The following is a 72,089-nucleotide window of genomic DNA, read 5'->3' as shown; positions in this document are numbered from 1 at the left end:
TTGGGTCTCGGAAGGCCATCACCTGGCCATTACCTGGCTGTGAAGCAGGGAAGGGGCATCTGGGATCCAGTTGCTTTTTAAAAGAAACTTTTAAGACTCATCCTTTACGTGGCTCAGTGGATTGAGCACTGGCCTGTGAACCAAAGGGTTACAGGTTCGATTCCCAGTCTGGGCACATGCCTGGGTTGTGGGCCAGGTCCCCAATAGGAGGTGTGTGAGGCAACCACACAATGATGTTTCTCTCCCTCTCTTTCTCCCTCCCTTCCCCTCTCTCTAGACATAAATAAAATCTTTAAAAAGATTTCCTCTAGGTATGTGCACCATATAGGCACTTAAGAAACAGTTGTTTCACTAATAATACCACTACTCTGGTAGACAGAATGAAACTTTAAATATTTTTGTTATGGAAAAATTCTTCTAGTAAACTATAAATTTATAAATGCTTATAATGATCTTCTAGATAAATGTCTCTCTATAGGAATACATCACTGTAAGCTAAAATTTTCAGGAATAAGCTTTTTGGTTTTGGGGGAGATAGTTTTATCTTGACAATGAAGAACTATCACATTTTTTATAAAAAGACTCATCTTTGACAAGAAGTGGTAAGAGCAGACATCCTTGTCTTGTTCCTGATCTTAAGGGGGAAAAGCATCAAGTCTTTTCACATTAAGTATGTTAGCTGTGGAGTTTTTGCATAGATGTACTTTATCAGGTTGAGCTAGTTTTCTTCTATTTCTCATTTTCTGAGAGTATTTATTTTTATCAGGAAGGGTGTTAGATTTTGTCAAACCTTTTTTTTGTTTCTAATATTTTGCTATTTCTCAAATACTTTTCTTTATTCTTTGAGATAATCATGTTTTCCCTCTTTATTCTACTAATATGATGTATTACATTCACTGGTTTTTATATGTTAAACCATGTTGCATTTTGGGATAAATCTTAGTTGCTCATGGTGTATAATTCTTTTAACATGCTGCTGGATTTGGTTGGTTGGTATTTTGTTGAGGATTTAAAATAATGTATATATTTATTTTTATCTTATCACTTCTATTCAACACTGTACTGAAAGTTCTATCCAGGAAAATTTGATAAGAAAAATAAATAAAAGCGATCCACATCAGAAAAGAGGAATTAAAATGATTTCTGTTTATAGATGGACATGATATGCATTGAAAATCTGAATGAATCCACAAAAAATATTACCAATAAATACTTTCAGCAAAGTTGCAGGATAGAAGATCAACATATCAATTATATTTCAATTATAATTGATAAACATATACAAAATATATAGAAAGTGGTGGTAGGAAAATGGAGTCAACTCTAGAACAACAATAAAATAAAAGAAATTAAACAAAAAATTCCATGACGGATCATCAAAAAATAAAATACTTAGAAATACATTCAGTCAAGGTGAAAGGCTTGTACACTGAAAACTATAAAACATTTCTTAAAGAAAAATTTTAAAAGATTTTATTTACTTATTTTTAGAGAGAAGGGAAAGGAGGGAGATAGAGACCAAGAGAAACATCAATGTGTGGTTGTCTCTCACTCACCCCCAGCTGGTGACTTGGCCTACAACCCAGGCATGTGCCCTCACTGGGAATTGAACCAGCAACCCTTTAGTGTACAGGCCGGCACTCAATCCACTGAGCCATACCAGCTAGGGCTCTTAAAGAGATTTAAAAAGACCTACATAAATTAAGATATCTTGTGTTTACCAATTTGAAGACTATGTTTTTCAGATGGTAATACTCTGCAAATTGATCCACAGATTCAATGCAGTCTCTATCAAAATTTCAACTACTTTTTTTCTTTTTTTGCAGAAATAGACAAATGAATTTTAAAATGCATATGGAATTGCAAGGGACCCTGAATAACTAAAACAATCTTTTTAAAGTATTTTTTTATTGATTATGCTATTACAGTTTTCCCAATTTTTCCCCTTTATCCCCCCTCCAACCTGCCCCCTCAACCCTCCAGCATTCCCCTCCCCCTTATTTCATGTCCATGGGTTGTGTATATAAGTTCTTTGATTCCTCTGTTTCCTATACCATGTTTATCTCTCCCCATCTATTTTATGCCTACTAATTATGTGTCTTCTTCCCTGTAGCTTTTCCCCCTATTCTTCTCTTCCCCCTGAAATCCCTCCATGTGATGTCCATTTCTCTGATTCTGTTCCTGTTCAAGTTGTTTGCTTAGTTTTTGTTTGCATTGTTTGTCTTTTGTTTTAGGTTCATTTGTTGATAGTTGTGAGTTTGTTGTCATTTTACTGTTCATATTTTTGGTCTTCTTTTTCTTAGATAAGTCCCTTTAACATTTCATATAGTAAGGGCTTGGTGATGATGAACTCCTTTAACCTGATTTTATCTGAGAAGCACTTTATCTGCCCTTCTATTCTAAATAATAGCTTCATTGTATAGAGTAATCTTGGATGTAGGTCCTTGCCTTTCATGACTTTAAATACTTCTTTCCAGCCCCTTCTTGCCTGCAAGGTTTTTTGTTTGTTTTTTTTTTTCAGAAATCAGCTGACAGTCTTATGGGCACTCTTTCGTAGGTAACTCCTTTCCTCTTGCTTCTTTTAGGATTCTCTCTTTATCTTTAATCTTGAGTAACTTAATGATGATGGGCCTTGGTGTGTTCCTCTTTGGGTCCAACTTCTTTGGGACTCTCTGGGCTTCCTGGACTTCCTGGAAGTCTATTTCCTTCACCAGATTGGGGAAGTTTTCCTTCATTATTTGTTCAAATAAGTTTTCAATTTCTTGCTGTTCTCCTTCTGGCACTCCTATAATTTAGGTATTGGAATGTTTCAGGTTGCCCCAGAGGTTTGTAAGAGTCTCTTCACCTTTTTGGATTCTTATTTCTTCATTCTGTTCTGGTTGGATGTTTATTTTTTCCTTTTCTTCCAAATTGTTGCTTTGAGTCCTAGTTTCCTTCCTGTCACTGTTGGTTCCCTGCACATTTTGCTTTATTTAATTTTGGGTATCTTTCATTTGTTTTTTCATTTTTTGACCAAGCTCAATCAGATCTGTGAGCATTTTGATTACCAGGGCTTTAAATTCTCCATCAGATAGGTTGGCTATCTCCTCATCCCTTAGTTCTCTTTCTGAGGTTTTCCTCTGCTCTTTCATTTGGGCCATATTTTTTTGTCTTGGCACACCTGATAAGTTGTAAGGGGGTGGGGCCTTAGGTATTCATCAAGGCAGGGCAACCCTCTTTGCTGAGTTTCTGTACTGCCTGTGGGGGAGGGGCTAGAGAGGGAGCAATGCAGCTCCCCTGCTCAGTTCTAGCGAACTTTCCAATGGACTATCATGTGAGACTGGGAGTTTCTCCTGCCATGGCAACCACGGTAGTCCCCATTCAACTCTGAGTCTCAGTTTCCCCTTAAGTTAGACCCACCTGCCTGGTCCGCAACCTCACTGGTCTGGTTGTTCTGGTTGATTTTTTCTTCAATTCCTTGGTTGTCAGAGTTCCATGCAGTTTGGTTTTCTGGCGCTTCTGGTTGTTTATTGATTTTAGATTGATTGTTATCCTCCTTTTGGTTGTGTGAGGAAGCTAAGGGTTTCTACCTATGCCTCCATCTTGGCTGGAACTAACTAAAACTATCTTGAAAAGGAAAAAGAAGCTTGGGGGACTGCCATTTCCTAATTTCAGAACTTTGATTAAAACTACAGTAACCACAAAGCTCATGGCACTGGTGTAAGGGCAGACACATAGATCATTGCAGAAGGATTGAAATAGAAATAAACCCATGCATATATGGTCAGTTTATTTTTGACAGGGTGCCAAGTTCATTCAATATGAAAAGAATTGCCTTTTAACAAATGGTGGTAGGAAACCTGGATAACCACACACAAAGGAATGAATTTGGATGCTTGCCTGATACCCTATAATTAACTCAAAATGGACAAAAATCCAAATGGAAGAGCTAAAACTCTTAGAAGAAGGCATAGTGATAAATCTTCATGACTTTAGATTTGGCAGTGGATTCTCAGGTATGATATCAAAAGCACAGTGAGCAGGAGGGATGCAAGTTGGCCATGGAGTAGATGGAAATTACACTTATCTCTTCCCATGACCAGATAGGAATTTGAACTAATTATAGAACATCAAACTGAACAATCAATTGAAGACTAGCTGAAGAGAAGTCTTATAATCAAGGATTTATGGAAGAAGCCACCTTGAGACAGATAGGAAGGATGGAGAGGTGAAATGGGCTGTCTGCCTGAGATTCCAGAGGGATATTTCACCTGCAAAGGTTCCTCTTGAGGAATGTGGAGTCTCAACCCCATGCCAGGCTCACCAGACCAGAGCCTCAGATCTAGGAAGAGAAGCCCACAGAACATCTGCCTGTGAAAATCAGCAGGGATCCTCTTTGCCAGGGTGAGACAGGAGACTGCTCTTAAAGGGTCAGCACACAAAATCTCTTTCATGGCCACTTACCCTGCGCTCCCATGGAAAGACAGCAACTCAGAGCTGACTGGAATCATACAGAGGGAAACAAGTTACCATCCCAAAGCCACCAGAGATAAGATACTCACTAGTCAAGAGGACCTCCAACCTCTCCTAGGTGCCCATCACACAAAGGACCTGCCAGAAACCAATCTGCATTCTTCATCAGCCTCAACCTGAAATTCTGTTCCCCCCCAAGCCATATTTTTTGCTCTGGAATATGCACATTGCCCCTTAAAATGCTTTAAGCCAATTCATTCTGCTGAGCACAACACCATGCACTGGTTACCAATGCCAGGAGAGGACTCCAACTACATGGAAGATAGCAAAGACCATAGCAATGCCAATCATCAAAAACAGAGATCCAAAGACTTCTGCCCACTGAATCTTGGTATCAGAGTCACCAAAGAAAATGTGATACAGTCAAGCACTGGATAGAACAATGCTTTTATTCACATAGACAAGAGACCAAACAAGTTCAGCTTTAATAGTGGATGTCTTTCCCCTATGCTTAGTGGTTGCAACTGGCCTGCATGAACTTCCTTGTGCCACAGTAGAAGGGCCCTAATCCCTTCCTCATGTACTCTGAAATACTAAAATCTGGGGGTGTGCCTGAGGTCTTTTGACACATACACTTAAGCAGAACAAAGGAGTACACATCGAACCTGAAACAGGGAAAGATATTCACACACAAGGCAATTAGCTCTACACAGTTTGTTTGAGCTTTTTATCTTTTGGTAAGGAAGTTTAAAGTGGCTGGCACAGGTTGAAAAACTATACACATGAGAGTGCATTTCCCTACACATGCCATGAAGAATTTCCTGATTTCTGGATTATGTGTGTTGTTGCTCTCCTTGTTTCTGCTTCTAGGTTTTTGTGCTTAAACGCAGTTGTATTTTTGATGAAAAAAAGGACTCATCCTTATTTCAGCCACCTCTTCTCTCTCACTTCCCGAGGGACCTAGTGCGACAAATTCCTCAAACTTTTGAGAGATTTTGTGGTATAAATTAGAATGGTTCCCAGCATCTTTTGCTGCCAGCTTAGGATTCAGTTCTTTTGGTCCTGGTGTTATTTGCTTTCCAACTTTTAACATTTTATTTCTATTTTTTCTCTTCTCTCATTTCCACCTGTGTGGTAGTTTATGCCTATTAAAAATTCCACAGACTCTCTTCTCAGTAGGGGTTACAAGTGTTCAATCCATGGTTTTTAACAGTCACTCTGTGAGTAAATCACTGTGCATTCTTTATTACTTATTTTGGATGGTGTCCCAGAAGTGAAATTATTGGGTAGAGTGTCCAGTCCTTTTTGAAGCTTTTGATGAGTTTTGCCAATTTAAAAAAAAATTTAATATGTTTTATTGGCCATGACATCATAGTTGTCCCATTTTTTCTCTCCTTTATTCCTTTCCACCCTGTACCCCCACTCCCACCATCATTTCCCCACCTTAGTTCATGTCCATGGGTCATACATATAAGTTCTTTGGCTTCTCCATTTCCCATACTATTCTTAACCTTCCCCTGTCTATTTTGTACCTACCATTTATGCTTCTTATTCCCTGTACTTTGTCCCCCACTCTCCCCCCAACCCTGCTGATAACCCTCCATGAGATCTCTATTTCTGTGAATCTGTTCCCGTTCCAGTTGTTTGTTTAGTTCATTTTTGGTTTTGATTTTTTAGGCTTGGTTGCTGATAGTTGTGTTTGTCGTCATTTTACTGTTCATAGTTTCGATCATCTTTTCTTAGATAAGTCCATTTAACATGTCATATAATAAGGGCTTGGTGATGAACTTCTTTAACTTGACCTTATCTGGGAAGCACTTTATCTGCCCTTCCATTCTAAATGATAGCTTTGCTGGATAGAGCAATCTTGGATGGAGGTCCTTGCCTTTCATGTCTTTGAATACTTCTTTCTAGCCCCTTCTTACCTACAAGGTTTCTTTTAAGAAATCAGCTGATAGTCTTATGGGCACTCCTTTGTAGGCAACTGTCTCCTTTTCTGTTGCCGCTTTTAAGATTCTCTCCTTATCTTTAATCTTGGGTAATGTAATTATGATGTGCCTTGGTATGTGCTTCCCTGGGTCCAAATTTTTTTGGACTCTCTGAGCTTCCTGGACTTCCTGGAAGTCTAATTCCTTTGCCAGATTAGGGAAGTTCTCTTTCGTTATGTTTTCAAATAAGTTTTCAATTTCTTGTTCTTCCTTTTCTCCTTCTGGCACCTCTGTGATATGGATGTTGAAAGTTGTGCTGGAGATTGCTAAGACTCTCCTCATTTTTTTGAATTCTTGTTTCTTCATTCCTCTCTGATTGAATGTTTATTTCTTCCTTCTGCTCCAAACTGTTGATTTGAGTCCTGGTTTTCTTCCCTTCACTGTTAACTCCCTGTACATTTTCCTTTATTTCCCTTTTCATAACCTTCACATTTTCTTCTATTTTGTGACCATACTCAACCATTTCTGTGAGCATCTTGATTACCAGTGTTTTGAACTCTGCATCTGGTAGGTTGGCTATCTCTTCATCACTTAGTTGTATTTTTTTTCTGGAGCTTTGATCTGTTGTTTCATTTGGGCCGCAATTTTTTTTTTTTTTTTTTGCCTCAGCGCACCTGTTATGTAGTAAGGGGTGGAGCTTTAGGTATTTACCAGGGCAGGGCAACCCATGTCGCTGCATTGTGGTGCTGTCTGTGGGGGATGGATCCGAAAGGGAACAATGCCACTTGCTCGGCTCTTGGCTGGCTTTTAGTAACTTCCTCCACTATGCACAAGCAAATTGGTCCCTTCCGGTGCTGATTCCCTGGTGGGTGGTTTTGTATATGTTCTAGAAACCTGTGGTTCTCTTCAACGAACTCTCCTTTGAGGCTGAGAGTTTCTCCTGGTCCCTCAACCCCCACAGGTCTTTTCAATCAGAGGTGTTGAGGTATTATTTCCCCACAGTGGAACCCTGGGTCATCTGGTCTGTCTTGCTCCCCAGTTGTTCCTCCCAGTTTATTAGCACACCAATGTCAGATGTCCTGCTCTGCCAGCTGCCCCCTTGCCTCATCTGCCAGCTGCTGCCTCGCTGGTCCTGGTCCTCCAGCTGCCACCTTGCCATGAGTCCTCTCTGCCCGGGCTGCCAGTGTTCGCTCCTCCTACTGGTCTGGATGAATATTTCTTCTTTAACCCCTTGGTTGTTGGACTTCCATACAGTTCGATTTCCTGGCAGTTCTGGTTATTTTTTGTTTTTAAATTTGTTCTCCTTCTTTTGGTTGTGCAAAGACACAGAGTGTATCTACCTACGCTTGCATCTTGGCCAGAAGTCTCCCAATTTTTTTCGATAGGATTATATTCTCACCAAATTTCCATGACTTGCCTCTTTTCCTGAACTTTTGCCTGCCTTGTGTAAGATCACTGAAAATACTAAAATATATATTACTTTGACAAGGGGAGTATTAACTGACTTTTGGTACAATTTCCTCTAAAGAATTGTTTTTCAGAGAGAAGTTCCAGGTAAGCGCATGAGGCAGAAAGGTGAATTCATCTGGGCATGTGGGAGTGGAAAGGGGTTTTCAACTTGTGCTAGATGCTCTGTCTACAAGATGCACTATGATTTGTGTGTAGAAAGGGAGGAATCAGAAGTGAGTGTGTGAGCCCCAGGTCTCTACTGCTTTTCAGTATGGTAGGAGCTACCTTGGTTCTAGTACAGGTACCTTCACTTGGACCAAGTAAATAAGAGAGAAGGAAAAAAAGAGCACTACTCATCAAAATGGTGCAGTGGCACTTCTATTCAATGGGCATCACCTTAGAAAAAGCCCCAAATGAGAGACATAAATCTTCATTTTAATCCAACTCAGTTTCCACATGTTTCTCATAGTGGGAACCATCTTGTCACACAGGTAATGCTCTCATGTTATGGGATATGTCTTTTTTTGCATATAGCACAGCCCCAAGATGCAAGTCAGCTTCTTCACCTGGTACCAAACCAATGTCTGCTTCATGCTCTCAGTTGCCTTTTTAACTTTTTATTTTGGAATAATTTCAGACTTATAAAAATGTTCCAAAATAATATACAGAGTTCTTCACCTAATTTCTCATAATGTTAACATCTTATATAAACATAGTGTAATTATTGAAATTAAGAAATTAGCATTGATAAAATATTATGGACTAATCTAATCCATGGGTGTCTAACCTGCAGCCCCTGGGCCACATGCAGCCCAGGATGGCTGTGAATGCAGCCCAACACAAAATTGTAAATTTACTTAAAACACTGTGAGATTTTTTTTGTGATTACATGTTGCAATATATTTAATATGTGGCCCAAGACAACTCTTCTTCTTCTAGTGTGGCCCAGAGAGGCCAAAAGTTTGGACACCCCTGTTTAGATCTTATTGGAGTTTCACTAATTGTCCCACTGAAAAAGAGAAAAGCAGCCCACAGTAGCTGGTAATTGGCCCTGCAGTGGTGTTGCTCAGAGCTGGCCTGGACGTCACAGCTTCCCCTTTGTGTTCTCCTTGAACAGCAACAATTTCTCAGATCACTAACATCAAACAAGGCCACATGTGACCATCATGAATCAAGACACAAGACCACTCCATATTCATGTCTGAATACAAGCAACAACATGAATATGTTTTAAACAAAAATGACTAAACATCCTCCTGTGCTGGCTAATATGAGTGTCTGCTGCTTTACTAACTACAGTGTTAGCCTGCTTCATCACTCCTGCCCTATAGATAAGACTCATTGAGATGTGCAATTATGGATTTACCACCACTTCCTAACAACATCTAATTGAAGTCAAAACCCTGCTTCCTTGACCCCTCCTCCAAATCATCTAATGAGTCCCAATCCAGTGAGAAGTCCTTTCTAACTCCCTCTTCCTGAGACTACTCATGCTTCTCCATGGTGTGCTTTCTCTCTTCTTGGGATGAGCAATAAACTCAACTTGTCCAACTATAGGTGTGTTCTGGTGGTTTTGGCTATTGGTACTGACACCACTAATATCCTTTTTCTGGTCCAAGATCCAATCGAGGACTCCACATTGCATGTAGTTCTCTTGTATCCTCAGTCCTCTTCAGTCTGTGATAATGACTTTCTTTGTTGTTTATCTTTCATGGTCAGTTGTAGGATGTCCTTCAATTTGTCTGATGTTATCTCATGATTTAGTTGAGGTTCTGCATTTTCAGCATGAATAACACAGAAGATGCTGTGCCCTTCTCAGTGTATCATATCAGGGGGTACACAATGTCTATATGAATTATCACTGGTGATGTTGACCTTGATCACTTGGTTAAGGTCATGTGTTCTAGGCTTCTTCACTGTAAAGTTACTATTTTTTCCTTTGTGATTAATAAGTATGTTGTGGCAAGATAACTTTGAGACTATGCAAACAATCTATTTCTCACACTTTTATCTACTAATTTTAGCCCCTTTGATGATTCTTGCCTGCAACAATTACTACTGTGGTGTTTGTCAAGTGGTGATTTTTTACTTTCATCATTCCATCTACATTTATTAATTGGAATTCTACTGTAAGAAATAGCTCTTTCCTTCCCCATTTATTTACTTTTATGTTATATATTTATGTCAGTATGTTCTCATAAGAATTTATTCTATGGGTTATAACCCATTACTAACATTATTTCTTTTGTACTTCAAATTGTCCTACATTTGGCTTTTGGTAGTCCCTTCAAGTTGGCTTCCATGTCCATTTGACATTCTCCCAAAGTTTTTTGAGCACTTCCTTGCAATACAATATTATTCCAGGCTCGTCTTGTACTTTCTCTGTCCTAGTCTTGGAATCAGCTATTTTTCCAATGAGTTCTGCTTTCTTTTATTAGAGAAACCAAGTCCTGGGCACTGAGGTGTCACTGCTTGCAAGCTCTCTCAGAGACAGAGCTAGGAAATATATTTCTATACACTCATATCTATTTCCATACATAGCTGTATATCTCTATTTCTATCTATCATCTATCTATCTATCATCTATCTTTCTTCCTTCCTTCCTCCCTCTCTCCCTCCCTCCCCCCTCTCCCTTTCTTTCCTTCTTTCTTTTTTTCCTTCTCTCTCTCTCTCTCTCATCTATCAATCTAAAATCCTGAGTGCAGAGTGATACCTCAAAATCTAGTCTAACACCACAAGGGTCAATTCTTTCTTCCATCTTTCCTTAGTTGTAACTTCTTTCTCCAAGAGTGAGAAGCCCTTCTGTCAATATCCACAACATATTTACTTACTCGCTTAACACTTAAAGTAGTTTTGGAATTGCTAACTCAGAACCCCATGGGAAAAGTAATAACCAGAAAACAATTTTTATCTGTGGTTCTTTTTTAGTCAAGGTAAAATTCATATAACATAAAATTATCCATTTTAAAGTGTGTGTACAGTTCTTTTTGTCTTTAGCCTTGTACTAAGTAGTCAAAATTCTTCCTTTCCAAGTTACTTCAGTTAATTTTTCAGTATAGTTATATCTTATTCATTTGTAATCCAGTTAGATCCATTTGTGATTGTTTGTAGTTTATTTTAATTTAACCCCCATCCTGGTTAATCTTAATTATTTATTTGTGACTATGTGAGATATTCCCATGGTTCTAAGAGTCAGATTTATACTCAAAGGTATACTCAGGCAAGTGTCACTCCTCATTCCTACTACCCCATTCCCACTGTTCTTACCCACTCCCTATAGATAACCAATCTCATCGGCTTCTAGTTTATTCTCTTTCTCTCTTGTGATCTATCTATCTATATATCTATATCTATCTATATAAATAAAATCACAAGAGTTACAGTTAGGAATATATATATATGTAATTTCACATGTATATATCACAAGTGAGCAGATACATAAATGTTTTCGTATACAGTATTGCCTTCTTTCTTACACAAAAAGTTAGCATACTATAAATACCCTCGCATGCTTTGCTCTTTCTTCTCACTTAGCAGTATATCCCACAAATCCATGTCTGTTCATAGAAATCTTCCTCACTCATATACAGTGTCACATCCATTGTATGAATGTATCAGTCTATTCAGCCACTCTGCTGTGTATGAGCATTTAGGTTGTTTCCAGTATTTGTAATTGCAAACAATGCTACAATTAACTAACTTCAGTGCACTGACTTGCAAGAGGGGCTAGCACAGGATCTGAAGGCAGACGTGTCTGCTTACAGAGCTGCTGCTCCCTCTGTACTGCCACACTGACCCTATAGTCATAGCCCAGGCCTGAAACTATGCCCTGGTAACCCTAATGGGATGGGGTGCTCCCTTTCCTTGTCTACTTCTACAAAGAGCTCCAATGGGTGGGACACTTGAACTGGTTGCCCAGTTACCCTTTGCTGACTAATTTCTCTAAGTTGCATTCTTAGAGAGTTATTAAATCTGCAGATTTGGGGCCCCTGCCTGGGAATTGACCCTCTTATACAGGCCACAACTGCAACCATTCTTAAACAATGCCATAAAGAGCTGTGGGCAGACCAGAATATACTTGTGTGCATGTGAGCAGATATGCCAATACATGTGGGCAATAGGCCCAGAGTGGGCAGAAAAGTCACATCACCACCAACAGGCAGTGAACTTTCAATGGGCCAATCTAACTTCCACATTTCTCTCCAATACTGAGCACAGATGGACTTCCCAAGGCCCCCAACACTACCTGATTGAGAAGGATTCCCTTCTGAGCCTGGTGGAGGGCTGGGTTGTGGAGGTGAGTGTAGTGACTGTTCAGCTGCCATTCATGATCAACGTAGAGTCTAGATAGCAGGAGGGAAGAGAAATGGCCCCAGTCAGGCCATCTAGCAATTTGCAGCATCCTGGGGATTCCTATGGGCTGGGGTAGTAGTGGCTTGGGGCAAGGATCTTGGTGCTTCCGAAGAGGCTGCAGTACTGCCTTGGCTGTGTGAAGAGCTCTTTCTGTCAGGAGACCCTCTGCTCTTTTCCTACATTTGCCTTCAAATACAGAATACCCACATATGCCAGGCTTTTGAGAGACATTGTATCATTTAAACAAGACAATAACCCCATGAGGGTGAATTTTTTTTTCTCCACATTTTTTGGATAAAGAAAGTGAGGCTCAGAGAGTTTAAGCAACTTACCCAAGGCTACACAGTAGCTAGCAGAATCATGATTTGAATCTTAGTGTATCTGCTTCCAGAGCTCCAGATCTTTCCCCAAACTCCACCCTCCCAAATCCAACAAAGCATTCATTGTAACTCTAGGGGAAATGTTCAGGCTTATGGAATCACATAAAGGCAGAAGTCAGATGCTATAGGGGAAGACTGGGAAAGCAGGAGACCTAAAAATTGTTGCTTTGAGCAAGTTATTTGAACAAATTTCTTCATTTGAAAAGTAGAATTTACCTGCAGAGTTGTGGTTATGCCCACCTGGTAGCTACACCAGATGGGGTGTGTTCTCATAAGTCAGTTCCTTTACCAAGAGAATTGTTAAATATTTTATAAATCACCTCTGGTCCCACACCTACTCCCCTTGGTTGTAGAGGTCAAGTAAGACCTCAGTAAACCCCAAGAACACTCTACACTAACATTAACAAGAATTAGTATTCTCAGGGACTCAGGGCCAGCTTCGTAGTCATGCAATGCATGCAGTCCCACAGGGCTTGTGTTTAGTTTAATGCCCTGCGGTCCCCATCTTGCAATTCTTAATGACAGGAAGCCCCACATTTCCATATTGCATTGGATCCCACAAATTATGTAGCCAGTCCTGAGGACAAAAAAGACAGTGGCTGGCAAAATTCAGGAAAATACTCTAATGTGTCCAATCTGATAACAGAAGTCTAAGAATATACCATGATAATTTTTTTCTGGCTAAAGTCCTTTGAGTGTTGACTTACCTGTCTCCTGACTGTTGAGAGAAAAGAGTTGCTCTTGAGGAAGTGTCTGTGTCCTGTACAGTGTGGGACAACAGTAAGTTTACATTTGTTCATATGGAATACAATACAATGTTTAATGAACAATAATATAAGAATAAACTCTGTATTTTGCATACTCACAACTGTAAATGTACTTTTGCCCCATCCTGTACATGGTCAGCACAGTGTACTAGTTCATTTGGGCTATTATAATAAAATATGATAGACTGGGTGGCTTGTAAGCAACACACATTTATTTCTCACAGTTCTGGTCTTGGACTGCCACAGTAAGTTGGCAGTCCAAGACCAAGGCACTGGCAGATGCAGAGCCTTGTGAAGGCCCACTTCCTGGTTTATAGCCTGTACCATCCCCATGTGTCCTCACAGTGAAGAAAGGGCCAGGGAACTTTCTGGGATTTCTTTTAAAAGGGCATGAATCCCATTCATGAGGGCTCCACCCTCAGGATCTCATCACCTCTCAAAAGCCTCACCTCCTAATACCCTTACCTTAAGGGTTCAGATTTCAATATATGAATTTTAAGGAGACATGAACATTCAGTCTATAGCACATGGTGCGTGAAAAAGAGTAAGCAAAAACATCTGAAGAACACAAACATTGTCTTCAGAAAGAATAGCTTCCCAGCACCTGCTCTGTGGCCAGCCCTGTGCCGATTGCTATGAGAATACACAGCTACCCCCACCATCCTCAGAGATCTCCCAGCTTGATGGGAAGGTGGGACACAGAGCTCTCTGGATTACTCTTTGGGATTAGCTTCAAATGGGGCACAGATCTGTGGCTCAGGGGTACAAATATGCGATTCAGAAAGGGCTTGTGGGAGCTTGTGCTGTCAGAAAAAGCTTCTGGTCAAGGTGAGACATCCAACAGAGTCTTAAATGATGCAGAGGAGGAATGGAACCAGCCAAGCCTCAGCCCTGGGTACAGGCATTAACATACTCCTTCATGTTGGGTCTGACTTTTGAATCCATCACGACAGACTGGAGTTGGGGGTATTGCAGGTTTGGTTCTCTGGAAGCAGACACTCAGATGAAGTTCATAGTGTGTATTCATCTCTTGAGCTGTAGTAACAAATTACTACAAAGTGGGTGGTCTGAAGCAATAGGCTTTTTATTTTGTCACAGTTCTGAAGTCCAGAAGTCTAAGATCAGTTTTAAAAAGTAAGGGGCTGAAAGTAAGGTGTTGGGAAGTGTTGTCAATCCTTATCCTTCAGACCAGGCTAGAAGGCAACTGTCTCAGACTCTCAGCCTGCCTGACCCTGCCCTTCCAGAAACTTGGCCTGTCATCTTCACTGTCATGGCTGCCCCAGGGATAGTGCCTGGAGCAGTCAAAGGCAAACCCCTCAAGCAACTTAGCTGCCATAAAATAGGACTTTTCTTGGCCCAACTTTAAATGTGAGTGAAAGGACCAGAATTGGGTAGGCCAGGGTAAGAAGCAGAGGCTGAAGGGGAATGCAAGAAGAGCATGGACTAGTAGCAAGGGTTCTGAACTATCCCAGCAAGTCACTCTTCCTCCCTGGGCCTCAGTTTCTATGTCTACACTGTGAAGCCTGTTAAACCAGGCCTTCTAACCTAAAGGTGGTAATTCAGAGGTAGAAAAGAGAGGTTAACTGAGAAGTCCCTGAGAGGTACATGGCTGGCAGGAAGGCTGGGCAAAGGTTCAAAGAGCTCACCACTAATGTCTGTGGGGCCAGGGCAAAAATATACATGGAGGTCCACATACCATATGGCTAAATATTTAAAAGCCATAAAGAAAACTAACAAACATTTGGTAAAATATGTTTTGTTGCTGACCTTGAAAAAAATTTTATAATAACCTGTAAGGTCAAGTTTGAAAATTCTCAGACTCCTTAGAGTCCTACACTGGAGACCACAGTGTGGAGAAAGCTGGCCTGGGTCTAGAAGTGGCTACAGTGAGAATGGTCTGTTCACAGATTTCTTGCTCCAGGGAGTGGAACTGGCTAGGTGCCCTGTGCTGAGCTTCAAAATCCATCTTTGTGGTCGGGCTGAGGCCATGCCTCCTCTAGGCTGTTCCCTGCAGCAGAGGCATAAGGGCTGCCCATTATTGGAGACTTGTTGTTCATCTAATGGCTAGCTTTGGCTCAAGGACACCCTGACAACCTTGCTGAAGCTTCCTTCCATTGTGTAAAACAGTCTAGGATACTCCTACTCAACCTTCAGGCTCAAACTTGCAACCTGGCCTGCTGGCTCTTCCAGCTGTTTCTGGGTCCCTCCTTCTTTCCTTCCACACACAAGCACCTTCCTTAATACAATCCTTGACTGTTTTATCCTGTCTTGATACTTGCTTCTCAGAGGATCTGGATGAACACACTGGCCTCCAGCCCATTCCCCACTTCTTACCTCTGGCTCCTTCCCACACCATGATGTGCTTTACTTGTACCTGCACGAGGCCCCAGATACCCAGCATGTGTTCTTATCCATATGTGCCTTTGGCCTGCAGTCTTCTTATCCTGGGGTGGTGTGGGGAGTGTGACAGGACAGCTAGCTCAGAGGTAGAGGGATCAGGAAGGAGCCCCTTTTGTCTGAGTCTAACCTAATGTGCTACTGGCCAGGGGCCTCACTCTTCATGCCAGTCTCTTGACCTCCACTGTTCTGCCTCATTCATCCTGCCTGTGTATCCTTCTGAACACACCTTATAACCACCTGGGCTGAGGGTAAGAAGCATATTTCCCTGGCCCTTTACATCTCTGTCTTCTTTCACTAATTCAAGAGTCTGGTAGAGAACAGAGGAAACAGAGACTCAGAGGTTGAGTGAGTGTCCACATTTGAATCTTCTGATGCCCACCTCTGTCTCTTTTGTGACGTTCCAGCCAGTGGAGACAATGACACTGTGTCACACAACTGCCCTCCAGTCATTGGAATGTTCCTTAGTCCCTGGGAAATTAATGTGCATTTCTCCTAATGTCTAAAACGGCTGCTTCTTTCAACTTTGCAACAACCCAGCTGGGAAATGGAGAGCCAAGGATGTTGTCCCTGGAGGCCAGCCAGGCTCCAGCCCTTTAGAACTTATCATTATACTTGCAGTCTGGATAGCGGTAGGCAAATCTGGGATTACAGGTTCTCAGGGGTCTCAAGATGTCCTTCAGCTGGCTGGCGGCCCCGAGAACTTCAGGGTCTGGGCGGGTACCCTCCCCACATTTAACCAGGAGGACATCTATCTGCTCCTGCACTGGAGAGGGGAACTTTCCCTGGAGAAGTTGAGGCAGCACCTGCCGACACACCAGCACCAGGCTCTGCTTCTCAGGGATGGTATCACAGGAGGGCAGCTCAGTCTTGCAGCCAGTAACCAGGCAGCTAAAGATGTCTTTATTCTCTCCTGCCCTGGTGGCTGCTTGGCTGCCTGGAAGAGAAAAAGGAAATGTTACACACCCTACAAGCTGCTCTCCTTGAGGGAGATGCCATTAATTACAGTTGCTCGGTGAAGTGGTTTAGTCTCCTAGCATCTCTGGTCAGCAGGAGATTTAGGGCTCTGGAACACAATGGCCCCTGCTGAGAACAACATGGGAGGAACTGCTACAATAGGTTGATGCCTGGGCATGGAAAACACACTTATCCCTATGAGAAGTTGGGCTTATAACTATAGGGGTCACCTCTGTATTGTGATTCTCCCATTCTTATTACTGAATTAGGGAACTCAGGAAATTACTAGAACCAGTATTACTTGCCCTTTAAAAATACAAAGTTGGTAGAAAGAACAGGTAATTCAGAATATGCATTCAATGGGTTGTAGTGGGACTGATATTCAGTGGCTTACATATCCCAAATATTCTGAAATTAGCCATATTTTTTTCTAATAAAGGCAAACAAGGAAATGAGTAAGTGTGATTTAATTGGTCTATCTTGGTAGGCCTTCTCATATAAAAAACCATCTGTCCTATTATTTGATGCATAACATTTGGTCGCCATTAGAGACTGGGATACTCAAAGGGCTCCAGAAACCCTAATGAGTCTGTACACACTGTGAAAAACATGATTCACTCGTATACCTCATGTGGTGCCATCCTTTTTAATTGGAAACTTTATAAAAAGCAAAGGTGCCAAAATGGTGTAAAGAAAATTGTAAACAAAATTTAGGTTATTACTTGTATATATGAAAAACTTTGAATAAAAGATTTGACTGGGAATCAAAAAAATATACAAGTTAATCAGTCAGATAATTTCCAGGTAAAGCCTAAAAGCATCTGATGAGAAAGGCACTGAGAGGGAGATAGAACCAAGATCAGTGTGTGTGTGTGAGGAGGGGCAGGACAGATCCACAGGCCACAGAGACTGAATTGGACAACAGCATTGCCCTTGGGGCCATGCCATGATGCAAAATGCCCCCCATGGACAAGATCAAGGCCAGTTCCCCTTTGGAAATAGAGTTGGCAGCATGAATGCTAAAGGGGGAGAGGGACATTTGACCTGAACTTGGGCTGCTCTCTCTATGAAAGGCCTAATGGTGCTATCCCTGGGCACCCCTTCAAGCTCCTGTCACTTTGACTTCCATTTTGACAGCTGCTGAGCCAGGCCCATGCTGAGTACCTTCCTGCTTGTCGATGACACCCAGGGCACTAGCATCCCGGATGAACAGATGCCCATTGTTAAAGATGCCAAACATGGCAGCATCCACGTGGGTGAAGTAGAGGAAGTAATTCAAATCGTTGCTCCTCAGAGATTCCAGGATCCTGAGGAGCTGGTAGGCCAGGTCGGCTGCCTGGTCTGGGGGTGCACCATAGAATTCCTGCAGTAGGTTGGTGCTGGTGCTGACCAGGAATCGTCCACAGGAGCCCAGGTACTTGGGCAGTGGCCATCCTTCGGCTCCAGGGAAGATCTGCCAAGCCAAGGGGAGAAGGAGGCATTAAAAGATTAGAGAAAAAAAATTCACAGACAGTGTTCTCTCTCTCTCTCTTTCTCTGTCTCTGCCTCTCTGTCTCTTGGAATGAAGCAACACCGGCATCCCTTTCCTCCCCTCTTTCTATGCTTGTTTTAGATGAATAGATTCAGAAAAGGAAGCTCTTATTTCTATGTGGTGCATTGAATTTTAACAGTGTCTCCAAGTGAGGTATAAGAATGCAAGCTATGAAAATGCTAAGGCACTTGCCAGGATTTTAGATGGTATTCAGATTCAAGGGAATATGTTTATTTTTAAGAGTTGTGTAGTTGAAAAAATATGACTACTATGTGAGATTTCACAGATATCACTGCTTAGGAAGAGACAATGGGTGGGGGAAAGAGGGTCAAGTTAAAGATGATTTAGAGAAAAATATTTTTTAAAAATAACAGTGCATGTGGAGGGTAGGGTGGAGGTGGAAGAGGGTATGGGGGGATAAATGGTAATGGAAAAATAAAACATAAATAAAATTTAAAAAAACTAAAAAAATAATACTGCAGACACCAAGTTCTGTGACAGGCCAAAAATCATGAAGCCTCCCCTTGGGAGACACCAGTTTTGGGAACCACTGAACTGACCCAGAGTCCCTGTCCACTCCCCTGTCTCATTGACAAGTATATCCCCAGACTCTAGTACTCCTCATCATTCCCCTGTTGATGGACATCTAGATTACTTCCATTTTTTTCTCCTTTCCAACTGTATGTACCTACAGTGTACTCCTCCTGGAGGGTCATTCTTTGGCTATTTCCCCACTTCCTGGGCTTGCTAAAATCTTACTAATCAGAGTTGCTGTCCTTCACAGAACCCTTTGGAGCTACCTCACACAGTGAAAGTGCCTGTTATACCCTCACCCACCCCAACTCCCACACCTCTTTCCTTTACAGCAACTATAACACTTTCTCCCTGCAGAAGCCAATGAACCAAATGCCACAAAGGTACTAACATGGGCTGGTTGCCCCAAATCATGCAATAAAGGGGGAGACAGCTCAACTCAGGGTTGTCCCCTTAGGAATCCAATGTGAACCTCTTTCCTGGAGTGACTTTTTGGGGTTGCTATGTACCTGTAGGAGGATGGGATGCGTGTTGACAGCCAATGTGTAGAGCAGGCGCAACTTGTCGCGGTCCGTGAAGTGGTCCATGAAGATGCTACCAGCATCAGCCACCTCAGCATAGCGCCGAACCACACGGTCCAGAAGTCGCTGCGAGGGGCAGCGTAAGAGGGGGCTAGGCAGGCCCTGTGGGGAGGTGGGTGAGAGAGACTCTGAAGGTTGCTGAACGTTTGTGGGCAAGGGAGTGGGGGAAGCAGGTCAGGGCACTGGAAGGCCCTGCTTGTGGGGGATTCTTTAGGGTTGGGGGCCAAGTGGACCCTGGGAAGAGAGAGACCCCAAGAAAGCAGAGGGAGTGGGGAGTGGGCTGAATGCTACTAGGGGTTGGCACAGGAATGGGAGGAAGAAGACTCCCCAGGGTGGGGGGGTAGGGCAGAGCATCCATAGGAATAGGGCAGGAAGAGGCCCAGCAGGCTACACAGGAGGGGACAGGGAGGCCCCCCGGAATGGAAGAGAAGGGCCAGAGCTATCCTGGAGGCAGGGGACCCCCTACAGGCAGTCAGCAGACAGTCTAAGCCATGGAGCTCTGGTCTGCATTCTCATCCACCATGGTGCCCCACTCTGCCCTTCCACAAATTGCTGATCTCAGGCTGAATTGATGAGATCAGACCTCTGTGATTGGCCTTTTTAATTCCCTCTACCATTTCACTAGGATGTCACTACAGTTATGAGGTTACACACTAGCATCTTATGTATGCCACTTTGTTCTTCTTGGGATAAAATTTGGATACGGGACTAGGCTTATGTCTCATGACTCTCTAACCCTCTCCTACACTTTTCTCCTCAGGCTGAACAAAGACAATGAGCCTACTAATAAAAGCAAAGAATCATTTCAGAACAGGGCCCTGGGGCCCAGTCTGCCACAATTTAACCCTGGCTCCACATATACCAGCTAGCTGTGTGACCTTGCACAAGTAACTTAGTCTCTCTGTACTTCAGGTTCCATTCTAAAATGAGGTGCCAGTAATAACACTCTAAGAGGTCATAGGGATCAAATAAGTTAATAGATGTAAAATGCTGGAACAGTGTCGGGTGAGCAGTAAACATTCAATAATACTATCTGTTCTTATTAAATTAAAAAGTTAAACTCTCAGCACAGACAACAGTGGTGATAGGCAATGATACCAATGACAACAAAAGTCAGACTTTGTGAGTGAGAACAGGATTTTCAAGTTCCAAGAGCCTGGCTTTGAAGATCACAAACCATGCCTGAAAGTCCAGGGCAGAACATGTGTCCACAGTGTGTCTGTAGACAGTGTTTGCAGGTGGCCTGCCTAGGGGAGGTTCTAACTGAGTGAGCCATTGGGATAGGCACCTAAAGGCAGTCCCCAGAGCCCTGGGCAGTGTAGCATGGGGCAAGGACAGCAATGTGGAGCCCTTGATCTGCCCAGTGGGAACCCAGGAGGGTGGAAAGACTTCTGGAGACCTCGAGGTCAGAGCCTGGAGTTTGGAGAAGACATGGACAGGCCAACAGAGTAAGTTGTCCAACCATCCTGCTTGCTTGGGACTGAAGGTTTCCTGGGACACAAAACTTTCAGTGCTAAAACTGAGAAACTGAGATGGTTGGTCATGCTGCCACAGTCCCACATCTTGATCATGGCCTTTGTCAGCATAAGCTCCTGCTCCCAGGTGAGGGCCAGAAAAGACTGGCAGAGGCCAGTGTGGATGCTTGTTGATCTACTACAAACTGGGCACTTAACAGGGGCCTTCTGTGCAGGGTGGTATTGACAGTAATTGTCACACTTCTTCACCACAATCTGTAACAGTCTATAAAACAGTCAATACAATTTAGTGGGTTTGTCACTATATGGTCAGCTTTACATGTCAACTCGGCTAGGCTATAGTGCCCAGTTATTCAATCAAACACTAATATAGATGTTGCTGTGAAGATATTTTGTAAATATGGTTAACATTTCCAGTCAGTTAACTTTAAGAAGATGAAATGCTTCTTGATAATGTGGGTGGGCCTGTCCCAAATAGTTTAAAGATTTCCCTGAGGAGGAAGGAATTCCATCTGTGGACTGTAGTGTCAGCTCCTGCCCAAGGGTCTCCAGCCCACTGGATTTGAGATTTTTCAACCCCCACAATCATATAAGTCAACTTCTTGAAATAAACCTGATTTATATGTACATAAAATTATATATTATACTATATATAATTATTTTATATGTAAAATTTTATATTAATTAATCGATCATATGTCAATTGAATATGAATTAATAGTTTTATATTTGTATAATATATTATAATTATAGTTATAGATAATATCTCTATACTATACACACAGATTATATGCTGGCTAAGGGTAAAGCACTTGTTCCTTGTGGAAACGATAGCAACTGAGACCGAAACTAGATTTGCTTTCATTTTTGAAGCTGCTAGTGAAATTTGAGTACACAAGACTTAACTTCCTTAATGAGTTGTTTGACTTTCATTTGGGTTTTATCCGCATTATTGTGTGCGTTTGCTCAAAACACACCACCAGCAATATGCAGTGTCCTTATTTAAAGGGTTCTTCCCAGAATGGAAGCATACAAGTTAAATTGTCTAAACAAATAATTTTTTGTGGTTCTGATGTAAGTACTTAGAAAGTAAAAGAGCTATGTTTATTATTCCTCTCTAGAAGGTAGAGTTAAGAAGCTCATCCAATGGTCAAGCAGAAAGGGGATTTCCCTTCCAGCAGACAATTTAAAAGTTAGGTGGATTGTCAGTAATCTTGCCAGAATTGCCCTAGGTTCTTCTCAAGTTCCATCCCATGGGTGAGATCTGCCCAGTTTGAGGGTTCCATCACAAGAAGAAGATGGCATCAGGAGGACTATATCTTCATTGGAGTTGGCTGAGTGATGGCCCTTTCTAGGGACCACACAGTGTGCTGGGAAGGGCCTGGGCTTTGAAGCTGTCTGCCTGCCATCAGAGAATGTTGTGCACATGTAGCCTATCCCTGCTGGTCCTGTGTGTTGGTGAATTCTGGGTGGGTAGGGGGTTTCACGGGAGCGACGTGTGGAGGGCTGATGCAGAATCCTCTGTAGTGATTGCTGTTTGACAACATGATGGGCAAGACACAGTTAGGGAAAGGAGGCCCACACTTTGAAAGTTCTAAGTGTCAGGCCCTATGGCAAATCTTTTCACAGGGATCATCTCCCCATGCACAGGAATTTTGAGCCTTTAGTTCTCTCTTGCCCTGGTGACTCTCCTGGAAAATTTAAATTATTCATTACAGAAATCTTTCAAAATTTGTGGAAAACACAGTGATATTAATTTCCACAGCCCATGCTGGCAAATGCAAATGGTAGACTTCATTGTCAGGTGAATTCATGAAATGATCCCATTTTCCAGATTAGAATACTAGGGTAAGGACCAGGAAAGGGAAATGGCTTGTTAAAGATCATGCTGCTTATTGGTACTCAAGCCTACTTCCATGCCCAAGTCTCAGTAGGGCATTAAAAATTATTTAATGGGAAAAGAGAGGGGAAAACAAGAAATTGATGATTTCAGAATAGTGTGTCCTAAATTTGACTGACAATCAAAGCCTTTAAAGTGCTATAAAAATACACATCCCTAGGCCTCATCTACAAATTCTGAATAGGCATGTCCAGTGAGGACCAAGGACTCTACATTTGACAGGTGACTTGCATCATTCTTGCTATTAAGAAAGTCTGGAAAATGCTGGTGGGGAATATGGAAGAGAAAGGGGTGAGATGTGATTCAGTGTTCCTATTTAGGAGCTTTGAAAGTAGTTCTGGGAAGACTTCTTCCTTTATTTTGGACACAAATACAAATGATTGTGAAATCTTGTTGATAGAGTGCGGACATGTGATGTTAAAGCACTTTTCCGTCATTTCTCAGTTAACTGTCATTTCACCCCTGAAGGTTTGGTTGCTAAAAGCCCAAAGCATTACTCTTTCAAAGGGACTATGCATACTGTAATAAGGGTGCTCCTGAAGCCCAGAGAACCTTCAAAATCCAACTAAATGAATCTTTCAGGAGGGAATCACAAATGCTTGGTGAAGAGATGGGTTTCTGACTCCTCCAATCCCATCAAAGAGGCTCTGCCTTCTTGGAAGGTTTGAACCTCTCTTCCAGAGAGACAGGAGAGCTCAAGCTGAAGGAGGGATCTGTAGGACCAAGTTGGAAGGGCATTGGTTGTCCAAGGGCCACATACTGTCTTAGATTGGCCATTAACTTCACACTGCATCTCAGGGTGACATAAACAAAAGGAGAGATGAACTTCTAGATGCCTCTATTTTTATACTTCCTATGTTGGGTCAGAGATGGGTGAAAGTACTAAGGTTGTCCTTTTGGTCATTTTGGCCAAGAAAAGTTGCCAGAAGTCACACTGCCAAATACTCCACTTGTGCGTGATGGAAAGACTGGAGAAGTTGTTCAAATTCTGTACTATGGCATGTTCTGCTAGCTCTTTAAGAATTGAGCACAATGTCACTTTACAAGCCTCATAGAACATGCATGCTAAAAGCTTGGCATGGTGAGAGGCACGTGTTTCACACATAGTAAATGGTACAGATTATTATCAGTATCATTGTCATCAGCATCAGCATCAGCACAAGCATCATCACTACTATATTATAGATACACTTTCTAATCAGCCATACTCTCCATGCCTCATGTACCCTTCTAGTTGAAGCTAGAAGAGGACAGGACCCTCTCTGATGGAATGGTGGTGCCTCATGTGAAAGGCTCTGCCTAAGGTGGTGTTGGTGAAGATTAAGCCAATTATCATCTCTCTCTTTTGGGATTTAGACTTGGGATACCAGTAAGAAAAAGGGGACAAGGCAGAGCTATGGAAAGAAGCAGAGATGCCATGAGCCAAGATGACCTGGGGCCCATAAGAAGCACTGCATGCATAGTTGCTGGACCTCAGAGCTGCCTCAGGTTCTGGAAGCTTCCAGGCTCAGTTCTGGGCCAGGGATGACCCAACCACAAACTCTTTTTCCAGGGAGTGGATTCACTGAGTCTCTGCTCCTTGCCTCCAGGAGAGCCAAGAAGACCACCAGTGCAGAGAAAGGTGGCTTCATTGAGGCCAGAGGGAAGGGCAGTGGGTTAGGATTGGAATCTTCATCCAACTGAGACTCAGCTTCTACCACTGCAAGAGGGGCTGATAGAATGGCAGGAGGACTCAAGAAGATGATGTGTGTGAATCTTTAAAATACTTAATGTCCCGGGGCCCCAGTATAGCCATATTATCCTCAAGCTCATTTCCCATATTAATATCCCACTTGGTTCTGGATAACTTTTGGCTGCTTCCCCAAGGAAAATATTACTCAAAAGACAAAGATTTACCATCACTAAACATATTTAAATACTTGCTCCAGTGGAAATAAATGCATAGAAGAAAGAACACTAACTGCTCTTAGAAAGAAAATCTAAGACAAGAGGTGTGGCTTTCCCTTTCAGATCAGAAGTCAGGAGTTTGAGGTCACAGTAGTAGCTGAAGACACAACCTAGTTCAGGACTCTGACCTTTCTTTCCAAGGACATATGCAACTGACTATCAGAGAGCTATGACTACAACCCAGCACAAAATCATAAATTGACTTAAAACCTTTTTTGTTTGCTCATCAGTTTTTGTTAGTGTTTGTGTATTTAATGTGTAGCCCAAGACAACTCTCCTTCTTCTAGTGTGGCCCAGAGATGCCAAAAGGTTGGACACCTCTGGAAGCCTAAGGACATAAACTTAAGGCAAATAAAAATTATTTTATATTTGCAAATTATAGCACACAGGTTAAAGACAGCAGATATGCTAACTTCAGTCACTCTCTTCTTCTTCTTACCCTTTTCAATGTCCACCACTGTCTTCCCCATCAATGGATCAGGCCACAGACAGTGACCATATTGTCTATATAGAATGGTTAACCAGTGCATTTTTTCCCCATGCACTGGGAGAAAAGAGAGTTTTAAAATTGGCCATCCTGTGCATGTTCATTGTGAGACATTGAAACAATATGGAATTGTACAGTGCAAAAGTGAAAAAAATCTGTTGCCACTCCTAGAAGCCACCATTGTTATGTGTGCGGATACACACATGTAGTGATACCAGAAGAAAAAAGCTCAAAAGTCAGTTTTTCCAGTAAGAAGGTTGCCATGGCCAGCTTGATTTGGAATGCTGAGGGAAATCTCAAACAAATGAGTTTTTCCTTGTAGTGAGCTCTCCTAATATCTAGGGAGAAGAGAAAGTTCAAGTGCTAATAAACCTGTGAGCTGACTTTCTGGTTACACACCTAAATATCTTCTACATGATTTCATTGTTAAAGATGCTTGTGAGGCAGGGTTTAGGTTAGTTATGTATCATAGTTAATCAATGTGTCATAAGTAAAATGATGACAAGTCTATGACTTTATCAGTTCTTGTGGATAATTAAGGCAAAAGTTACTGAACATTTCTTTAAGCTGCATTGTATTCAAAGCCATGAAAACCTCCATTTGGTTTATGTTACTAAGAGAAACAGCTCACAGTTCTTTTCCTGCTCCAGTAATTGGATTTTTCCCCTTTTATTAAAGTTCTTTCTGACTGATTTTCTTCTGAAACCCAGATACAACCTGAGGCTTCTTGGTTTGTTAACTTTTCATTCTGCAACTGCCTGTCACCACAGTAATTATTTTGAAGAAACAATTTGCATGATTTTAAAAGTTTACATATTCAAAAATGTCCTCATAATTCTCAGTTGTGATACTTTATGATTATCCGCTCAGCCAGTGTTACTGGTACTAGAGGAGGGAGAGAATTTTGTATAGTAGATGGTCCCCAAATCATTTCAATTGTGCCTTGAAATTCGTAAGATATGGTAGATTTATGACAGGCCCCTTTCTTGTAATGAAGTTCCTCTTTGGTATCATTTGCCTACACTGATCAATTGAGGTTCCCTACAACTCAGTCACTGATGGAAACTCAGGCTCAAAGGGTAGAAGCAGAGACAAGAAATCAGTCAGGAGTGGTTCCATAATTTGGAGTTTGCCTTGAATCATCTCAGAGTGGGTAATATATCCAGGAGGGTTTAATAGATGTTAAAACAATATTAAATTAAACACTAAATAAACTTGGTGGGGTGAGATGAGGGATATATAATGTTTCCCTTGTATTGGAAGGCCCATCTCTTGCAGAGCTGTGGTTTCCATATAAAACAGGAATTCAAACTCTGGTTGACATCCTTTCCTTAGGCTTCTGTTTAGATTCTTGGTGCATTCTACTTGGGGTGGCAGTTTTACTTTTTAAGTAGCTATTTAATTTGCTGGCTCTGTGATTGGCTTGGTCAGTGTGAGTTGGATTCTCTGTGGATGTGCTGGTAAGACACAGCTGCCACAGGCACTGAACAGCAAAATGGCAGCTCCAAGAGAGCAGGGACTTTGTCTCATTAACCACTATGCCCCTAGTACTTGGTAGAAAGTCCACACTTAATATGTTGTTGTTAAAGAAAGCAGTGGAGAAATTATTGAAAATCCAATCTTGGATTGTGGTGAATTTACCATTGTAAATGCCAACCTGTGAGGCCCTTTGGGAGGCAGCAGAAATGATGGCCTTTCTGGTGACACACCTGTACATTGCTATGTATTATGACCTTTGAGAGTGATGACTATAAACAATAGCTAATATTATTGAATGCTTGTTTTTTTTCAGAGACACTTCCATGGGGGTGGGCACTGTGACAGCCCACAATGAGGATTTTGTATGTCAGAATATATAGGGACACATTCAGGGTTTCCTACTAAGTGGAGGACCCAGGATTCGAACCCAGGCCAAATCATACTGCCTTCTTGTGTTGAACCTGCAGCCTGCTTGTTGTGTTTTCTGTCTCCTATACTCTCAGGTGGTTTGGACCTGGAAAGCAGGACTTGGATCCCATGTGTCCTCATTTCTCCGGGAACCCTGAACACTGGCAGGCCTATGGCAGATGATACACCTCTTGATGTGTCCTCCCTTCCCTACTTTTTTTGCCAGCTGCTGTGTGTATGTGGCCCCATCCTACTTTTGCCACACAGCCTCCCTGACCACACTTGCTTGCCCATTCACCCTGCCTACCACTTTTAGGCCAATTTATGGAAAGGTCCACTGACCTCAAGTCACTTTCTTGAGAAATGCAAATTCTCAGTCTCTACCCCAGATCTGATGAGTCAGAACCTCTGAGGAAAGAGCCCAGCAATGCTTGTGTCATTGAGTCCTCCAGGGGATTCCGATGCTCACTTAAGTTTGAGAACACTGTCCTATAGCATGAAATTTAGTTCCCCACCATTCCTACCATTGCAATGTTTACCCACTACTTTCAACACATATTGTAATCATGGATCATAACACTTGCTGCCTCCCTCAATCATACCTTATTCTCACTTCCACATCCTTGCTCTGCATGCTTTTCTTTTATTCTCCATTGACATTTTCCCTAGCTCATCCTTCCTCTCCCACTTGAGCTCACACCTCCTCCAAGCAGCTTTACTGACCCTCCACCCCTTGGCCCTCATTTTCTTCCCTCTCCTGCAGTTTGTTACACACACCTTATGCTGTACGTGTCAGATTTCTCTTTAGCTGTTCAGTGCCTGTGGATAGGAATGTTGAGTAATTACAGTCTGTAAACTCCTTAGCTCCTCATCGGGGGGTGGGCACCTAGGAAGTCCTTAAGAAGTAAATACTGGGACCCAGACAGATTGATATGCCACAGCACACTTAAGATATTTGCCCAGACCCTGAGAGGCCGAGTCATGCAGTTGGTGGTCTGTCCAGGAACTGTAAGGTCATGTCATATTGGGGAGGAGCAGGGAGCATGACCACACAGAGAGATCCAGTCTGTTGATAGCATAATGGAGTGGACATGCAGAGGAGCAGAGATGAGGGGTGATGCTTCTGGAGGCAGAGATAGGCCTTACCACTTCCAAGTTTCTATGAGGCCTGGATGGATGTACTTCCAACACAATAAAGCCCCCTTTTATTTCAGTTGCTCTGAGGATGTTTCTAATCCTCGAAACTACTTATCCCTAATTAAGATACAAGCAATTATTTCATTTTGGAAACATATACAATTGTGGTCAGGTAAGTAACCATCTTAGCCGAATTTCCCACCACATCTTCATGGTATTTATGTTGCAGAAGCCCTGGTCAGAGCTACCTTCCCTTCCCTTCCCTTGCTGTCAAACCTTTGGCAAACAAAAGCTCACTTGGTGGCAATCATGGTCCCCTCTTCCATGCAACAGTCAAAATCTTGGATGGCACTTCTGGTGGAAGTGACAACTAACTTTCCCCTCCTGTTGGAGTCTAACTCTTTCTCCCCACCTTGTCCTTCCATTTCCATCCATTCAAGGGCTCTGAAGGATTTAACACTGAAACATTTGTGGGCTGCTCAAAGATTTTCACTGTGGCAGGTGAAATAATCATTGTGGCAGGCAATTCAGCTGATAGTTGGGACTGGCAGGACAGCTGGTACAGAGTAAAACACAATGTTCCATGGCCTGTCATTTTGATTCAGTTATGCCAAGGCTGGTGATAATTTTTCACTGGGCCATTTCATTTTATAGACTGCTGTCTTTTCTCCCTCCCTCAGTCCCTCCATCCCTCCCTTCCTTTTCAAAATAAAGGAAGTTAAGTGCTTCTGACAACTCATTTGTATATATAAGTTTGCAGAAACTTCCATAGGAGCTCAGTGGCTTCTGCTGTGCAAAAGTCCTGTAGTCCGGGAAGGTCAACAGAATTCTGATTCTCAGGAAAACCTTCCAATCAACCTTGCATTTTCCTGGGGGGGAGTGCCTGGCAGGCTTCTTCCTCTCCCCAGTTCCTCTGTTGAGGTTGTACCACTTGCATCAGTCAGGATTCAATCAGAGAAGCAGAATCACTAGATTTTTTTTGTTTTTATAGGGATTTGACCTTACACAATTGTAGGAGCAGGTTAAACAGTCTCTGTGAGGCTATTGTCCTTCCTTCCATCTGATGATGGAGCTTGGAGTCTATGGGCAGACAGTAGGAAAGGGAAGATAGATGAGCAGTGGGGGAAGGTCAAGTACAACATTGAATCCACAAGCAGATTGGAGCTCACAAGGAAGAACTGAAATCTGTGTCAATTCTTATTGCCTTTGAGTTTGATGGTGTTATGACCAGCAAGAGTCAGGGTCCCTCTGTATGGAGCTAAACCTTGCTTAAGAGTCAAAAAAAACCAAAGGAGCTGAGGGAAGGCTCACACAAGCAAGGGGAACCAGCAGCTAGGACACATTGTATGTGAGTTACAAAATGGCAACTGTTTTCCTTCCACCCTCCAAAACTCCTAATAGAATCTCTCTGTGACCCACTCTAACAAGAAACATACAGGGAAGGGAATTCTGGGAAATGTAGTTCAGCCTGTCCAAGTTGACACATTACAAAGACCACCGCATCACCTTTGGCTTTCTTGCATCTCTCATAGTAACTTTTCTTTTCTTTGACCTGAATGAAGTATCTCACTGAGGCCCAACAACCTTGAGTGCATATTTGGGGTGTGGAAGGTTATTATTTTGAGAAAAGCCAGTAGTGGCCCCAGTTACCTTCACAAGATACCATCTAGAAGGTCCTTTCTTGGATAGGGGAAAGGGTCAGGAGGCAGAGAAAAGCAGATGGTGTCCACAGCATCCTCACGAACAATAATTTTTGCCTCTAAGGTTCCCTAGAGAGTAGGTATGAAAAAATAGTACAAGAGGCCCTGGTAGAGCTCAGTGTTTACCCTGAGAAGGAGTTGCTGGCTGTTCAAGCCCAGGTCTGTTACTAGGCTCAATGACACTTTGTGACTGCATTATAGGGAAAACCAAAAAATTTGGGGACTCTTTCCCCAACCCAAATATATTGCCATACACACTTATGTGAGTTAAGAAATTTGTAAAAGCTCTCCCCACCAGAATGTTCCAAGTCATTTATTGAACATAAATTTGTCAAGGCCCTATTTTATATAAGGCATTATGCTAAACACTGGAGTCACAAAGATAAATAAGAGAGGGCCCCTACCTCCAAAGAACTGGTAGTCTTGTGAGGCAGAGTGACATGCACAGTGCAAAGATCAATATGAGGCAGAATATGACAAATGCTATAAAAGATGTAAACAAAGTACTATGAGAATACAGAAGAGAGAACAGTAAGGGAATCCAAGAAAGCTTCACAGATGAGGTGACATGAGAATGGCTTTAAAGAATAAGTAGGATTTTGGCAGGTGGAGATCTAATGTCAATGCATTTCAAGCTGAAGGATCAGAATTGAGCAAAGGCAAGGAGTAGAATTCAAGGCCATGTCTGGCCTATGGGGTACAGACATGGGTTTCTTGGGAAAGAAGGCTGGAAAAGTACATTGGGACCACACTGTGGGGACTTTCGAATACAATATTTAGAATTTAAGTTTTATTTTACAGATAATGTACATAACCTTAGAGGCAAAAACTGCTGGCAGGGGTTAAAATCAGTTTGGCAATATTCATCCAGATTTAATAACATGTATATCCTTTGATCCAGCAATTCAACTACAGGGAAATAAGGAAGCAGCAAAGCATAATATTTAAGAGTGTGACTCCTGGATTCAGGAAATAAACCTATGTTCAAATCCTACTTCCAAAATTTTTCTAGTCTTTGCCAAAATTTGGAACCCTAGTTCCAAAATCATCTTGAGCAAGGAATATAAATCTCTGTATGCCTCAGATTCCCCATCTGTAAAATGACTGGAACAAGAAAAGTTTGTGAAGATTAACTGTGACAAACATGCATGAAGCATGCCTGGCCCACAGAGACTAGTCAGCATGTGGTAGTTTTGAAAAGGAAATTTGCCTCAAGGATATAATATGAAGTATGGGGAACTGTTCCAAGTCTGGGAAATGTGGCCCAGCCCCCACTCGGAAAAGCCAGTGGGGAGCGAGTTTCACCGGGCAGGACTCATGACCACAGATAGGTTCTCTCGCGGGGAATCAGGCCCTCATTGTACCTAGGCGGCTTTGAGACTTGCTTTTTGCTGAAACTCCCTCACCCTGAATTGAGGCAGCAAACGTTTACTGCATATCTTTTTTTTTTTTTTTGATTTTTTTTTAAATTTTTATTGTTATTCAATTACAGTTGTATGCCTTTTCTCCCCATCCCTCCACCTTTAAAGTAACTTCCTAAAATCTATGCTAAACCTTCCAAGGAGGAGTATAACCAGCTTAACCACTCTTCCCTTTACATTTGCAAATGTACTTCCTCTTTTATGTAATTAGCAACACCCTCTCCTTTGTTTTCTGTAACTGCCTAAAGCGAACCTGTGCTTAGTAAGTGTGGATCATCTTCAATGTAATGGGCCCAGAAAAGCAATAAAAGCCTGTCCAGGCAAGGGTGGGGGTACTCTCCTCTTGAGAGAGTGGCTGCGCTGTCCCTTTTCCGCCACAACACAGGATCCTGCTGGCCAGGATCCGCATCAATGAAGTTCAGGCAAAGACTTTGTAAAAGATGTTCATCAAAGTATTACTTATAGTAACAAAAAATCAAATGATGTGAACATTCAAAGATAATACATCAAATTATGGTATATCAGTGTGATGAAATAGTGTTTATAAAGAGTTTTAATGATATGGGGGATAGTATGTGATACAATATTAAGCTATAAAAGAATGTGCAACATTAAATATACAACTTATTTTTATTTTTTTAAATTTTTTCTTCAATTTCTTATAGTTTTTTTGGTATTCTTTTTTAAAATTAATTAATTTATTTTTATTCAGTTACAATTGTCTGCATTTTGTCCCCTTCCCTCCCCCCAATATACAACTTATTTTTAATCAAGTTAAATATGACTAGAAGAAAGAGTAGAAGGAAAAGTGCTAGTGTTAACCCTTTGACCCAATAATTCCACAGTGGTTGGATCTGGGTGGTGAGTTTTAAGTGATTTCCCCCCCTGATTTCTTATAGGTTTAAAATTTCTTATTGAACTATACTTGGCTAACAATATTATATTAATTTCAGGTGTACAACATAGTGATTCAACATTTACAATATTTTACCATGTGATCACCACAATAAGTCTAGTAACTATCTGTTACTGTGCAAAGTTATTACAATATTATTACTATATTTCTTATACTGCATACCACATCCCGTGGCTTATTTATTTTATAACTGGAAATTTATACTTCTTATTCCCCTTCACCTATTTTGCCTGTCCCTCTACCTCTCTCCCCTCTGGCAACCACTACTTTGTTCTCTGTATCTTTGAGTCTGTTCCTGTTTTGTTTTGTTTGTTTGTTCCCTATTTCCTTATAGGTTTTAAAATATATATACTTTACACATTTTCAAAACAAGGAAGATGGCTTTAACAGCTATATTCAGGATTTGGATATATGCATGCCATAGTACCCATCTCTTTTTTACTGGAGAGTAGGTCATTCTGGGGTTCTAGCTCTAGTTCTGGTTATTACAGAGTAACTAGCATCAGACTTACCCTTCTGCTGTCAATAGCTCTAAAACCTGGACAAAATTTATAAAACAACAGTTTGTGGGCATTGGACCACAAACAACATAGGGCAATGACTTTTATGAGAAAGGATATATGTGAAGTTAACTTCACATTCACACTATCTTTTTCCCTGAGGGAATTTTCTAAGCTGCAATGTAGGTTCTTGCTAGACAGAGGAAACAGCAATCAGGGGTTGAGGCTGCCAGAGTGGCGAGGATTTGGGGGAGGGGATAGGTCCTATAATGGATAAAGCCACAAAAGAGAACCTGGAAATATATGTAAAAGTTCCCCTCAGGTCTTTGGCCAACTCCTAAGCTGTATAGGAGTAGGGTAGGAGTCTAGAGGCCTGGTAGACAAACATATTAGAAGACTGTACTGCTGAGCAGAAATTTCAGAGATTGCATAATGCTGTTAAGATGGAGGTTAGAGTGTGGGGTAGACATCTTGGTGAGCACCCTGGGCTTTCAGCTGAACCTCAGAAAGTCCATATTCCAGTAGTAAAGATCATATCCTACCAGCAAGGTCCATGTCATAGGACTAAGGGCAAAATCAAAAGAGATCTGTACTCACAAAGCCTAAAATCCAGGCTCAAAAGGGTTAAGGCATTGGTTCTTTCCTGAGGCCAGTTTTTCTCCCAAGGGGACATTTGACAATATTTGGAAACAGTTTGGTTTGTCACACTGGGGGTTGTGATGCTACTAGCATCTAGTGAGTAGAGGCCAGGAATGTTGCTAAACGTGTTACAGTACACAGGATAGACCCCATCCTCATCCCCCAAACAAAGAATGAGACTGTCCAAAATGTCAATAGTTCTGAGATTGAGGATCTCTGTATTTAGGTGGTCTATTGGCAATTTAGTTGGCTGCTAGGACAAAACTCAACAATCTTCAGAAGAATAAAACATAATTCAGAACTTCTACAATGTATTATCCTTAACATCTAACATAAAATTAAAATTTACAAGAAAAAGTGAAGAACCAAGGAAAACTAATTGATAATCAGGAAGAAAAAAACAATCAAGAGAAGCAAAATCAGAGATAATCCAGATATTAGACTTAGCAAACAAGGAATTCAAAGAAACTATGATTAATATTTTAAGAAAATAGGGGGAGATTGGAACCAAGATGGCGGCGTAGGTAGACACACTGCGCCTCCTCGCACAACAGAACTGACAGAGAATCGAACAGCAAGGGGGACTGACACCAAGGAAATAGAAAATAAACACATCCAGACTGGTAGGAGGGGCGAAGACAGGCACTGGGGTGGAGAGGACTCGCGTGGCTGTGGCAGGACTGAGACTGGCAGAGTGTGGGACAAATGGCGCAGGCAGTCCGAGCACTAGCAGACCCTGCGGCCCCACATTTGCACAGATAAACCCAGAGGGCCGGACTCAGAGTGGCGGAGAGTGGGGCAGGCAGAGTGGCGGGTAGCACCCTGCGGCACCACATTCGCCCAGAGATAAACCTGACGAATGGCGGGCAGCGAAGCAGACCGTCCAACCCAGGGCTCCAGCTCGGGGAAATAAACACTCAAACCTCTGATTGAAAGCGCCCCTGGGGGTTGGGGCGGCAGCAGGAGAGACTCCCAGCCTCACAGGAGAGGTCATTGGAGAGACCCATAGGGGCCTAGAGTGTGCACAGGCCCACCCACTCGGGAACCAGCACCATAGTGGCCCAGTTTGATTGTGGGTAGCGGAGTGAAAGATTGAAATCCGGAGGACAGTGAGGCAGGCGCCATTGCTCCCTCTCAGCCCCTCCCCCACGTACAGCGTCACAGCACAGCCACCAGCATTACCCCGCCCCGGTGAACACCTAAGGCTCCGCCCCTTTAGGTAACAGACGCGCCAAGACAAACAAACAAACAAAAAAATGGCCCAAATGACAGAACACTTCAAAGCTCCAGAAAAAATACAACTAAGCGACAAAGAGATAGCCAACCTATCGGATGCACAGTTCAAAGCACTGGTTATCAATATGCTCACAGACTTGGTTGAATCTGTTCGAAAAACAGATGAAATAATGAAGCCTATGCTAAGAGAAACAAAGGAAAATGTACAGGGAACCAATAGTGATGAGAAGGAAACTGGGACTCAAATCAATGGTATGGACCAGAAGGAAGAAACAAACATCCAACCAGAAAAGAATGAAGAAACAAGAACTTGGAAAAATGAGGAGAGGCTTAAGAACCTCCAGGACACCTTGAAATGTTCCAACATCCGAATTATAGGGGTGCCAGAAGGAGAAGAGGAAGAACAAAAAATTGAAAACTTATTTGAACAAATAATGGAGAACTTCCCCGATCTGGCAAAGGAAATAGACTTCCGGGAAGTCCAGGAAGCTCAGAGAGTCCCAAAGAAGCTGGACCCAAGGAGGAACACAACAAGGCACATCATAATTACATTACCCAAGATTAAACGCAAGGACCTACATCCAAGAATACTGTATCCAGCAAAGCTATCATTTAGAATGGTAGGGAAGATAAAGTGCTTCTCAGATAAGGTCAAGTTAAAGAAGCTCATCATCACCAAGCCCTTATTATATGAAATGTTAAAGGGAGTTACCTAAGAAAAAGAAGATCAAAAATAGGAACAGTAAAAATGACAGCAAACTCACAGTTATTAACGGCCACACATAAAACAAAAATGAGAGCAAAGTAGGCAAACAACTAGAACATGAGGGTTGTCAATAAGGGAGTGGGAGGGGGAGAGGGGGGTAAAGGTACAGAGAATAAGTAGCATAGATGATAGGTGGAAAATAGACAGGGGCAGGGTAAAAATAGTGTAGGAAATGTAGAAGCCAAAGAACTTATAAATATGACCCATGGACATGAACTATGGGGGGGAATGTGGGAGGGAGGGGGGTGGGCAGGATGGAGTGGAGTGGGGGGAGAAATGGGACAACTGTAATAGCATAATCAATAAATATATTTAAATTTAAAAAAAGAAAGAAAATAGAGGGAAAGATGAGCAAAATTAATGAAAAGGGGAAAATTTCAACAGAGATTTGGAATCTGTAAGAAATACAAATAGACATTCTAGAAATACAAAGTGCAATGTCTAAAGATAAGAATTTATTGACTGGATTTAATAGCAAATTGGGAACAAGAGAATGTAAGATTAGTGAGCCATATATGAGAAAGAAAATATTAAAGTTTTTTAAAGTAAGCAGGAGAGTGCCTTTATGACAATGGCATAATCAAGACACTAAAAGCATTAAATTTAAATAAAACAATTAATAAATTGAACTTCATTTAAATTAAAAAGATACCATTAAGGACATAAAAAGGCAAGATATGGATAGAAGATGATATTTTTGAGTATTATTTCCAACAAAAAACTTGTATCCCAAATATAAATATAACTTTTATTTATTTTAAAGTATATTTTATTGATTATCCTATTACAATTGTCCCATTTTTCTCTCCCATTTATTTCCCTCCACCCTGCACTCCCCTTCCCACCAGCATCCTCCCCTTCCCAAGTTCATGTCCATGGGTTGTACATATAAGTTCTTTGGCTTCTCCATTTCCTATACTATTCTTAACCTCCCCCTGTCTATTTGGTACCATTTATCCTTCTTTTTTTTCCCCCTCCATTTTATTAAGCTATTATTCCTTGTACCTTTTCCCCCATTGTACTCCCTCCCCCTCCCCACTGATAACCCTCCATGTGATCTCCATTTCAGTGATTCTGTTCCTGTTCTAGCTGTTTGCTTAGTTTGTTTTTTTTTGTTTTTTTTTTTTTAGGTTGAGTTGTTGATAGTTGTGAGTTTGCTGTCATTTTACTGTTCATAGTTTTGATCATCTTCTTTTTCTCAGAGAAGTCCCTTTAACATTTCATATAATAAGGGCTTGGTGATGATGAACTCCTTTAACTTGACCTTATCTGGGAAACACTTTATCTGCCCTTCTATTCTAAATAATAGCTTCACTGTATAGAGTAATCTTGGATGTAGGTCCTTGCCTTTCATGTCTTTGACTACTTCTTTCTAGCCTCTTCTTTCCTGAAAGGTTTCTTTTGAGAAATCAACTGATAGTCTTATGGGAACTTCTTTGTAGGTAACTGTCTCCTTTTCTCTTGCTGCTTTTAAGATTCTCTCCTTGTCTTTAATCTTGGGTAATGTAATTATGATGTGTCTTGGTGTGTGCTTCCTTGGGTCCAATTTCTTTGGGACTCTCTGAGCTCCTGGACTTCCTGGAAGTCTATTTCCTTTGCCAGATTGGAGAAGTTCTCCAGACAGACAACCCAATAACTAGCACTTTATAAACTATGAAATCAAAGCAGCCAATAAATATATGAAAAGTTTCTATATCTTATTAGTTATGAGAAGAATATGAATTCAAACACAATGAGATACTGCTAGGCATCTACCAAGATGACTAAAATGAAACACTAACAGTGTCAAGTGTTGATGAAGATGTGGAATGATGGCACTTTCTCTTCCATTGCTTATAGGAAGAAATCAGTACTTTGGAAAACTGCTTGGCAGTCTCTACTAATTCTGCCCATATGTGCATGCTAGGACTGAGCAGTTTCACTTTTGTATGCTTATGTTTGCTAACTGACATATATAAGAATGTTTGCAACAGCTTTAATTCACAATAGCGCAAACTAAACGCAACCCAAATGTTCATCAACAATATAATGAATAAATTGTGACATTATACAGTGGAACACTAGACTGCAGTGAAAAAACCAACTACTGGTTCATTCAACAACATAGATTAATATCATGACAATGTGTTGAGAACCTACTCTGTTACTCCATTTAAATGAAGCTCAAAATCCAGGCAAACTAATTAATGTGATTTAGGTCACAGTAATGATTACTATTGGGAGAGGGTAAGGAGATCAGTTGTTCTAGTTTTCCCGAGACTAAGTAGTTTCCAGGATGTGGGACTTTCAGTGTTAAAACCAGAATAGTTTCAAGAAAATTGAAGGTGGTCACCCTAGGAGGGGGTGGTTTTAGGGAGGGGATATGAAAGAGAATTCTGAGGGGCCAGAAATGTTCAATATATTGATGTGGATGGTGGGTATGTGAATAAACATATGTGTAGATCAGTGCATTTAAGTATATAATTTAAACTTTGATTAAAAATACTTTAAAAATAGCTATTGGCTTATTTCACTTAGCATAATGCTCTCCAGTTCCATCCATGCTGCTGCGAAAGGTAGGAGCTCCTTCTTTCTTTCTGCTGTGTAGAATTCCATTGTGTAAATGTACCACAGTTTTTTTGTCCATTTACTGATGGGCACTTAGGTTTCTTCTAACACTTGGCTATTGTAAATTGTGCTGCTATGAACATTGGGGTGCAAAGGTTCTTTTGAATTGGTGTTTCAGGCAGAGTGGAAGGGGGGGGATAATGGGGAAAGAAGGGGAAGAGTCATTAAGGAACATGTATAAATGATCCATGGACAAAGACAAGGGGGGAGAATTGAATGTGGGAGGTGGGGATGGGTAGGGCGAGGGAGAGTAATGGGGGCAAAATCAGGACAACTGTAATTGAACAACAATAAAAACATAGTTATTGGGTTGGCCAAAAAGTTCACTTGTTTTTTTTCTGTAAGATGGCTCTAGTAGTGCTTAGTTGTCTTTATTTGAAATAATTTTGTTAGATCGTATTGTGACAGCTGTCATATCAGTGTGCATTTAAAAAAATACCAAATTGGTGGATTTTTGTGTAGCAATTTTAATATTGAAGATGGAAGAAAATACACATTTATGACATTATGCTTTATTATTTTAAGAAAGGTAAAATTGCAACTGAAATGCAAAAAATGATTTGTGCAGTGTATGGAGAAGTTGCTGTGACTGATCGAACAGGTCAAAAGTGGTTTGTGCAGTTTTGTGATGGAGATTTCTTTCTGGACAATGCTCCATGGTCAGGTACACCAGTTGAAATTGATAGCAATCAAATCAAGACATTAATTGAGAACAATCAATGTTATACAGCATGGGAGATAGCTGACATACTCAAAATATCTAAATTAATAGTTATTGGTGAAAATGAAAAAAATGTGCCTTCTATTTTATGGGAAAAACCATACAAGCTTTTTTTTCCAACCCAATATATTTTGCAAAGTGTAGAATAAAAAGAAACTAAAGACCTTTTGAGTAGGGCCATGGGGAGAATTTGGTAGATAACAAAATGAAGACCTTATTTTCATTTTTAATGTTTGCTTGTCTTCTTTGTCAGGTGTTGGGCCTTTGATCTGAAGAAGTTGGAGCAAAAGGTGGTGAACAGGAATGCAAGGACAGAATATATAAAGGGAGCTTTCATTGTTCTGAATGAGTTTTCTCTTCTGGATCATGCAGTGACCTTCCTGCAAAGATATTGCTGAACAATGTGCAGTGAAAGGAGAGAACAGAAAAGGCATTAAAATCCATTTCTGTATTCAAAGGAGCAAGAGGGTAGATTTCACAAATTAGTGATTAGTGAACTGCTCCTGGCTCATAGGAAATATTCTAAAACAGGTTATTAATAGAAGAGGAAGTGATTCATTCAATCAAGTTGTTCTAGACTAACTTTTTTCTTTGGCCTCATTATTTGATTTTTAATCAGAAAAATGCAATAGACTTAGAATATGTAGATTTTAGTGAGGCATACAACAGAAGTCCCTAATTATCTTCGGTTTTGTTTTCCACAGTTTTGGTCTGAAAATATTAAATTTGTTCCAAAAATATTAAATAAAAATCTACATATAAACAATTCATACATTTTAAATTGCATGCCATTCTGAATAGTGTGGTGAAATCTCATGCTATCCTGCTCCATCCTACCCAGGATGTGAATCATCTTCTTGTCCAGCATATCCATGTTGTATATGCTCCCTACCTTTAGTAGCCATTGGTTATCAGATCAGAGAGAGAGAGAGAGAGGCCACATTCACATAGCTTTTATTACAGTATATTGTTATAATTGTTCTATTTTAGTATTAGTTTTTTCTGTTAATCTTCTACTGTGCCTAATTTATAAACCGTATCATAGTTATGTATATATAAGAAAAACCCTAGTGTATATAGGGTTCAAAACTATCTGGGGTTCCAGACATCCATTGAGGGTCTTGGAACATATCCCTTGTGGATAAGCGGACACTACTACAATTCTCATGCTAGCCCTACAAAGGAGAAAGTGAACTAAGATTTTGTCTGCATAGAAAATTAAGATGACCAGTAATTTGTTAAGTGAGTTACCTAACAATTAATGGATTAATTCCCATGGAGTAAGAAAGCTTTCTCTTTGGCCCTGTTCTGCTTAACTATTTAAAAAGAATTATTGGGACCAAGATAAAAGTTGTGTTCATTAAAATTGAAGATTATCTGTAGTTGGGGTGATAGTGACTAAGATAAGTAACAAAATCAAGTTGACAGGTTAGTGCAATGGATTTAATCTAAGAAGATCATATTTAATAGGATAAATAAAAAGCTATGTCTTTGAAAATGGAGGTCTTCAGAAGGGGTTTTAGTTAACACAATGTTTAATATGTGACAATATGAGTGGAATGACCAAGATATGAAAATGAATTGAGGATGTTTGGACTTGGAAGCCAGGATTTAGGAGGTGAATATATGGGAGGAGAGAATGTAATGCATAACTCCAAGGAGTAGAAATAATTTAGTAGATTAAATGAGTGAAACCTATAAGAAAACAGATTTGAGATGAACTTTATAATGATCTACTTTTTTCAAAGAAGGGATAGGCTATTTCTGAAGGTAGTGAGTTTTCTGTTATTATATGGTGGGACAAAGGATGCAAATATTTTGAGAGTTTGAATTGGTGAGTTTTCAAGTTTCTTTGAACCCCAATATTCTATGATATATGTATGGGTCAGTGGGTAGAAATTTATTTTGATATTTAACAAATTGTTATATTGCTCTGTGATCTACTCTCTTGTATATCAACTAGGGATAAATATACTTATTTCTTACTTACTCTATCAAAAAGATTTATAAATTAAATCTTCCATAGAATCCTTAGGAATCCTTAGGGGGAAGGGCCAAAAAATCGAGAAAAATTTTATTGTTATAAGTGGCCCTGAGTTAGGACCAGGTGGACATGTAATTCTCCATTTTTATATCTTTTTGTATCATTCCTCCACATTAATAATTGTATTTCTATTTTCAGCTGCCTAATACAGCACTGTATTGATTTCCAATTTCCCTCTGAGCAAAGATTTGACAAAGTTTAAATTTTAGACTGGGGATATATAGAGTTTTCATCATCGTTATTTTCTTGATATGATTACAATTTCAATTATTTGCTCAGTGGTTCGAAAGATAATCTTTTTTCATTTTTTAAAAAAGATTATTACTTATTTATTTTTAGAAAGAAGGGAAGTGAAGGAGAAAGAGAGGGAGAGAAACACCAATGTGTGGTTGCCCCTTGCATGCCCCCAAGTGAGGACCTGGCCCGCAAGCTAGACATGTACCCTGACTGGGAATCAAACCGGTGACCCTTTCGTTTGCAGGCCAGCACTCAATCCACTGAGCCATGCCAGCTAGGGCAGGTAATCTTGTTTTCAATTCCACATTTGATAGGTTTTTGTTTTTTCCTTTTTATTATTGTTAATGTTTGGTGTTATTGGTTCTTTTTAGAAAAGATTTTATTTATTTATTTTTAGAGAGAGGGGAAGGGAAGAAGAAAGAGTGGGAGAGAAATATCAATGTGTGATTGCCTCTCGTGTGCCCCCTACTGGAGAGCTGGCCCACAACTGAGACATGTGCTCTGACTGGGAATCAAACTGTCGACCATTTGGTTCATAGCCCATGCTCAATCCACTGAGCTACACCAGCCAGGTAGTGTTATTGATTCTAAATCAGAGAAAATGGTCTTTAGTATTTCTACTTTTTTAAATATATTAAAAGGTGAACTACGGATATAAAGAAGAAGCCACTTTGAGGCTATAATGGAAAATTTTTTAAAATATTGAGAGGTTTTGTGGCCTAATAAGTACTTTTTATCTTTATTTTAAAATTTTTAAAAAAGATTCTATTTATTTATATCTAGAGAGGGGAAGGGAGGGAGAAAGAGAGGGAGAGAAACACCAATGTGTGGTTGCCTGTTTTGTGCCCCCTATGGGGGACCTGGCCTGCAACCCAGGCATGTGCCCTGACTGGGAATCGAACCTGCGACCCTTTCATCTGCAGGCCAGCACTCAATCCACTGAGCTACACCAGCCAGGGCTAATAAATACTTTTTAGAACATAATCAATATAGCTATTAGCTCTATTATTAATTCTTTCAAGTGAATGTCTTTTAAAAGAAAATATCTTATTTATTCCTTACGGAGAGGGGAAAGGAGGGAGAAAGAGAGGAAGAGAAACATAAACATGCAAGAGAATCATCAATCACTTGCCTCTCGCATGCCCCCAACTGGGGTCCTGGTCTGCAACCCAGTAATGTACTCTGACCATGAATCGAACCAGCAATCTTTTGGTTCACAAGCTGGTGCTCAGTCCATTGAGCCACACCAGCCAGGGCTCAAGCGAATGTCTTTATAGATATATATTATATACTATATAGTTTAACCTCTATTTACTTCACATTGTATAGACATACACAGAGGCACAGCCAATCTCCAGGCCTCTGAGTCACATCAGGATATAGCAAAAACATTTATTACCGAGTACATGGAAATAGGGATAGTGAGATAGCAAAGGAAGAAATCATAGCAAGAACAAAGGATGGCTTGCTTTATTTAAGAACAGGCTTGGGTAGCTAATAGGTAAGTTCAGGGAAAACTGAGAGCCCTGTGAAGGTGAAGACTGCTTTGGATGGTTTGTCTTGGTGATTGTCCAGGCTTCAGTTATGCTTTTCTGGGTTCTGCCTGTATTCTGCATTTGAGACTCATTGGGAAGGAACCACTGGTGACTCATTACATGTCTGCCTTCTTGAGTTTTTTCTTACCTCTTTTTTCTTTCCCAACTTGTATGTGTCAAGGCTGGGGAAACTTTCACTGTCTCCTTTTCTTTTTAAAAAAATTCTCACCCAAGAACATGTTTATTGACTTTTAGGGAAAGGAAGGGAGAGAGAGAAAGGGAGAGGGAGAGGGAGAAACATCGATGTGTGAGAGAAACATTGATCTGTTGCCTCCCATATGCTCTCTGACTGGAGATTGAACCTGCAACCTAGGTATGTGCCCTGACCAGGAACCGAACCTGCAACCTTTTTGGTGTATGGGACAATGCTCCAACCAACTGAGCCACCCAGCCAGGGATGTCTCCTTTTCACTCATGAGAATCATCAAGAATAATTTAAGATTCATTTTAGTGGAGGGGCTGCATAATCTATTAGATCCTTTTCTATGAGCCTATTCTACAATGAAGACCTGGAATTTAGGTTAGTCTCTGTCCCATTCCAAATAACCCCTTTGCCACAAATGCTGAGGTAACAAAGTCTCAGTGGTTTTAACCATAAACAAATCCCATGATTCAAAGCTTAGTTACTTCAACTCTCAATAATTTCATGATTGGAAGTGAGCTGTTGGTGGCTGGCATCCATGCCATAATCTTTCTCCAGTTGGCACCTCAGACTCCCAAGTGCAACAAAGGAAGCACTGTGACTACTTCCCATGGGTTACAGGGAGAAAAGTCTCATGATCTCATGGTCACAATGTATCTCTGAAGGTGCTTTGCTTTTCAAAAGACCATACAGCCAGAGGGTATGTGTTATTGTCCTGGGCATATTGCCCTATATGAGAGGAACAAAGCACTTTTACTTGCTTAAATTTTCCATTAATGGCCATTTCATCTTTAATGTCCATGTTAGGTCAGTATAGCCACCAGTCAGCTGTTTTTCTTTTTCACCATCAATATAGCCACATTATTTTAAAAGAACGAATGCAACTTTTAGTCCTTAACCTGGTAGCTTGAGAGAGATGAAAATATTCAGAGTCTGAAAACTGGCTGTGTCTCCAATATAAAATTTGCATTGTCATTTAAACACTTTATCATAACCTGTCTTGCATCAGAATGGGTTCTATATGGCCTGTCTCTCCCATTAGGACGTCATCTCCCAGAGAGCAGGGACCTTGCTTTGACACCTTTATACCCTCCTGGGGCCTAGTACAGGTCCTGTAAACACCCTTTAAATATTTTTGAAATAAATTTAAACACAAGTGAATTTTGTTTGTTTAGTATTTACCTCTCAACCCATATTCTGATTAGATTGTCAATGTGCATTTTGGTTAATTTACTTATTTCCCTTATTCTATTTAAACAAATAATTGAGATCAAGGAAGTAAAATTGTCAGACATTCTTGTTTAAGCAAAGCTGCCTGAACACTCTGTACCACCATCTAGTGGGAGCAAAGACTCCATGTCAATCCAACACATTCCCACTTGAGGAAGAAACAGGGTTTACGTTTAGAACAACATGGGAAGCAGCTTGTAGTTGAGGGGATGGGAGGGGGACACAATGGAGGATATGTGTTTCCCTCTGATTAGCCACGTGCTGATGAGGGTAGTTGCCTCTTTGTGCTTGGCATAGTAGCAGAGGAAGCCTTCTTTGTGGTTTTTTGAACAAGCACATCATGATAATATGGGTGGTGTTCTTGGCTGTGGTTCTGTTTGTGGAATAGTAATTTAGGCTGTGAAATATTCCCATATCAACAACGCAGCTTTTAGAGGGTAAAAGTGCTGGTTTCATTAGCATAAATGCTACATGCACACACACACTGTGGACACACACAAGGACACATACACATACACGTACATTGTGTTGTTTCATCCTCTTGCTGATTCATGGTCCTGATTCCCTGACAGCCCTTTGCTGCAGTGACTACCTGAGGCTCAAGAGAGTGTCCTTAATACAAAGCTGTACTTAGCTCTTCAGACATGGAACCATAGACTCCCTGGGTCAGCCTCTGATGGTGACAACTGGAGCTTTTTACCCATAAAGTAAATAAAGTAAAGTAAATAAAAAGTAAATAAAGTTTACTTTATTTATTCATAAGCAGAATTCACAGTCAAGGTTTTGAGGCTCCAGTACCAGTCAGTTCTCTCCTGCCTTTAATTTTCTTTTCTTGTTTCTATTCTCTTCTCTCACTTTATATTTCTCTGAGCAAAACCTGTGAGTTTCTTCACCCAAACACATACCAATACACATGTAGACATGTACATTTGAGGGCTCTGGACTAGATCTCTGTTGGTAAGTGGCTTTTGAGGAAATCAGGGAAAGCCCACTTAAATCATGTGCTGAGAGTGTGCCTGGGAATGGCCCTACTAATAGGCACTGTGCCATTTGGTATGAACCGGAAGATGAAGTCTCCCTACCGTCCATCTTACAATATCTCTCTAGTTGACTCCTGAAACTCCCATATAAATAGAGGAATATCATAATTTTCAAACTAGACATTAGGATTTGTGTTCAGCCAAATCTGAAATGAGTGGTAACTTAGAAATAGATTTTATCTCACATTCCATCTGAGATCATGGCAGAGGCTGCTCGCATGGGACATTATTAAGAAGGATTCTGGGGTCACATCTGGTTTTAGTGGGGGTAAAATGCAAGGATGTATTAGGAAGGTCTGAGATAGTTACTGGATTAGCTAGTGGGAGCGTTACAATATTGGCTTTATAGACAGATGGTTTCTTGAGGGGCTAATGGTGAACATACTGACATGAATTAAATTACTAGATTAGCTGCCCATCACCTCTCAGGGCTCTAAGAGAATAGAATTATAGGATTGGTGAAGTTTTTAAAATGACTTCTTTTTTTAAATAATTGAGGTACAATTCACATAATACAAAATTCACCATTTTAACTATTTTTGAAGTGAACAATTCAGTTGCTTTTAGTATATTCACAGGGCTGTGAAACTATCACTGCTCTTTAAATCCAGAATTTTTTCATCATACCTAAAAGAAACCCTATACACATTAAGCAGTCACTCCTAATTCTTTCTTCCCCTTAGCCCCTAGCAACCACTAATCTGATTTTTGTCTATATGGATTTTCCTATTTTGGATATTTCTTAAAAATGGAATCATACAACATTTGTCCTTTTTTGCCTGGCATCTTTTATTAGCATGATGTTTTCTAGGTTCACCCATGTTGTAACATTCATCAGTACTTCATTCCTTTTTATGGCTGAATAGTATTCCATTGCATGGATATACTAACATTTTCATTTATCCATTCATTAGTTGATGGACATTTGGGTTATTTCCGCCTTTTGGCTATTGTGAACAATGCTGCTATGAATATTCATGTACAAGTGTTTGTTTCAACACCTGCTTTCAGCTCTCTTGGGTAGACAACTGAGTTTCTCCACCCCCACCCCCACCACTTTTGTTGATGATGAGCCTATTTGAAACTATCTGATAGGTGAGTTTTGTTAAGAAGGAAAAAGCAGGAGTTTAGGTCCTGCCTAAATGAGGCCTGAAAGAGAAAAGGTATACAGCACTTTGGCCATACTGTGGAATCTCTAAGGGGTAAAGGTATCTGGAAAGGAGGGCAGGAGAAGGAGGAGAAGGTGCTAAAATGGGATGGCAATGACCTTGAGCTTGGTGGATGGAATAAGAATGGGGTTTGTCCAGAATTTATAAAATATCTGTTGATATTTCTCTGTCTTTTATAAGGAAAGAAAAAATCTCTGGTGGGTATGAGAAGATGGGCTAGGAGAGGGTCAAAGAAAAGTGAAAATGGTTGTGGTTTTGGCTGTGTTTTAATAAGGTGTTACTAATGGTTGCATTTTAGCAGAAATAAGCAAAGCTCGTTTAGCTACTTTTAATACAAGATAACAAAACTGGTAGAGAAAGTTTTAGCACAACAAACTGAAGAATGGGACCCTTTTATTACAATAATGTTGCGCCATGCATTTCTATGGTGATGGAATTTTTCTAAAAAATCTTCACATCTATAAGCTCATTAGCATGAATGAATCAGATAGAACAGGCACTATTCACTGCCATATGAGAAACAAGAAATCCAGGCACCCAGCACAGTGCCTGATGATAGTAGGCATTTCAATGAGGATTTATTTGTTAAATAAGTGAAGCAGAGTCATATCAAGTCAAAGAACATGAGAGCTGGGCTCTGGCTGGTGTGGCTCAATGGATTGAGTGCTGGCCTGTGAATCAAATGGTTGCCAGTTCAATTCTTGGTCTGGGGCACATGCCTGTGCTGCAGGCCAGGTCCCCAGTGTGGAGGGGTGCAAGAGGCAACCACACATCAATATTTCTCTCCCTCTCTTTCTCCCTCCCTTCTCCTCTCTAAAAATAAATAAATAAAATCTTAAAAAAAAAGAATGCGAGAGCTGGAAGAGCATGCAGAAGTCCTCCCCACAACCCATTCTTAGAGGAGGAATGTTGGGACAGAGTAGGGAAGTCTTGGGCTTAAATACAAGGTTATTTGGTCAGTCAGTGGATGAAGGACCCAAGTCAGTAGTCTGTCCTTTTCTCCCATACAGTGTCATCATAACATCCAGTATATTGCTTTCTCTTGGTTTGCGTTTTTGTTTGTCCTCACCACTGGACCATATGCTCCTAGGGGTGAAGCTTGTGTCTGATTCATATTGTAGGATATAGCACAATTATTGAATCTTGCTGAACAGATGAACAGGATCTGTAAGCTCTCTGCTCTTCCTGGGTCTCTGCTCCTTCTCATTCTGCCACAGCTTTTGATGGCCAAGTCAGGACTCAATCACATTTTCCAGGCTTGATAGATCTTGCTTATACTACAATGTGTACACTCATCAAGGTAGGAGGCACTAGACGTCCCTGGAAGGTTGCTTCAGACCTCTCAGGACCCTGGGATAATCTTTCCCCACTGTTTTATTATGGAAGGGTCTAGAAGACAAGGGAAAGAGGAAGTTTTTCTTAGTTCAAAGTCTAAGGTCAGTCTATCCACTTTCTGTGGAATTTCAAGTGTATCTTGCACACCAGGGAGTTCTGTCCTTTGCTATGTTGTCCATGTCCTGGATGGAGGTGTTCTGGAACCAGTGCCTTGGGGGAACTGTGCCCTTCAACATTGGGACCTGAAAACAATGGGGGCAGAAAGATGTAATGGGATTTTGAAGGGTTCTGAAATAATTCCTTGTTATCTTGTTTTGCTCTTCCTGGGGACTTCCATTTGTTCCTGTACACATATTTGAGGCAAAGCAGAGGAGGTCCCATAATGGTCCTTCTTATGCATCCATAATAGTGTGGCAAGCCTGCAAATTACAGATGGCCAGGTCAGTACATGGAGGATCTGTGTACAGGCACAGAAAGAGAGGCATGCGGGGATTACACCTAGGTTGTGAAGCGTAGTTTAGACTCTAGTGTCTGTCTTCTGTGTCTTGGTTCTGCCCAGTGTTGAACAGCCTCCCATGGCCTACTTCCTAGTCGAGCTTCCATTTCCTGTATCCCATATCAACTCCAAGACCCTTATGTTGGATCCTGCCACCTCTCCAGCCTGTTAATAGCTTGGTTCTCTCTGATTCTTTTTCTCCCCATTCCATGCCAGTGAGATTCACAGAGTTCAGAGTGCAAAAGGACTACATTGGAAAGCTCAATGTCAGAAGATGGCCATGTTACCAGCAACTCTCTCCTCCTGATTTCAAAGCAGTTTCCATATAACCTAAGAGCAAAGCCAGATAGTCTTCTCATCTTGTTTGCTCTGTGTCCCTCATCTCCAAGAGGTCAAGGAAAGGTATGAATTTTCAGAGGTCACGCAGGCAGCCTTAGGTGCCCATGTAAAGGAGCTAGTAGCCTTAGGAGTATGAGAAGCAGCCTTGGCATGCCCCCTTAGGGGGCCAGTTCAAGTCCTCCAGTCTTATCATGGCAAGGTGGTTGGGTGAGTCTCTTCCCATCTTTGCTGAAGGTGAGTCTCCCCAGTCCTCTGAGGTGGCATCTACTGCCCTAGGGGGTTCAGTGGGATGGGTGAAGGTATAAGGCTGTGCTGGTCTGGATGAAGAAAGATGACATTTGAGGCGATAGTGCAGGAGGGGACCAATGCAGTATATCACAACACCGGCAATGTGCTGAAGTTCTCAGGACAACCTACTCATGGGAGTGGGTGGGAGCTCTCCAGTGGGAAGAGGGAGCTGTATTATGAAAGTCCACTTCTGTAATAACTGAGGCTTGGTTCTTCTTTATGGAGGGTGATCAATGAGGAAGCTGATTTTCATAGTGGTCTCTCTGGATGGTGAAACAGGAGCTTCCAAGAGTGGGCACTATCTGGGGGTTGGCAAAGGCCCCCTCAGAAGGTTGTAGGTGAGCTAAGCCCTGTCAGGGGAGAGGGCTGGTGAGGGTCATTCTGTTGGGTCTTCAGGTTATAGGCGGCAGCTAGGAACTTTTCCCCAAATAGTCACTGAGGGCCACATCAGAGAGAATTGAAGATGACAATGGGAAGGATCCTTGTAACTAAATCTTGTTTAGTTCCTTTCTTGTCACAAGCCACTCTATTCCATGACATTGTTTTGTCCCACTTTAAACAGACTACAACTTCTTTTTCCTAGACTGAGATGTATGATGGGAATAGATACTGCCCCATCTCATCCCTCCTGTCTCCAGCCACATGATCAGCTCACTTACCTGCACCAGGTCCGGTGTGAGGCGCTTGGCCTGCAGCCATTTCTGGAACCTTCTTGTTTTCCTCAGGACATGCTCAATGCTGCATGTCTTGGGGGATGCTGCAGAGGCACAGATTCTCCGGTCTGAGATTTCATTCTGGTGTTTGCTGATCAGCCTGCAGATCTCCACAGGACGCCAGGTTTTAGAATCATCTGAGTAATTTGCAGGGTAAGAAAGCAAGTAGTCCAGAGGCAGTTCAAGGTGGGAGGCCAGCCAGTTGTCAAACCTGGAAGAAGAGCCCTTTTAGGATCCACCTGGGAGATGGAGGGATGAAGCAGGGGTCAAGCAGAAACTAGTCACAACACTGTCAGAGCCATGGCCAGCAGAGCCCTGGGGGACGGTGAGACAGGGAACAACATCTGATCTGATCCATTTCTCATTTTTAGACTGGGATGTTCCAAACTCTTTCTATGAGAGGACTATTTTTGTTTCCTCAAACTTAGGGAAGTGTATATATGATGTCAGAATACATGCATGCCACACACGAACTTTATTCTTAACATACCATCCCTACTTTATAGATGTGGAAACTGAAGCTCATAGAACTTAAGTATCTTGCCAAAGGCCAGACAATATAGTGCAAACACGGGTGCAAATCTAAGGCCCTCTGTCAGGAAAACCCATGATCTTTCCCCTTCCCTACCCTGGTTGCAGAAACATCCCATCCTTTGACCAATAGCTGCGTCTTGGAACTGTAGTTCTTAAAGAGGCCTGCATTGGGGAGACCACTGACTTTCCACATCCAACCCCAAGCAGCCCCATCAATTTTGCTTTCAGTCCAAAGGTGCAAGTCATCAGTACCAACCAAGTCACAGGGAACAGTGACTGCTAAATGGTCACCAAATTCAAAGCCATCTGGAATCCATGTGGTGTGTAATTTCACACAATGGCCTGGTCAGTCTTTAATCTTCACTAGGGCAGAAGCACTGGCCTATGACTACCTATTACCATCCTAAACCTCACCTTGACCTTTTTCTTCAGTCATTTCTCCAACTTTGTGCAGACCTTTCCATTAAAAAAGAATGTTAAATCTTCTTCTGATTTATGTGTAAAAATTACTGTGTTAACATTTACCTTCATTATTATTAATAATTGAGGGTCATACTAAAAATGAAAATTAGGCTTATAAGATACATTATATATTTAATTTAAATAAACATCTTTAAATAATTATTAATGAATATTTTTGGGCAGCTTCATGATAAGTTTTGGGAGAATTAGCAGTTTGATTAGCCCTAAACCCTACATTATTTTATTTCCTCACTTATATGACACAGCTTTATCCTAAGAGACTGCAAGCTTTTCAAGGAATTTGCTCTAGTGGAAACAGTTGATAAGCACCTTCTGCAATTTAGGACCATTTAAACTACCATGGAAGTAAGTACAAAGAATTCTGTTCAAGAACATTGCCACAAATTTCACTAAAAATATGAAACATTGTGAACTTGCAATGAATTAATTTTACTGGAATTTTCAGGACAACCACGGGAAATGATCTTTTCTTCTGGGAGGATGAGGAAGGGCCTAGGTCTCTGAGGCAGGCTTGTCTGCCTGTTTCCTGCAGCTTTTCCTACTCATGGAGGTTCAACCTCCTCCTCCCACCCCTCCCCACACAAAGTACCTGTGACTAAGGAATTACAACTAGGTTGCTATCTCAAATAATGACTATAAAAACACACATTTATGAAACACATGTGCTAACCATTTTGCTAAATTCTCTCCATATATCAATTCAATTAAACCTTTCAACAAACCTATAAGGCCAATACTCTTATTAACCATACAGATGAGGGAACTGAGGCACAAAGAAGTTAAACATTTACCCCAAATCACACAACCAGGAATTGGAAGAAGCAACATTCAAGGCTCCAAAGCTTGCAATTGTAACCATTTTGCCATTGCTTACTCCTCTATCATCCATTTTACAAATTAGCTCTTGGGAATAGATTGGTGACATTATTGGGGATTATAGCCAGCAGGTCCTTCAAAATCATTTGTCCCTTTCCCCTTACACATTATATTTTGAGGATGAGAAAATTGAAGGCTACTTGTCTGACGGGTGAGCCACAGACAATTAATGGCAGAGGGGGACAGATCTCAGGGCTTCTTATCTTCCATTTGGGGGGGTGGTATGAGGAGGGACTTCCTGCCCTGTGGGACAAGCTCATTGTCTTTTTTTCTGTCCCCACCTCATGAGGAAGCTATGCTGAGAGGACTGCACTGACTTGGTAGATAACCTATAATGAATGCTTGGTGCATGTTTAGCAGTGGCTCAAGGTGTCCCATAAGGATCAATTCAGGACAAACAAGTTTACAAGCCCATTTCTCCCTCATTCAAAATGGTAATAAGTTTATGGAGCTGAAGGAGAAAATGCATATTCTTAAGACTTTGATTACCTACTTTACTAAATAGAAGAAGTCAGTGAGAGAATGGGCCCTGCTTTTTATTCATTTGAACTTTTTATTCATTTTTATTTCATTCCAAAACACGTTAATGTCCTGGAATTTGGAAAACCACAAAACACAGGCAGCATTAAAATCTTTCCTCTGAACTGAGATCATGGGCATGTTTGAAGTGAGGCTGGCCAAGTCCTCATTGGATTGAAATATGAAAAAGCAGGGCCAGTTTCTCAGAGCTGGAAGGCAGGGTGGGTGTGTGGGGGAGAGCAACAGCACCAAATGAGGATAAAATGCCCTCTTCTGTTGTATACTTCTCATGCTTGCATCCAGTCAAAGACTAATTCTATAGACATGCCTTCTTAAATATTTCTTCTTCTCTTCCCTCTTTTAGCTTTGCACAGAACCCTTAAAACATCCTGCATTTTCCCAAGGCTCCCAGGCACAGTTCATACTTCTTAGAGCAGTTTATAATGCTCTTTCTAGGCCCATCTCCTGTTACTCTCCTTACAAACTTGCTTTGGTCTCACCAAACCACTGACCATTCTTGGCTAAACCACTGTTTTGGGCCTCTGTGCCTCCACTTAACTTGCCATGTGCTAACACCTTTGCCTAAGACATTTTCTTCCTCCTTCTTTCCTGGACAATTCCTAACCAAGCCTTTAAAAACCAGAGGAGGGATGGGGAGAAAAGTCATACAACTGTAATTGAATAACAATAAAAATTAAACAAACAAACAGACAAACAAACAAAAAACCCAGACAGGTATCATCTCTTCTGATTCTCACTCCTTCATCTCCTAGTTGAGAAGAAATTTTCCTCCCACATGCTCTCATGATATCCTGTGCATTTTCTATAGTTCTCACACTCTGCTTTAACCATTGGCTTATGTCTCTGCCTTTCCAATAAAAAGTAGCCTCTTCAGTGCCTAGTAGAGTGCTTAACACCAAGTTAGTGCTGAATACATTTTAGTTCGGTTGATGGATGGATGGATGGATGAATGGGCATTTGGATATACACATGGATAAGTGAGTAGAGGGATACATGGAGGGCTAGATGGATAGGATGCACAGAGTGATGGCTGGGTGGAAGAATGCATGGAAGGATGCTTGGGTGAGTGGGTGGATGGATGGATGGATGCATGTATGGATGGTTGATTGAATGTGTAGATGGATCCTTTTGCCATAAACTCTGGGCCCTTCCAACACCTTGAATTTATTTAAGGAAGTGAGTTAGAATGATAATTATTCATCTTCTTGGGTGAAGGAGACTGACAAGGGTAAGGGACAAAGGAAGGCAAATTCAAGCCTAATGATTTACTTATTTTAGTGTGAGCCCTCTACCACTCAGAAGTATTTAGACATTGTTTATGAATTTGGGTTTGGGAGTGCGGATGTAAGTCCAAGTGGATATAATAAAGAAGGTGAGGTAAGGCATCTGTCCTAGGAAGAGCGTAGGAATCCCTATGAGTGATTCTGATCAGAAATACTGCCACTAAGTACTCCTCCCCTTCCCTTCTTTTACCTGCACATACACAATACTGATCAATCAGATCCTGGTAGATGTCGCCACTTGGTGTGATCACTTAGGATTTTGCATATAGGTATATTTTCAGTAGAAAGAATATGTAAATCAGTTTTATTCATTTTTCTAGCTTCCCTTAACTTTTTCATTCAAAATTTGAAAGTCAACATGGAATGTGTGGGAAAATTGATACTGAAAACATTCAAAGGTCAATGATTGAGTATGGAAAGCATCAGATCCATTATTAACATTCTCACCAAAGAAAAGATAAGGGGGAAAAGAAAAGATGACATTCGTCTACCAATCATTTGTCAGCCTACCCAGCCAGCCTAGGAAGCTCATTCTCCATTTGTTGCTGAACAAAAAGCATTGTCTAATCCTTAGTGAAGGGCAGGCATGTGGTATTAATGCTTGCCTGATTATAGCACTTCAGCCAAATATCTGAGAGATCTTAGGATCTGGATCCTAAGGTACCATCATGATCATTTTTAAAAGTGGAGAAATGTTTGGAAATTTAAACAAGAACAAGGTGAACAAATACACCATTAGAAAGGGAGGCAAAGGATGAGAACTTGTAGACAGTTTAGCAAAGAAGAAATACAAATGGGAAATAAGCCTGAGAAAAGAAAAGGACCCAACTGAGGAGAAATACAGAGTAAAATAGTAGTAACATTAAATATTTGTGAGTGTGCAAGAAGTGAGCTCTATAGGTAGAAGTCTCCATTTGGATATCTGTCATATATATTTCTGGATCAAAAAATATAGGACGTTTTGGATTTATATGATAGATAGATTTTAGGAGTTTGTCATAGGAATTAATCACTGATATGTACAAAGGTCTAGGAATGGTCAACACAGCACTGTTTATAATACTGAAAAGTGAAAAAAACCTAGTTGTCTCACAATAGTGGATTAGTTAAATAAACTTTGGTTGATTGATACAACTGAATATCATGAAGCCACTCAACTTAAAATTGTTTGCAAAATATTGTTAAATAAAAGTTTACAAAAGAGTACACTTAATATGATCACATTTTGCTGAAAAAATTTTGTTCATCTTAGGAAAAAAAGGTGACAATCATGATATACACCAAAATGTTAACAAATGGGTGATCTCTTAGTGGAAAAATTATGTGTGATTTTCATTTCATGGTTTCTTTAAGCAATATTTCCTAAAAAGTCTAAATAACCATATGATCTCACCTTTAACTGGAACATAATCAACAAAAGGAAAAAGCAAACAAAATATAACCAGAGACATTGAAATTAAGAACAATGTAACAATAGCCAGAGGGGAGTGGGGAGGGGATAGTGGGGAGAGGGGTCTACAGGAGCTACTATAAAGGACACAAGGACAAAATCAAGGGGGAGGGTAAAGGTGGGGGAGGGAGGTGGGATTGGCTGGGGTGGGTTGGAGGGATGGGGAGAAAATGCAGACAATTGTAACTGAATAAAAATTAAAAATAAATAAATAAACAGATATTACTTTCAAAATAAGAAAAATGTTATTTACAATGTAGAGAAAAGGACTATAAACAAGTCCACACCCCATACCCACTGACTTTCTCTCTCTGCTCTTTCTGTGATAAGAAATGTACATTCTTCATACGGAGAGCTCTAAGCCCCAACCTGCCCTGCCTGGTGCTTTCCTGCTTGCATCAACACACTTCCCCTTTAGGCACACATGGAAAATGAATTCTGAGGGAACTTAAGTCATATCCTGAACTTGAATGGCACACACATTTATTTGGGGAAATGCTTCCTGAATATGGCCAATACCTGCCTGGTGAGAAAAACTTCATTTATTACCAGCTGGTGAAGAGTCAACTGTAAGATTCATTTACTCTTTGTTTACTTATTTGGAGGAGGATGTGAACCTGGAGCTCTTCCTTTGTTGAATCCCTTAATTTCCTTCCCTTCTATCTTTAAATGTGTCCATATTCTCACTGCCTCGTTTCTCCAAGGAATCAGCCCCACTTTACCCGTGTTCTTGGTCCTCTCCATCCCATTTCTTAGGTAGGAAATCTTGACCACTTTCTATATCTCCATCTTTACTTCCTCTTACATTGGTAGAGTTGGAAACAAAATGACTCTCTAGCTGAACCTACTAGCATCCATTCTGTCCTGCTTTGTCACCAGTGACCTTTCTCCTAGTCTAAGAGAGCTGGTCTGACAGCCCCTGCCAGCACCATGGGTCTACCCTGCACACTTCTTTCCATAAGGTCTTTTCAAAACACAAGTGTCATCTTGTCCCTACCCCACTTAACTTCCTCACCATTACTTGCAATAGAGCTTCCCCAATTATGCGTGTGGAGGGTGGGAATGGGGGTGGGTTCAACTTTCAAAATGCCTTAAAAAAAAGGCCTAAGAAGGAAAGTGCACATCAACTCCATTCAATATCTATCATCTTGCAAAGGAAGCTCAACACTTTTGATTGATATTTTCTATTTGATATTTCTGTTTAGTAACTTAGTGGAACAATCAAATATACCTTTGGTTAATACAGACTGGAAGTCTGTATTACTGTAAATCAATGCTTTTTGTTTAGTCACCAAATCTTACACACCTGTGGTAGTCCTTGGGCTTGGGCAGAGGAGAAGAGGCTTATTACAAAGGGTCTTTAGTATTGAAAAGGCTGGGAATCACTTGTCCACAGGTTAAGATCCTAATTCCTGGGCACAGTATTCAAGGCTTCCTGCACCATCTGACTCTTCCAAACCTCCTCCTTCTGCCACGCCTCCACATACACCCAATGCTTCAGTCACTAAGCGTTTTTCACCTCTTCCCTTGCCTCTGGGTCTTTGCTTAAGTTGGTTCTTCTACCTTGAGATTTTCCCCTCCCACTAAATTTCATCTCATCCTTTAAGGCCTTGCTCAGAATGCCTTCCCCTGGAGAAACATTTCCCCAGTCCCCAGTTGGAATTAATATCCCTTTCCTTGAGCTCCCAGAGGTCCTTTACACTTCACTTCTGGTCTGCAACAGACCAGGCCTTATTATTGTTATTTGTAACATGGCTTTCTCCTTCTAAACCCTTCGAGGGCAATGACCAGTTACAGCAATGTTGCTATAGCACCTGCTGGGTCTTGGCCATGTTAAAGGCTCATTGACTATGTGTTGACAGGCTTGAATTTCAGAGTGTGATCCCATTTTTTGATGACAGCCATGTGTATCACAATTTACTAAGCCCGAGTTTCTTTTTGATCAAGGCAACATCTCATAACAGAAAATCAGTTTAGAAACTTTGGAGCAAACTACCCTGGCTTGAATCCTATATCTGCCACTTATTAGGTGGTGACCTTGAGCAAGTCACTTAATCTTGGTATGTCTCAGTTCACTATGTGAATAATGAGTGAAAATAACTCCCAGGATGGTTGTGAGGAGTAAATAAAAATAGCTATAAAATGTCTGTCGCATAGTAGACTTTTTGTGAATTTTATTTTCCTCCCTCATATGAGAAGTGAACTTGGTTAATGCCATAGTCCCAGGCAACTCCATTCACAAAAAAGAAAACTTTAGTCCTGGTTGGTGTGACTCAGTGGCCTTCGAGCCGAAAGGTTACCAGTTTGATTCCCAGTCAAAGCACATGCCTGGGTTACAGGCCAGGTCCCCAGTTGGGGATGTGCGATAGGCAACTGATCGATGTTTCCCTTACGCATTGAAGTATCCCTCTCCTTCTCCGTCCCTTCCCCTCTCTCTAAAAATAAATTAAATAAATAAATAAATAAAAAATTTTTAATATAAGAAAATTTAAGGCTCTCACTTCAGAAGGACACTTTGGATTTAGCATTTAGGGCTGTAATTTGGCTTCACAACTTACCCCCTTATCCACCCCAACTTCAACCCATCACTACTATGATTAAACAGCTTTGCTTCAGCTCCCATTTATAAATTACATCCTGGCTCATTCTCAACAAAATCCTGGACATCTTTACATCATGGGAAGACAATTTTGCCCCTCAGTTATCTGATTGAGATTCTGACCTTATTTCTTCTTTAAAAAACTTCTTGCAAATAGATGTTCCAATGCAGGCATTGCATTTATCAAGGCCGAGGAAAGTCCTTCCAAAATTGTAGCTGGTTCTGACTTGGGGCACCAGAGAAGGAGAAGGAGGAGCTGGTGAGGAGACAGAACAGCTCAGGGCTGAGACCCAAAGCAGCAGGGCTGGCAAGCCCAGGCGGGGAGCAGCAGCCTCAGGGCCCAGCCGGGACTCCATCAGGGCCCAGGATGCCAGCTGCAGCCTTCAGCTGTCTGCTCAGGGCTGAGGCAGGTCTTGGCAAAGGAAAGGAGGCTGGCTTTAGGGTGTTGACCCCATCCCGGCCTCCCAGATTTCTGCTTGAGGACGCTAAGGAGCTTGGGGCTAATGAGGCTGGGGAGGAGATGAGGAAGTACATGGAGGATGCTGATAACACCGTTTCCAGAGTTACTCTTCCTCTGCCTGTGGTGGCTGCTGCAGGCTGGGAGGGGCTGACTGGCAGATTTTGGAAAGGACAATGGTTAAGGCTTCCCTGTGCAGTCCTTTTGACAAACACGGGATATCCTGGCTGAACAGGAAAGTCCATGCAGGATGTACATCCGACCTGGGTTCCACCTGGGAGTTTCAAAGGATCCCGAGGAACTCTGCCTTCACTGTTTTAATTCTGGATCTCTATGCCCTATGGATCACACACATGCACACCCACACCAATTTCCCCTCAGTGGATAATTTGCAGTGGATAATTTGGCCTGCCTCTTGATCAAACATTCCTCTTTCATTTGGACCATATTTTGGATGTGAAATAACCAGAGGTGTTTGCTGGCCATTAAGTGGCACATTTAACATTGAATTGAACAGCAAAGGCTTTGCTGCTTAGGGAATAGAAAAACTCAGGTTAGTCCATGCTTCAGTTCCTCTTTTTTATCTGAGAAGTAGAGTGGAGAAAGAACTTGGTGGCCTCTGGTTGGATGAGGGGAACACCAAAAAGATCTCACTGCCTGAACCCAGTTGTGTTCAACCCCTGGACCCCCATGCCTGAAAGTCCCTCCTCCCTTTACCACCCTGACTCACTTCTCAGTGGATGGCCTGATTTGGTGAGATTCACCTTCTTCCTTACACCAAGATAAGGTCCACAGCCTAGAGTAGACAGGACTTCTAATTTAGGAATAGAGAGAGCCTATGAGGACCAAATAAGGGAAGGCATGTTTAGGCCTGGAGAAGGAAAGAGGAAGAAAAGAGGGGGGCAGGGATGATTTCAGGAGAATTGGGGAATTTTGCTAAAGATTAGTGGGAAGAAGAGGATAATGGCAGTTTTCTGATAGTTAAGCATGTGCTTACTAGCCAACTGCATATCTTCCTCAGTGAAATGTCTGATGGTGTTTGTTTTTCATTGCTGTATTGTCAGAATTCTTAGTACCTTTGTTAGTCCTTTGTTGGATTATGGCTTGCAAATATTTTCTCCCAGGTGGTAACTTGTCATTCATCTTCTGAACAGGGTCTTTCTCAGAGTGAAAGTTTTTTATTTTGATGAAGTCCAATTTGTCAATTTTTCCTTATATGGTTCATGCTTTTAGTATCAAGTGTAAGAACTCTTTGCTTAATTCGAAGTCTCAAAGACTTTCTCCTATAGTTTCTCATGCTGTAAATGTTTTACAGTTTTGTATTTTACATTTAAGTCTGTGGTCGATTTTGAATTAATTTTTATATAAGATGTCATTAGGTCAAGGTTCATATTTATGCTGATGGAAGGCCAACTATTACAGCACCATTTGTTGAAAAGACTATCCTTCCATTGAATAGGTTTTGCAAATTTGTCAAAAATCAGTTGTCTGTACTTGTATGTGGATATGTTTGGGTTCTCTATTCTGTTCCATTGATTTATGTGCCTATTCCTCTGTCAATAACACACCACAATCTTGATAAACATAGTTGTAAAATTAGTGTTGAAACTGAGTACAGTGATTTCTCCCATTACTTTTTCAAAACTATTTTAGTGGTTCGAGTTCATTTGCCTTTTCATAAAAATTTTATTTTATTTCTTTAAATTATATTTTATTGATTATGCTATTACAGTTGTTCCAATTTTTCCCCCTTTGCATCTCTCCACCCAGCATCCCCTACTCCCTCCGGCAATCCCCACACCATTGTTCATGCCGATGGGTCATGAATATAAGTTCTTTAGCTACTCCATTTCCTATACTGCATTTTACAACCCCATGCCTATTACTTAACTACCAACTTGTACTTCTTAATCCCTTCACCTCCTCACTCATTCCCCCACAACCCCCTCCCATCTGGCAACCATCAAAATGTTCTCCGTATTCATGATTCTGTCTGTTTTTCTTGTTTGCTTACTTTGGTTTTTAGAGTCAATTGTTTTTAGACTTTTTTTTTTTTGCCATTTTATTGTTCATAGTGTTGATCTTCTTTTTCTTAAATAAGTCCCTTCAACATTTCATATAATAATGGTTTGGTGATGATGAACTTCTTTAATTTCTTCTTGTCTGGGAAGTTCTTTATCTACCTTTTGAGTCTAAATGATAGCTTTGCTGGGTAGAGCAATCTTGGCTATAGGTCCCTGCTTTTCATGACTTTGAAAATTTCTTGCCAATCCTTCTAGCCTGCAAAGTTTCTTTTAAGAAACCAGCTGACAGTCTTATGACAATTCTCCTGTATGTAACTAGTTTCTTTTCTCTTGCTGCTTTTAAGATTCTCTCTTTATCTGTAATCTTTGGCATTTTAATTATGATGTGTCTTGGAGTGGGCCTCTTTGCATCCATCTTGTTTGGGTCTCTGTGCTTATTGGACTTGCACATCTATTTCCTTCACCAAATTAGGGAAATATTCTTTCATTATTTTTTCAAATAGATTTCCAATTTCTTGCTCTTTCTCTACTCCTTCTGGTACCTCTATGATGCAAATGTTGAAACACTTGAAGTTGTCCCAGAGTCTCCTTACACTATCCTCGATTTTTTGTATTCTGTTGCTCTGATGGGTTGTTTTTTGCTTCCTTATGTTCCAAATCATTGATTTGATTCTTGACTTCATCCACTCTACTGTTGATTCCCTGTAAATTGTTAAGTTAATTAGTGTATCCTTCATTTCTGACTGGACCTTTTTTATGCTGTTGATGTCCTCACTAAGTTCCTTGAGCATCCTTATAACCAGTGTTTTGAACTCTGCATCTGATAGATTACTTATCTCTATCTTCTTTAGTTATTTTTCTGGACTTTTGATCTGTTCTTTCATTTAGGCTATGTCTCTTTGTGTCCTCATTTTGGCAGCCTCCCTGTGATTGTTTCTATGTATTAGGTAGAGCTGCTTTGATTCCGTGACTTGGTATGGTGGCCTAATGTAGTAGGTCTTCTGTAGGATACAGTGGCACAGCCTCTCCTGTCACCCAAGCTGGGTACTCAAGGTACACCCTTCATGTGGGCTGACTACACTCTCCTCTCGTAGTTGAGTCTTGATTGCTGTTGGCAGATTAATGGGAAGGATTTACCCAAGCTACTCAGCTGCAAGGACTGGCTGTGATCACTGACCACCATCCTTCATCCTCTGTGGAGGATGAGCTGTGCAGGAGCATGGTGGTGGTGTTCTGACGTGGTCTATAGCTGTCCACTGGATGCGCAGACTCTGGGGTTTCCTGGGTGGTGCAGGCCAAAGTCAGCCCCAACCTGTGCTCTTCCTGGGCTACCCTGTATGAGCTATAAAGCAATCTGAGTTAGCTCCTACTTGTGCTGAGCTTGGATATTCTCAGGTGAAACGAAACTGTGAATCTAAGTTGGTTGCTGCTAATGCCAGTCCTTGGACCACTTAGCAAGAGGTATGGAGGTCTGGGGGTTCCCTGAGGCTGGCTGCTGTTTGTTTGAGAGGATTTAGGAAATTGTGAAGCATGAGCTAACACCAGCCATTTATATGGAAAAGCCACTGTTAACTGCTTAGGTGGGCCCATAAGTTGGGTGAGACAGAGCCTCAAGGGCTCTCTAGGGTGGAACAAACAGTGTTAGCCGGGTTGATGGAGTCTCAGATATGGTATCTACATGCTGACTCTGTGGCTCTGTGGGGGGATGGTTCAGAAAAGTTACAATGGCCACTGACCGTCTTTCTGTCTGGGAGAAAGCTGTCCCCCAGCTCTCACATTGATGGCACACACTTCAGTTTCTCCCTCTATGCCACTGGTGTCTTTCAAGCTGCTATCCTGGTGCTGGATCTCAGAGGGAGTGAGTTTGAGTAAGTCCGTGTGTGGGTTGTTTAAGAGGAGATGCTTGGAACTCCAGCAGTTTTTTCCTTAGACGCAATCTCCACTGGTTTTTTAATTGTTATTCAATTACACTTGTATGACTTTTCTCCCCATCCCTCCACCCCACCCCAGCTGAACCCACCTCCCTCCCCCACCTCCACCCTCCCCCTTGATTTGGTCCATGTGTCCTTTATAGTAGTTCCTGTAATCCCCTCTCCTCACTGTCCCCTCCCCCCCCCCACTTATTGTTAGATTGTTCTTAACTTCAATGTCTCTGGTTATATTTTGTTTCCTTTTTTCTTCTATTGATTATGTTCCAGTTAAAGGTGAGATCATATGGTATTTGTCCCTCACCGTCTGGCTTATTTCACTTAGCATAATGCTCTCCAGTTCCATCCATGCTGTTGCAAAGGGTAGAAGCTCCTTCTTTCTCTCTGCTGCGTAGAATTCCACTGTGTAAATATACCAGACTTTTTGGATCCACTCGTTTGCTGATGGGCACTTCGGTTGCTTCCAGTACTTGGCTATTGTAAATTGTGCTGCTATGAACATTGGGGTGCATAGGTTCTTTTGGATTGGTGTTTCAGGGTTCTTAGGGTATACTCCCAGCAGCGGAATTGCTGGGTCAAAGGGGAGTTTCATTTTAGTTTTCTGAGGAAATTCCATACTGTTTTCCACAGTGGCCTCACCAGTCTGCATTCCCACCAACAGTGCACTAGGGTTCCCTTTTCTCCGCATCCTCTCCAACATTTGTTTGTGGATTGGTTTATGTTGGCCACTCTGACTGGTGTGAGATGGTACCTCATTGTGGTTTTAATTTGCATCTCTCTGATGGCTACTGATGCTGAGCAACTTTTCATATGTCTCTGGGCCCTCTGTATGCCTTCCTTGGAGAAGAGTCTGTTCAAGTCCTTTGCCCATTTTTTAATTGGGTTGTTTGTCTTCCTGGAGTGCAGTCGTGTGAGTTCTTTATATATTTTGGAGATCAGGCCCTTGTCTGAGGTATCATTAGCAAATATGTTTTCCCATACTGTTGGTTCTCTTTTCATTTTAATGCTGTTTTCTTTAACCATGCAGAAGCTTTTTATTTTGATGAGATACCATTTGTTTATTCTTTCCTTTATGTCCCTTGCTTTAGGGGACGGGTCTGTGAGGATGTTGCTGTGTGGAATGTCTGAGATTTTCCTGCCAATGTTTTCCTTTAGGACTTTTATGGTGTTACGACTTATAGTTAAGTCTTTTATCCACCTTGAATTTATTTTTGTGTATGGCATAAGTTGGTGATCGAGTTTCATTTTTTTGCACGTAGCTGTCCAGATCTCCCAACACCATCTGTTGAAGAGGCTGTTTTTGCTCCATTTTATGCTCCTGCCTCCTTTGTCAAATATTAAATGACTGTAAAGACCTGAGTTTATTTCTGGGCTCTCTGTTCTGTTCCATTGGTCTATGTGCCTGTTTTTATGCCAGTACCAGCCTGTTTTGATTACCGTGGCCTTGTAATACAGTTTGATATCAGGTATTGTGATCCCTCCTGCTTTGTTCTTCTTTCTCAAAATTGCTGCAGCTATTCGGGGTCGTTTATGGTTCCATATGAATTTCTGAAATGTTTGTTCTATATCTGTGAAATATGTCATGGGTACTCTAATAGGGATTGCATTGAATCTATAAATTGCTTTGGGTAGTATGGCCATTTTGATGATGTTAATTCTTCCAATCCATGAACATGGTACATGCTTCCATTTGTTTGTATCTTCCTTAATTTCTTTCTTCAGTGTTGTGTAGTTTTCTGAGTACAGGTCTTTTACCTCCTTGGTTAGGTTGATTCCTAGGTACTTTATTTTTCTTGTTGCTATATCAAATGGGATTTTGTTCCTGATTTCTGTTTCTGCAGTTTCGTTGTTGGTGTACAGGAATGCCTTTGATTTCTGAGTATTGACTTTGTATCCAGCTGTTTTGCCAAATTCATTTATTAGGTCGAGTAGTTTTTGAGTGGAGACTATAGGGTTTTCCATGTACACTATCATGTCGTCTGCAAACAGTGACAGTTTCATTTCCTCCTTTCCAATTTGGATGCCTTTTATTGCTTTTTCTTGCCTGATTGCTGTGGCTAGGACTTCCAATACTATGTTGAATAGGAGTGGTGAGAGAGGGTACCCTTGTCTTGTTCCTGATCTTAGTGGGAAAGCTCTAAGTTTTTGTCCATTGAGTATGTGATGTTGGCTCTAGGTCTCTCACATATGGCCTTTATGATGTTGAGGAATACTCCCTCTATTCCCACTTTGCTGAGTGTTTTTATCAGAAATGGGTGCTGTATCTTATCAAATGCTTTTTCTGCATCTATTGATATGATCATGTGATTTTTGTCTTTGCTGTTGTTTATGTGATGTATTATGTTTATTGATTTGTGAATATTGTAGCATTATTGCATCCATGGGATGAATCCCACTTGGTCATGTTGTATGATCTTTTTAATGTATTGCTGGATGCGGTTTGCCAATATGTTGTTGAGAATTTTAGCGTCTATGTTCATCAGCGATATTGGCCTGAAGCTTTCTTTCTTCATTGTGTCTTTATCTGGTTTTGGGATTAGGATGATGCTGGTTTCATAAAAAGAGTTTGGAATCTCCACTGGTTTTTGCAAACAGAAGTTATGGTGACTTATCTTCCTGGCACTGGAACACTGGGCTGGAGACCCTGGTGTTGGGCTAAGACTCCTCACTACTGAGATATCCTTTCTGAATTTTTATCTATGTCACATGGATGTGGGACCAGTCCATTCCATGTCTCCACCCCTCCTACCAGTCTGCATGACTGTGGTTTCTTTAATTCCACAGTTGTTGGACTTTCATCAACTCAATTTCTGACAGTTCTGAGTTATGGTTGTTCTGTAGTTTAGTTGTAATTTTGATGTGGTTGTGTAAGGAGACAAGCTGTGTTTATCTATGAGTCTATCTTGAACAGAAGTCCATAAAAATTTTAGAGTACCCTTGTTTATAAAAATCTTGCTGGAATTTGATAGGAACAGAGTTAAACTTGTATATCAGTTTTGTTAAATTTATTCCTAAGTTATTGTTTTTTATGCTATTGTGAATAGGATTCTTTTTCCAGATATTTTGCTGTTATTGTATAGAAATGCAACTGACTTCTGTATGTTGATTTTGTAGTCTGCAACTCCACTAAATTTGATGATTAGTTATAACAGGTATTTTGTGAAGTCTTTAGGGTTTTCTACACATATGATCATGTCATCTGCAAACAAAGACAATTTTACTTCTTCCTTTCTGATTAGAACATTATCTCTCTATCATCTATCTATATCTATCATCTATCTATTTACTTTTGCCTGATTGCTCTGGTTAGGACTTCTAGTACTGTGTTGAACAGGAGTGGTGGGAATTGGCATCCTTGTCTTTGTCCTGATCTTAGAGAAAAAGCTTTTAAACTTGCACTGTTAAGTGTGATGTTAGCTTTAAGATTGTCATATATGGTCTTTATTGTATTGAGGAACATTCCTTCTACCCCAATTTTTCAAGACTTTCTTCTTATCATGACAGGTTACTGTGTTTTATCAAATGATTTTCCTGCATCTATCAAGATGATCACATACTTTTTATCTTTCACATTTATTGATTTCCTTATGTTGAGTAATCCTTGCATCCCAGGGATAAATATCACTCACTGATGGTGTATGATCACATTAATATGCTTTTGAATTTAATTTGCTAATATTTTGCTAAGAATATTTGCACCTATATTTATCAGGGATATTGGCCTAAAGTTTACTTTTCTTGTAGTTTCCTTACTGACTTTGGCATAATGGTAGTGATAGCTTCATAAATAAGTTTGAGAGTGTTCCCTCATTTTAAATTTTTGGGAAGATTTTGAGTAGGATTGGTATTGGTTCTTTATTTTTTAATTTAAATATATTTATTGATTATGCTATTACAGTTGTCCCATTCCCCCCCCACTCCACTCCATCCTGCCCACCCCCCTCCCTCCCACAATACCCCCCCCATAGTTCATGTCCATGGGTCATACTTATAAGTTCTTTGGCTTCTACATTTCCTACACTATTTTTACCCTCCCCCTGTCTATTTTCCACCTATCATCTATGCTACTTATTCTCTGTACCTTTACCCCCCTCTCCCCCTCCCACTCCCTTTTTGACAACCCTCATGTTCTAGTTGTTTGCCTAGTTTGCTCTCGTTTTTGTTTTATGTGTGGCCGTTAATAATTGTGAGTTTGCTGTCATTTTTACTGTTCCTATTTTTGATCTTCTTTTTCTTAGGTAACTCCCTTTAACATTTCATATAATAAGGGCTTGGTGATGATGAGCTTCTTTAACTTGACCTTATCTGAGAAGCACTTTATCTTCCCTTCCATTCTAAATGATAGCTTTGCTGGATACAGTAATCTTGGATGTAGGTCCTTGCGTTTAATCTTGGGTAATGTAATTATGATGTGCCTTGTTGTGTTCCTCCTTGGGTCCAGCTTCTTTGGGAGTCTCTGAGCTTCCTGGACTTCCCGGAAGTCTATTTCCTTTGCCAGATCGGGGAAGTTCTCCATTATTTGTTCAAATAAGTTTTCAATTTTTTGTTCTTCCTCTTCTCCTTCTGGTAGTCCTGTAATTCGGATGTTGGAACGTTTCAAGGTGTCCTGGAGGTTCCTAAGCCTCTCCTCATTTTTCCAAGTTCTTGTTTCTTCATTCTTTTCTGGTTGGATGTTTGTTTCTTCCTTCTGGTCCATACCATTGATTTGAGTCCCAGTTTCCTTCTCATCCCTATTGGTTCCCTGTACATTTTCCTTTGTTTCTCTTAGCATAGGCTTCATTATTTCATCTGTTTTTCGAACAGATTCAACCAAGTCTGTGAGCATATTGATAACCAGGGCTTTGAACTGTGCATCCGATAGGTTGGCTATCTCTTCGTTGCTTAGTTGTATTTTTTCTGGAGCTTTGAAGTGTTCTGTCATTTGGGCCATTTTTTGTTTGTTTGTTTGTCTTGGCGCCTCTGTTACTTTAAGGGGCGGAGCCTTAGGTGTTGGAGAGGGTAATGCTGGTGGCTGCGCTGTGATGCTATACGTGGGGGAGGAGCCGAGTGGGAGCAATGGCGCCCGCCTCACTGTCCTCCGGATTTCAGTCTTTCACTCCGATACCCACAATCAAACTGGGCTACTCTGGTGCTGGTTCCCGAGTAAGTGGGCCTGTGCACACTCTAGGACCCTGTAGGTCTCTCCAGCAACCTCTCCCGTGAGGCTGGGAGTCTCTCCTGCTGCTGCCCCAACCCCCAGGGGCGCTTTCAATCAGAGGTTTGAGGCTTTATTTCCCTGAGCTGGAGCCCTGGGTTGCACGGTCTGCTTCGCTGCCCGCCGTTTGTCAGGTTTATCTGTGGGCGAATGTGGTGCCGTAGGGTGCTACCCGCCACTCTGCCTGCCCCACTCTCCGCCACTCTGAGTCCGGCCCTCTGGGTTTATCTGCGCGAATGTGGGGCCACAGGGTCTGCTAGTGCTCGGACTGCCTGCGCAATTTGTCCCACACTCCGCCAGTCTCAGTCCCGCCACAGCCACGTGAGTCCTCTCCACCCCGGTGCCTGTCTCCGCCCCTCCTACCAGTCTGGATGTGTTTATTTTCTATTTCCTTGGTGTTGGTCCCCCTTGCTGTTCGATTCTCTGTCAGTTCTGGTTGTGCGAGGAGGCGCAGTGTGTCTACCTACGCCGCCATCTTGGTTTTTCCGGTATTGGTTCTTTAAGGGTAGTATTCACCAGAGAAACATCTGGTCCTGGGCTTATCTTTGTTCAGAGGTTTTGACTGCTAATTCAATCTCGTTACTCATTATTAGCCTGTTCAGATTTCTTATTTCTTCATGATTCAGACTTGGTATATTGTATGTGTCTAGGAATTTATCCATTTCTTCCAGGTTATTCAGTTTGTTGGTATATAATTGTTCAAGGTAGCCTGTTATGATCCTTTGCATTTGTGTGGTATCAGTTTAACGTCTCCTTATTTTTAATTTTCTTATGTCTTTATTTATTTGGGTCTTTTTTTTTCTTAGTCTAGCTGAAGATTTGTAGGTTTTGTTTATCTTTTCAAAAACCAGCTCTTGGACAACTGCCTGCAAAAAAATGAAACTTGAGCACCAACTTACAACATACACAAAAATAAATTCAAGGTGGATAAAAGATTTAAATATAAGTCTTGACACCATTAAAGTCCTAGAAGAGAACATAGGCAGGAAAATCTCAGATATTTCATGCAGCAATATTTTCACTGATATGTCCCCTAGAGCAAGAGACATAAAGGAAAAAATAAACAAATGGTATCTCATCAAAATAAAAAGCTTCTGCATGGCTAAAGAAAACAGTATTAAAATGAAAAGAGAACCAACAGTATGGGAAAACATATTTGCCAATGATACCTCAGACAAGGGTCTGATCTCCAAAATATATAAAGAACCCACATGACTCCACTCTAAGAAGACAAACAACCCAATTAAAAAATAGACAAAGGACTTAAACAGTAACTTCTCCAAGGAGGACATACAGAGGGTCCAGAGACATATAAAAAGATGTTCAGTATCGCTAGCCATCAGAGAGATGCAAATTAAAACCACAATGAGATACCACCTCACACCAGTCAGAATGGCCATCATAAATAAAGCAACAAACAACAAGTGTTGGCGAGGTTGTGGAGGAAAGGGAACCCTAGTGCACTGTTGGTGGGAATGCAGACTGGTGCAACCACTATGGAAAACAGCATGGAATTTCCTCAGAAAACTAAAAATGAAACTGCCTTTTGACCCAGCAATTCCACTGCTAGGATTACATCCTAAGAACCCTGAAACACCAATCCCAAAGAACCTATTCACCCCAATGTTCAGAGCAGCACAATTTACAATAGCCAAGTGCTGGAAGCAACCTAAGTGCCCATCAGTAAATGAATGGATTGAAAAACTGTGGTACATTCACACAGTGGAATTCTATGCAGCAGAAAGAAAGAAGGAGCTCCTACCCTTTGCAACAGCATGGATGGAATTGGAAAGCATTATGCTAAGTGAAATAAGCCAGGTGGTGAAAGACAAATACCATATGACCTCACCTTTAACAGGAACCTAATCAACAAAATGAACAAGCAAGCAAAATATAACCAAAGACACTGAAATTGAGAACAGGCTGACAGTGACCAGAGGGGATTACAGGGGAAAAGGGTGAAAGCTTTGCAGGAACAATTATAAAGAACACATGGACAATAACAAGGGAGGGGGGGGTGGAAACAGGGAAGGGAGGTGGGGAGGGCTGGGGTGGTGGGGAGGGGTGGGGGAAAAAGGCAGAAAACTGTACTTGAACAATAAAAAAAGGTTAAAAAAACGAGCTCTGATCTTTTCTATGGTTTTCCTGGTTTCTATTTTATTTATTTCTACTCTAATCTTTATTTCCTCTTTCTGCTTACTTTGGGCTCAGGTTGTTCTTCCTTTCCTAGTTCCTTTAGGTGTAAAGCTGGGTTGTTTATTTCAGATCTTTCTTTTTTCATAATGTAGGCATATATTTGTATGAACTTCTCCCATAGAATTGCTTTTGCTGCATTCCATAATTATTGGTATGTTGCGTTTCCATTTTTATTTTTTTAAGATACTTTTTATTTTTTCTTTGACCCATTGGTTGTTCAGGAGTTGTTTCATTTCCACACATTTGTGATTTTTCCATTTTCCTTTTTGTTATCAATTTCTAATTTCATACCATTGTGGTCATAGAAGATACTTGGTATGATGTCAATCTTCTTAAATTTTCTAATTCTTGTTATGTGACCTATTATATGATGTATCCTGGAGAATCTTCTGTGTGTGCTTGAGAAGAATGTGTATTCTGGTGCTGTTGAATGAAATATTCCATAAATGTCTGTTAGGTACTTTTGGTTTAGTGTATGGTTTAAGGCCAATGTTTATGGTTGATTTTCTGTTTGAATTATCTGTCCATTGTTGAAAATGAGATATTTAATTCCCTGGTATTACTATATTATTATCTACTTCTCTCTTCAGATATGTTAGTATTTGCTTAATATACTTAGGCTCTATGATATTGGGTACATATATATTTACAATTGTAATATCTTCTTGATGAGTTGGCCTCTTTAACATTATATCATGATGTTCTTTGTCTCTTATCACCATTTTTGGCTTAGAGTCTGTTTTGACTAATATAAGCATAGCTATCCTTGCTGTCTTTTGGTTTCCATTTGCATGGAATTTCTTTTTTCTTCCCTTCACTTTGAGCTTATATGCATCCTTAAATCTGAAGTGAATCAATTGTAGGCAGCATACACTTGGTTCTTTTTTTCCATCCAGCCATTCTATGTCTTTTGATTGAAGAATTCAATCCATTTACATTTGGAGTAATTATTAATAGGTAAGGACCTACTACTGCTATCTTATTAATTGGTGGGGTTTTTTTTGGCTGTTTTGTAGTTCACTTAATTTTTTCTTCTCTTGCTGATTTCCTTTGTGAATTGGTGATTTTGCATAGTGGTATGCTTGTATTCCCTCTCTTATATATTTTGTAATCGACTATAGGTTTCCACTTGATGGTAACCATGAGGCCTATACAAAACATATCTATAATTACAGATATAACAGCCTGTTTTGTGGTGATAACACTTAACTTCAATTACACCAAAAACTACTTTTTTACTCCTCCCTTTTAATGTTTTTCATGTGATAATTTACCAGTTTTATGTTGTGTACTCATTAACAATTATGATAGCTATTGTTATTTTTAGTACTTCTGTCATTTAATCATTATACTAAAGTGGGTAACATCTCCATTTTACAGTATTAGAGTATTATGTATTTGACTGCATACTATATCAGTATGTTGTATATTTTCATAGCTGAGAAATGGACTATGAGAGTTTCCTTTGAAGTTACAAATATTTCCTGGTTTTAAGATTTTTTTCTTTGGTTTATATTTATTTAGTTTTAGACAGAAGGGAAGGGAGGGAGAAAGAGAGGGAGAGAAACATCAATGTGCGGTTGCTTCTCATGGCCCAGCCCTCAACCTAGGCATGTGCCCTGACTAGGTATCAAACCAGCAACCCTTTGGTTCACAGGCCGGTGTTCAATACACTAAGCCAAGCAGCCAGGGCTGTCTTTGAGCTTCTTTGGTGACTTATGAACACGAATATACAAATCTCTCCCCAGATTTGTGAAGTTTTCAACCACCATTAAAAAGAATCTTTATATATTTTCTCTATTACCATTTAGTCCCCTTATACCCCGTCCCCCCAGCAATCACCACACTGTTGTCCATGTCCATGAGACCTTTCCATTTTTGCTCAACCCCCCGCCACCCCCTAACCTCCCCACAACCCATTAGTTATCCTGCTCTCCATCTATGGGTCTGTCCCCATTTTTCTTGTTAGTTCAGTGTGTTCATTAGATTCCACATGTGAGTGAAATCATATGGTATTTGTTTTCCTCTGACTGGCTTATTTCACTTAGTATAATGTTCTCCAGCTCTATCCATACTATTGCAAAGGGTAAATTTTTCTTCTTTTGTATGGCTGAGTAGTATTCCATTGTATAAATGTCCCATAATTATTTTATTCACTCATCTATTGATGGACACATGGGCTACTTCCATATCTTGGTGATTGAAAATAATGTTGCAGTGAACATAGGAATGCTTATGTTGTTCTGAATTAGTATTTTGGGTTCCTTCATATATATTCCCAGAAGTGGGATTGCTTGGTCAAAGGGTAGATCTAATTTTAATTTTTTTGCGGTATGTCTATATGGCTTTCTACAGTGGTTGCACCAATTTGCATTCCTACTAACAATACAAAAGGGTTCTGCTTTCTCCACATCCTCGCCAATACTTGTCGTTTGTTGATTTATTGATGATAGCCATTCTGACAGGTGTAAAATAGTATCTCATTGTGGTTTTAATTTGCATTTCTTTGATGATTAATGATGCTGAGCATCTTTCTATATGTATTGGCCATCTGTATGCCCTCCTTAGAGAAGCATCTATTCTTTGCCCATTTTTAATTGGGTTGTTTGATTTTTTGGTGTTGAGTTTTGTAAGTACTTTATAAATTTTGGATATTAACCCCTTTTCAGATGTATTAGCAAATATGTTCTCCCATTCTGTGCATTGTCTTTTTATTTTGTTGACAATTTCCTTTGCTGTGCAAAACCTTTTTAGTTTGATCAAGTCCCATTTGTTTTTTTTCTTTTGTTTCCCTTGTCTAGGGAGAAGTATCTGATTAAAAAATTGGTATGAGCAGTGTCTGAGATTTTGCAGTGCATGTTTTCTTCCAGGGTTTTTTATGGTTTTGCGTCTAACATTTAATTCTTTGATCCCTTTTGAATTTATTTTTGTGTATGGTGTAAAAAGGTGGTTTAGTTTAATTTTTCTGCATGTATCTGTCTAATTTTCCCAACACCATTTATTGAATAAACTATCTTTAGACCATTTTATGTGCTTGCTTTCTCTGTCGAATATTAATTGACTATAAAGGTGTGGGTTTATTTCTGGGATCTCTATTCTGTTCCATTGATGTATGTGTCTGTTTTTACACCAGTGCCATGCTGTTTTGATTACTATGGCTTTATAGTATACTTTGATATTAGGTAGCCTGATTCCTCCAACTTTATTTTTCTTTCTAGGGGTCTCTGTT

At 40.8% G+C, this 72,089-nt stretch overlaps 1 protein-coding gene across 1 annotated transcript; it reads right to left on the bottom strand.

Moving 5' to 3' along the window:
- Positions 1 to 13,472: 13,472 nt before the first annotated feature.
- On the bottom strand, positions 13,473 to 57,512 carry DIPK2B (divergent protein kinase domain 2B). Its single transcript, XM_024579936.3, has 5 exons — positions 57,185 to 57,512; positions 49,243 to 49,507; positions 19,258 to 19,431; positions 17,848 to 18,136; positions 13,473 to 16,663 (listed from the first exon to the last, which is right to left on the bottom strand). Exons 1-5 carry the CDS (start codon positions 57,415 to 57,417, stop codon positions 16,323 to 16,325), a joined length of 1,302 nt encoding a protein of 433 aa, XP_024435704.2. The 5' UTR covers positions 57,418 to 57,512; the 3' UTR covers positions 13,473 to 16,322.
- Between the last annotated feature and the right edge of the window lie 14,577 nt (positions 57,513 to 72,089).

The sequence above is a fragment of the Desmodus rotundus genome, chromosome X (assembly GCF_022682495.2).
Source record: "Desmodus rotundus isolate HL8 chromosome X, HLdesRot8A.1, whole genome shotgun sequence".
Taxonomy (NCBI): domain Eukaryota; kingdom Metazoa; phylum Chordata; class Mammalia; order Chiroptera; family Phyllostomidae; genus Desmodus; species Desmodus rotundus.
Note: the sequence above shows the minus strand (reverse complement) of the source record. Positions and strands in the feature narration are given on the sequence as shown.

What these genes read in the sequence shown, in the direction of transcription:
- DIPK2B (XM_024579936.3), bottom strand. Translation starts at nt 57,417, where the DNA reads ATGGAGTCCCGGCTGGGCCCTGAGGCTGCTGCTCCCCGCCTGGGCTTG. An exon ending in TTTTTTAAAGAAGAAATAAG is followed by an intron (nt 49,508 to 57,184) that starts GTCAGAATCTCA and finishes CTCTTCTTCCAG; the next exon opens with GTTTGACAACTGGCTGGCCT. An exon ending in CGCATCCCATCCTCCTACAG is followed by an intron (nt 18,137 to 19,257) that starts GTACATAGCAAC and finishes TTGGCTTGGCAG; the next exon opens with ATCTTCCCTGGAGCCGAAGG.